Genomic DNA, 68,076 nt, shown 5'->3' with positions numbered 1-68,076 from the left:
TTTAAGAATATGGACAAATGTAGTAATAAAATATTGTCGGAAATGGTATAATTTTGGTTGTCATTATCTAGGTAAGATTTGACGTTGATATTGTGTATATTTTGACACGTGACGAGATAGAAATTTTAGGAGATATAATATTCCTAAAACGCTATAAAAATGTATGCGATACGTTTGAAGCAATTGTGACATTATATAATATGTTGGGATATATATATATTAAATGCAATAGTTTTGGAGGAATAAATGTATAAACACTCCATTATTTTATCTGTGAGATGCTAGTAGAGTATTTGTAGATATTTCCCACGGAAGTGTGGCGTAGTACAATAATATATTGGCACGTGAAAGAATAAAAGTGGTTATGAGATATAATTGAGATATTTCTAAATATTGTGGCTTAGTGCAATAAGGTATTTGACAGACACGTGATATAGTGAAATTATTCTGAGATATACATGTATGACACCTGAATAAATTACGTAACGAAAATCCTAAAGCCTGACTACTACAACTCATGTGATTTGCCCTGTGTGGGCGTATGTGATATGATTGGCCCTTGTGTAGGGTGTATATATAAGATGTTGATTGACCCATGTGTTGGGCAATCGTAGCCGAATGGTGGCTTGATTATTCCGTTCGCATAATTAGAACGAGACGCGCGATATTTTATGCCGAATAGTGGCAGTACTTACATAATGACTTTCGTGTGAGGGTTACCTGGTGTGCGGCATCCCGCTCAGGATAGTTACGCACGGAGTGGTTCATTATGTAAGGGGAGACATGTGGATGTACATGTTCGGCATTGGGAAGTGATTGTGGTAGCCAAGGAAACTAGGTAAGACATAGATACGACGTGATTTTAGGGACATGCAAAGAAAGTCTTAATTAATATAATTATGGTGATATGTTGGTTAATGATATATCTTTAGATAGATGATTATATATGGTTTGACAGAAGGGTGGGTCAAACTAATTACTTGTGCAGAGACGACTCACTCTGTAATTGAGCATGAAATGAGGTAACTATGGAATATACTTGGCTGGTTATAGTTTAGTTAGAACCTAAGGCGCCTCGTGGAGGAACTAAATGCCTTTTTATTATGCGTATGGTTTGTTGTGTGGTTAGTGGGAAGTTATAAGGCGCCTCAGTGGAGGAACTACGTGCCTTAAGTATTGTACTTAAGGATGTTGTATTAGTTGTTAGAAGTTAAGGCGCCTTGGTGGAGGAACTAACTGCCTTATGGATTGTGTATGTATATGTATAAGTATATGTTGTATTTTAAAGCTACTCACACCAGCATTTTTATAATGCTGACCCGATTTGCATGTTTGCTTATCGGGTGTGTTCATTAAATGAACATAGTTGATAAGTCTTGACAGGTTTAGTGTTGAAGAAGGTTGGTGGCTGCTTGTGGTTGGCGTTAGCGTCACTTTTCAAGATAGGTTTTGTTTTCCCTTAAGATGATATAGATTTTCAGTCTAGACAATGTTTTTGTATTTTCATTTGTAATTTTAATTAAAGAGTTATTGAAAGGAGAGTGGTAACCTAATCTTATTTGTGAAGTTTTGTAATGAATAGGACTTTTGTTTAAGTTAAAATTTTATTGGTTTTTAATTATCCGCATATTTAAACTGTTTATGGGTTTTTGGAAGTTGAGAGACTCTCATCATACCTCGGAGATCGAAGAGTCGGGAACAAATATTGTTTTTCTGAATTCTGTCGAAATTCGGGGTGTGACATCATCTCTACAAAATTTCAGCTTATTTGGAAACCTCTAACATTGGCAAAAAACAACTACAAAAATTCAACATTTTTGGACCGTTAGATTTCTTTTTAAAGATGACAACAATTTTTATCTATGTTAGAGGCCGGTTTCCAAATGAGCTGAAATTTTGGGAAGATAATCATTATGGTGAGTGCTCCATAACCACAAAAAATTAGGTTTGAATTCATTTTGTAGGTGAAGTTTTACGTACGTACTTATTTTAAGTTAACTCACTTTTTAGAGAATTACTGTATATATATATATATATATATATATATATATATATACTAGTTTGTAGTCCCGTGCATATGCACCGACTCTTTTGAAAAAAATTAGATTTTTTTTAGAAAATTGGGACTACCGTTTTAGTCGCTAACCCGTTTTAATTTTCTAACAAATTGTTTTAATTGTAGTTTTAATTAAATTTTAAAAACCCGTTTTTTCAATTGGGAGAGAGATCCTATTTTAATAGGAGAATAATTCCCGTTTTAATTAGATATGCTAGATTTTCTCTTTTCAATAGGAGAGGAATTCTCATTATAATAGGAGAATGATTCCCATTTTAATTAGAAGTGTTATAATTATAATAATAATAAAAAATTCTCGTTTTTCAAATATGAGAGAAATTCCCTTTTTAATAGGAGATGACGTGGAATTTTAATAGAGCTTGAAAAATACCCTTTGTGGGAGCTTTAAATATATATATATATATATATATATATATATATATATATATATATATATATATATATATATATCGGATACAAAACGTGTCAATATATCCATCTGATATATCGCAATATATCTATATCAACAGAGATGGATCTATTCATAAATGTTGAATTCCACGCAATAAATCTAACATTCCAAAAATGTTGAATTTTGGTAATTGTTTTTTGCCAATGTTAGAGGTTTCCAAATGAGCTGAAATTTTGTAGAGATGATCTTAATATTGAGTATATCATAACCACAAAAAATTAGGTTTGAATTCATTTTGTAGGTGAAGTTTTACGTACGTACTTTATTTAAGTTAACTTAAATAACTACTTTTTAGAATATATATATATATATATATATATATATATATATATACTAGTTTTCGAACCCGTCCTACGAACGGGTGTCGTTATATTAAATTATTCTAAAAAATATTAGTAACTATACATAGCTATGAGATATGAAAATTATTTTAATCACTCATTCAAATTAAAAGGGAAGCAGCAGACTTGGGATAGCTATAATTGTGGTTTGATGATTGGGGATAGCTCCATTTGTACACAAAACCTTGGCTAAAAAATGATTACATTTATTACTAAAAATATGATTCCATATATGTAAAAATGTCTGATAAGTCATCTCATCTCCAAGATCGAACATATAATTACGTAGAGAGAATCATAACTCTACCATTCCCTCTTTATAATTGCCTTTAGATAATCAATATCTTCTTTCAGACTCTGAATTTCTTCTTCCTGAATTTGTATGCACTAATTTCTAAGCATGTCGTTCTTTTCTTCAATCTCAAGTTTGTTGCAAATTTCTTCTATTTCTTCGTAGTTATAGTCTACTACTTCAAAGCCTATCTCACTGCGCAGAAAATCAATTGTTTTCTTCGATGCTAAATTTTCTGAATCTTCTCGAGTTATTGAATTTCCTTCGAATTGGTGATTGTCTTTGATGTTAAAGATTGGAACGTCAATTAATATTTGACATCTGTATTGATTTTCTCCCAATATTTCGTTGGAAAATTCTAGGTCGTCTATCTTTAATATTTTGGTGCAGTGCATCAGCATATCTTTGAATTTTAGAGGAATAAGTTTTTGAAATTGAATTTGCTGCATCAATTTATAGATCAATTTATTGTTAGTAAAACACTTAAAAATTACAATTAACCAAAAAAATATGAATGTTAAATTTGTTTACCTTTTTATTGAATTTGTTGAGACTCGAGTACCGTTCTTTATTCTCCTTGATCATGAGTTTGGTATTGTCTAAAATAATATTTCTAATATCTGTACTGGATATTCCGCGACGTGCTTCAATTCTTCCAACCTAAACTTTAAAAAGTTAGTAATATATAACATATGAAAAATCATATTAAATAAAAAAAAACTTGCCTCTGTTCGTTGTTTGATATTCATTGATTTCTCGAGGAATTCGATTCTTTCTTGTTGTTCTTTGAAGAACTTTCGCTTGATTTTCAACTCCTTAAAGTTGTAGTCAACAACTTCGAATTCATTAACTTTTTGTGTAAATTCAATTGCCCGTCTTGCTACAGTGTTTTCAGTCTCTTCAATGGATTTTGATGGTACTCCTTTAAAACTTATGATTTCAGACGCACCTTCCACACCAACTACATCATTTCTCACCATGACGCTTGCATTGTACGTTTCGTTATGTAATGAACTTTCGTAAACAGGTTGATCCAGATTTAGTTTTTTCATTATTTCTTCCAGCATAGGTTTGAATGACACTTCAATCCCTCATGAATATTGCTCTGTTCTCATCTCCATAGTGATCCTTTTATGTGTTTTTGTATAAGATAGCCAAGAAAAAATGTTATGTTCACATTGTAGTAAGTAGAAGATTATTTTTTTAATCGAAATAACTAAATAAATGTAGCAATACCTATTCATACAACTATCTGTTCGAATATTTATGCTTAATTCATGGATTAAAATAACACATGTTAACTAATATTATTTAAAAATCTAATAAGATTGAATTTTTTTTTATTGGAATGTGTACCTTTTTTTTTTTGTAGTAGCTCTGAATCCTTGTTTATGATGATAAGTTTTCTTAAAATTATTTTACTTGTGGCATTATTGTGGTGTATTTATAGGTTTAAATTGATTAGGGTTCCCTATTTGATTAGAAGTTTAGTTTGTGTATTATTCTAACTTCATGTATATCTATAATTGTACTATTCGGCTAATGTCGCAAATATGGTTTGGTGTCTTTAACTTGGGCTTAAGCCCATTATATTTTTCGTATAGACTTGAGGATTTTCTTTTCTTTTCATGTTTGAGGTTGGTTATTTCAACATACCACTTGATTTCACGTCTAAATCTCTTAAATTAAATACAAATGTGGATATGGACTGTCTTTCTTTGAAAGCGAAGGTGAAGCTGTTGTATTTGCTTTATAATTATAACACGATATGAAATTATTTTTGCCGTTTCTCATCTAGTTGGAACATACGTGTAGTGCAATTCTTTCAGATTCTTTTACATCTAGTGAAACTGTTGAACTCATCGCTAAACTTTAGCAACTTCTAGTACTATGTACTTGTTTAATCTATTTGTGAGATCTTGTTTTAACAAAGAAGAACAATCTTAAGGTTAGGACGGATGAGTGCATGAGGCATAACTGATATATATATATATATATATATATATATATATATATATATATATATATATATATATATATATATATATCATTTTCAGAATTGTTTTTGGGCATGTCGGGTTGGTGTGATTGGGAATTTGGTCCACTCATCCCCAAACATAAAGAAGGATGTTCTAGTTGCCGGTGCTTTACAAACTGTAATTGGATTACTAAGGTACTTCTTTATTGCTATACAGAGAGACATATTTTCAACAAAGATAGGTAACTTGGAATATGGAAAATCACATGTTTAAAGATTCTCTGTTTATGCAGTTATATGCGGAGTGTGATCACATTTTAGTCGTGCATGTGGGCTTACCTTCCTTACTATTGAAATTTTCAGTTAATTTAGTTTGAGTAGTGATATTGAAAATCTTGAAATAACATTGGAACTGCGCATTCATGATTTCTGTCGTAATATCTTGAACTTTGCTATATGAAGTACAATGTATGTCAGCTAAGTTAGCTAGGTCTCTTGGATCTTGCTGTTAGCAATGAGCCCCCTACAAATGTTAATAAAAATAAATAATAATAATAATAATAATATTGGGGAGTTTCAACATATTGATTCACCTTTATAATGTTCTTTTGTTGTTGATTAGATGAAGGTAATTTTCTTTTGCCAAATACTACTGCATCATGTTCTATTAAACTTCATATTAATCATGATCACTATTCAATTTTTAGTTGGTCTTGTTTCTCAAGAGGAGATTTATGTTCTTTGAAGAAGTTTGCATCGACCTGTAAGTGAAATTTATATTAAAAAAGAATTGATATTGATGATTTGATTATTGTACCTTCTGCATGTTACTCTTTGCTTCTTAATTTACTATTCTTACTGATTTTCATGCCTTGATTTTTATTGGTAGCTTTTATTGGCATGACAACAACAAAGTATACCTGAAAAATGTCAACTTGGAGAAATGTTGTATATGTTGTTAGGAATTAATAACCGTGTCTCATGCCTATGAACACCACAAAACATTTAAACCTTCTTGAATGAAACGTCAAAATTTTAATAACTGTTTAGTTTTTAGTTTGTTTTATTTATTATTATTTTAGTTTGAGTTTTATAAAATAAGGAGTCCATTTTTTTTTATTTCATTTGTAGAGGAAAGGGGTGGCAACCAAAATGGTTTAGGAAGGACAATGTGGATGATTGCTATCGTTATGAAGGTGGATCTTGGGAAGCAAGAGAAACAAAGAAATGGCATGATATTCTGGATATATTTGGGCAGAGTAACAATGCTTCTCCATGTGTAGATGAAAAGTAAGAAACCATTTGGCTAGGCACTCTGAAACTTGCTGTGTTTTAGTTGCTTCCCCTGAATTTTTTATCTACATGGTCTGGAGAGTGGTCACTTAGTTGTACGTGAGCTCCCCACATGTAAGCTATCTTGAAGAGATTCTATCAGTAGTAGTAATTATACTTGATGGTCCATTTCTAGATAGTATCTCCTACCACGTGATATTTTGTTACTTTAATGTATTTATTTATTATTCACACACAGTCACAATAAATATAGTTTTCCTCTCCCTCCTAATCAGTGTTTGATGGATATAGAATTTTGTGTTTCCCTGTCTTTATTTTATGTTATTTTAGTCTTTCGCTAATCGTTGTAGGAGTTGGTTTTTGTTTTGATGCGCATGAATTTATTCTTCATATTGTGCTAAACAGATGCGATTTTCCTTTTCAAAGTTAGATTCGTCTGTAGTCAATTTTTTGTTGGTTCCCTTTCCAGGAACAATTTGCTCAGATTTGAGCACCTTTTAATGTGACACCAGTATTATATGCCTGGTTTTCACCCTGGTGGACCAAGGCTACCCCCTCCACAACTGTATTTTGGCCAAGGTGGTCCTGGCTTTTTGCCTACAACGGCTTATGGCTTCCAGCAACAACTGTTACCTGGGATTGCCCCTAACTATATAGCTCCATACCATCATCAAAGACCAGCACAGCCTGTACAGAGGATGGGTGCGAGGAGAAGTAGAACCTCCCGACAGATGCAGCAGGTGAGTTAACTTTTTTGTTTTTGATTATTTTTTTCTTTTTCGTGCTGTCAGTTGTCACAAACTTGTGTGGGGGTTATAGTGTTGTACTGTGACATTGATAGTATTATATGAATTACATTAAAAATTATGAAATAATAAGTTATAAAAACAACTAAATTAGTAAATTACTTACCCGCCTAAGCTTTTCCAAACCTTTTACGTTTTTGCAAATCCATCATAAGTTCATGCAGCTTGATTTCAAAAACTCTAGCGACAATTTCAGGGAAATCGACGTGTGTATATCCGGGAGCAATCTTGTCAATACATTTTTGAACTTCAGGCCATTTAGGATTGCAAGTAAAAGTTATGAATAGATCAGGAGATCCAGCCCATCGACAAATCGCAATAGTGTCTTGATAGTTTTGCAGCATATAACGTGGACCTCCGGTGAAAGAAGATGGTAGAACTATTCGTCTTCCAACAAAACCTGGTTTTGAATCTCCAGAAAGTACTGCATCAACTAATCCTTGATAAAGCTCAGCACGAATAGTCTGCTGGTTATTTCTAACCCAATCAACTCTAATATGTTCTACAACACAGTAAGAATCAACAATAAGTTGTTGTTTCAAGCATCCACCAAGAACAATTGTTTTTCCTTCTTTTAGTCTCATTTGCAATCTAAAAGCGTAGAACTCCCTCATGCTTATGTTTGTCCTTTTCCTAACTTTGACATTATTCCGATAAGGGATATCAATCACTGCCGTCAAAGATGAGGAAACAAAAGAGGATATTGCATGGCCATGAAACTTGGGTGCAATTCATTTATTCTTTTCAAGCCATATCCTTTTTTGTCCACCACAATATCACGGAAATTGCTAAATTCACTCTCTTCCTCAACAATAAGTGCAGAAACTTCAGATGATGTCGGCATGTTATAAAGTCTCCCATCCTTTTGTCTTGTACTAATAAGCTTTATACTGAAATCACCTACTTCAGACTCTTTAAACCTGTCCCTTGCCATTCTATAAGTCTCAGTAAGTTTGTTTGTATTGTTCAACATATCTATCAGTCCCTTCACAATATCTGGATCTAACTCTTCTTTAGATCCGTTTTTCAAAATTTTCTTACTAAGAGAGTACATTCTGTTCACAACTTCATTATCAGTATCATATATGTAAAGTTGGGAAAACTTAGGGCGTAAACCTTCAGGTGGAAGCAAGGTGCCAATTTTGTGGTGGTTTTGGCCTTTTATCTTGTAGACGTAAGGACCATGACCATTGTTTATTGATTCTTGAACATCACCTCCTGTTGATGTGAAAGCAAACATGTTGTTATATACTCTGATATTTCTCATAAACTTTTTTGGATCACGGAGCGAATTGCAGATCCATAAGCTCATTTAAAAAATCAGGTGTATCTTTCAAAAAAGGTAGCTGAACTTTCCCTCCACCGCAACATATAGAAAACTTTGGATTTTTAGGATTTTTCGTTCGGTCATTCCTTTCTTCATACCAAACAATGGCATCACAGTAAGGACACACCGATGTTGGTTCTCCAAAATCCAACGGTTGGAAACAACGCCCTAAATTAAAATGAATATTAAAAATTATAACTAATAATATAAAAAATAAATAATATTAAAACTATAACTAATAATATTAAAAACTATAACTAATATAATACTAACTTTCATGCAAAACTTCACTTGGTTTCTCATTGGAAACTTCAACTTCCATATGGTCATTGGTATCGTTTTCATCTTCTACTTCTGAATCATTCCCACTTATTTGAGAATCGTAGTCATCGTCACTTTCTCCAACACCGTCTGGTTGATATAGGTGATTTTTTCGGGCATAATGGTTGTCATCACTTGTTTCACCATCACAATTAACATAACCATGAGTTTCAACTGGTTGGATTTCTCTATTACTCAATATACGTCTTCTTTTATATCGGCTATTTTTGGCTTTTTCATTATTTGAATGCGGTTCATCCACTGTATAAAAAATAAAACATGTTAAGTACAAATCAAAGCCAAGTAACAATGAACAATGAAGAATGTCTTACCAATTTCATTAGGAAAAGGCTGTGAAGGAAAAAATCCATCAAGTTGATGTTTAATGGATGTAGCATCTGTTGACAAAATTAAACAACATTATAATTATAATGGAAGAAGAAAGGATTTTTTGGTTACTTGTCCATTAATAAGTAAACAAATATTTTTTAAAAGAAAAGACTTATACTTATGGATATTCAATAGTAGATCGTTCTATGTCTTGAATAGAGGTATTGTCATTATGATTTGAACCGTGTTGATCTTTTCTGAATTTGATTCGACGGTTCTTGAACCAATTCTTTATGTTATCTTCGAAATTTGACCATGTCTTGACAATTTGAGTTGTCAAAAGTTTGATTTCTTCCTTAGTATAATATGAACTCTTTTGATTAAATGCACTTTCAAGTATGTGAAGGTGCATCGTTGTTGGTGACTATCACTTTCTTGCAAACATAGTTACCTAGTAAGAACTTAGAATCATGTTGGTGTGAAAGAAATAATGTCGATTCATTGTTAATGTGAAGTTGCTAAGAGAACTTCGAGATGGTGCTTTCTATATAATGGGGATATATTGAAAGAAGACTTGTATAAATAACACTTAGAATTTCAAGAATTGGTGTGACTTTTTTCTCGATTTGAAGATTAATATATAAAGGAATCTCCGATTTGAGGAGTCTCTCATTTGAAAGAAGACTTGTAGAAAGAACTAATTAGGACTCTTCAAATTGTGTATAGATTAGGAAACTAAATTAGAACTCTTCCCTATAAAAAAAAAAAAAAAATCGACCAGTCTTTGACATTAAAACTTGTCAAAGCAATGGTATTAAAGTGATTCTTTCTATAGGAGGTGTTTTGGGAGCTACTCTCTTGCGCCCCTCGATGATGCTAGGCAAGTTGCCACATACCTATGGAACAACTTCTTGGGTGGGCAATCCTCATCCTGCCCAATTGGAGATGTTGTTTTGGATGGAATGGATTTTAACATTGAAGGATGTTCAAACCTATATTGGGATGACCTTGCTAGGTACCTCTCCGGATATAGCAAGAAAGGTAAGTATGTGTATTTATTTGCTTTGCACCACAATGTCCATTTTCGATGCTTGGGTTGGGGGTGCCTTGACAACAGGCCTTTTAGATTATGTTTGGGTGCAAATTTTCAACAATCCCCCTTGTCAGTATGCCACAGGAAGTATTACCAATCTTGAAGATGCATGGAAGCAATGTACCACATCCATCCCTGGTGCTCAAATATTCTAAGGACTACTGCCGCTACTCGAGTACCGGCGGTGGATTCATTCTGTCAGCGATCTCACTACTGAAGTGCTTCCGGCTATCAAAGGGTCAAGCAAGTATAAAGGCGTCATGTTGTGGTCCAAGTACTATAACGGCAGACCATGGCACAACTTTAATGGCAACAATACTTCCAGATAGGAGTGTAAAAAATAACCGTTGACCCATCATCCGGTAGGGTATCCGGTCTTCACCCGCCACCCAAACCCGCACCGACCGAAAACAAACCCCCCCCCCCGCCACCATTTTTACGCAGTCGGGATATGGGTGTAGGTTCTATGCTCAAACCTGACCCGTCAAGCCGGCCGACCTGCACCGTGTCTAAAGTCGTTGACCCAACCCCATTGACCCGCACAATTTCAAGACTCTAACTCTAATATTTTTGTATTTTGTTTATTTTTTCTTTTAACTTTTGTAGGAATTTGGGAGATATGAACACAAACTTATGAGTTCAACATCAATTTCAAATATTCAAGTTTGAATATTGGGCAAATATCAAAAGTTTAAATTCAACTTTCAAATTTTGGAAAAGATTAATCATTCATCTTTGTATTAATTTCGAATTCTTTTAATTTATATTTTATTGTTTTGTACCATAGATTCTCGCTCCCATTTTCATTTTATCATGCTATGGAAAATAATCAATTTATAAATGATAAATCACGAGAAAAAAGTTTCAAATTTACAGATATGGTTTTGGGTTTTAGTTCAAGTTTTAGTTTATTTTTGTTTATTTTTAATTGATTGATTATTTTTTTTTTCTCTATGTTGTGAATTGGAAATATATTACTTGTAGAATTAAAAAGTTTTTTCTGGGTGAAATTGGGTTAAAATGATAATTTCCACTCGATCTGGATGACCCGCCCAAAACCCACCCCGTAAGCTGACCCAACAGGTCGGGTGATGGTACTAAGACATGATACTTCAACCTGCCCCGCCCCGTTGGTGACCACTGGGTTTGTATCCCTAGACCCTAACCCGACCCATCATTATTTGACCAGCGGTTGACCGGCCGGCCGCCCGTATTACACCCCTACTTCCAGATGATCAGCCATGTCAAATTTTGAGTGGACATAAATATTTTAAATACTCAGAACGCTCAATTTACACGTTAACCATGCATTATGGACTCTGCCATTAACGACTTTATTATGCAAAATAGAGTTTCGAATATCTTTTACAATTTGTTTCAAATGAGACTTAAGTGTGAGTATCTTTGTTTCCAAAATCTGAGTTTCTTTGTCTCTCATGTGGGTGTCTTTTTTCGATCTGAAAAATTTTGGAAAGTTTTGTGTAACTATTGTGAGCCCCAAATCGTAGCAGATGGGGTAGCCATTTTAGAAAGCTGCCTGTTAGCTTAGTAGCTGCGAGATCTGTCAAGTTCCGCTCTTCCCACTTGATCCTGCAAGCAAGCCCTTTAAGAGCTTTTCGGGAACTCTTAAAACTTGATGCAATGTGTGAAGTATGTCATCTTTAGAGTAAAATAAATAAAATGCAAATACCTGTGAGTGGAATAGGAGGATGAAGGCCATTATCTTTTTAATTAATGAAATAGATCGTGGAAAATGTTTGTACTTAATATCTATGATGGTCCAATATCGTTAATTTTCAAAATCGAATTTACATAATAAGTAGAATGACTCGGAATCTTAAGACCTTAAATTTGTCTACATAATAAACAAACTTGATAGGAAACATTACAATATGATCCTCCTTGTATAAGATCCCATAAGATTCCACTCCCTTTAGCAATTCACAACTGTCGTCAGCCAAAATTAGCATAGACTTGGAAATTAACATTTTTCCAAAGTCGCTTTTTTCGCACTAAGCCGATGTCTCTTTCTGCTCTGAACACGCTGAAGCCAAAAGCTTCCCATCCACCAAAATATTGGTAATATTATTTTCCCCATTCCTCCAATGTTTAATATCAACATTTTTGTCCTGTTTCTGACAAAGCTCATAAAGCATTGTGAGTGGTTGTTGTAGATTTTCAAGCGCAACGATAGGCTCCAACAGTGGACTAAAGACCTACCATAAACATTACATAACTTTATAACTAACAAAAAACAAAAACAGCATCTTCAAAAACTCAGAGTAACTTTTTACCTCCCACATAAACTTCAAATCAAATTTGGTATCCACGTATACAGCCGCAGCAACGGATTCGACGATATCCGCTAGAACTTTTGGTGCTTTTAACTTTCCTCCATACGCTGAGATCTCGCAAGCTTGTTATTCTTTTTTAATTGCTAAAGAAAATTCATTAACCTACCAAAACAATATACAAACCTGAATATCAGAGCATGATCAAACCAAATATTTAAAGTTTAAAACCAACAGAATATTCTTAGCTTGTGTACCTTTGCATCAAGAGAAGGGCCATTGTGCCTAACAAAATGAAAAAGGACATGTCGGACTGCAACGCGAGCAAACTTTTCCGTGTTAATATTGGAAGCACAAAGCAGCATCACCAACAAATTCTAAACATTGGTAAGAATGTAAGATGGCGATGAGTCAGTAAAAGAAGAGCGAGTTAATGCTTTTGCCAATAGTGACTTGTCAGAGAACCTATAATTCAGAATCTGCTCAATTGCTTCAATTTCCTGATTTATCATATAGAATGGTGTAGTTTGAATTACTTACATTCCTAAAGAAGCAACCTCCAGTACCATCATAGTTGTATACTTGTTGAGTACTTCCCAGCCCAATTGGTCACCAAGTTTCCCTTTACCACTATAGAACCTTGTCCATTTCGCACATTCTTGAGTGCCGGGGAGACATTCGTGATTGAAGTGTAACGCCATTTCCTTGGTCCACATTCTCATTGTACAAATAAAAGGGGAGGTTTTGGAATAATCTGGCCTTGTAGATATGAGATGAGAGTTTGGAATCAATGTTGTAGTTAGAGTTAATTGTTTGACTCACAATTTGCAAACTTCCATTTTCCCCCATCTGCATAAAGTTTGTGAAACTGAATTCTTGGAAGGAATGTGTAACTACCTTTCCATGATACGACTCCACCCATCCACTTGAATAGATAGACCTACTTGCCTTAGTCAGGAAAGTCCCATCTAGACCACTAAGTTTGAAACCAAAGACACCAGTAGAGGAGTTGGACTCTTGTATTCGATCAAATTTCCCTTAGTTTCCACCCTCTTACTTGTCAACCATATATGCAAATTCACGTCAATGTACCACACATCCAAAGCATTTGTAACACCAAATCCAAACTTATGTTCCATTCCATCCAAAATTCTCCCCAGAAAAGGAGTAACTTCAATGTCGTAAGAAGGAAGATCAAATTAAGGATTAACCCTCCCGGTATAGATCACAGTAAAAGGATAAACAACACCAACTTGCCTTACCATCAAGGTGATCAAAACTTCTCTAAATGGTTCATTCCCAGCCAAACCCGTAAGATTATTGGCAACTATATAATCATTTAAGATAATAGATTATAGATGGATTACTACGCAAATGAAAGAAGAAAAATCGTCTTGAGGAGAGATGACCTGTTTGGAAGAATGAGAGATGTGGATTTTGGATGGTTTAAGGGTTTAACTTTTTGAGGTCTGCGATAAAATTTGATTTTTCTCTCCTGATTTCTCGTAATCTCCCTGTCGACGTGGACACCTTTAGAATGCCCGAAAAGGGACTGCTATTTTTGAAACAACCATCTCAAGTCCAATGAATCCATTGAAACCAATCACAATTCTTATAAACCTTCTTGTCATTCTGAAATTCCTCTATATTCTTTACCAAAAAAAAAAAGTTCCGTTCCATCATCTTCTCTCCTGAAACATCCTCTCGTCTATAAATTTAGCAAATAGTTCCTTCCTCAAGCAGTAAGGGTCGTATCGATGGTGTATGTTCTTCAAAAATGGAGTGTTTTTCGTAATAACTTCATTATAGCAATTTAACCAAGTTTCCCCAGTGTAGAAGTTTCTCTATATTTTGATGTAAGTTTTGAACACCCGATTAATCTGATTACACGCCTTGAGTTAAAGTGTTCAAACTTCAATATGTGCAATTAAGTAAGGTCACAATTATGTAGTGATGCAAGTTAACCAAAATCCCAATGTAGGAAAAGAAAAGAGTAAACAAACTTGTTTTTACCTCGTGATTCATGGACACATGACCACCATTATAAAGTTAATTCTCAGTAGATTAATCTTCATGGGATGGGAGAGGAAGAAAGATGAAGGGTTTTGGGAAGGAAGAGGTACGGTGGGTTATTTGTATATGATGTTTAATCAAGAATGTTTCTTACTTCCTATTTAGTTTTTTTCACGCAGTTTGTTTCACCATCACTTGCTTCACGCAATTGTCGTCAGTATGAGGAAAATGAGCACAATAACAATCTTAAGTGCCATTTTCTCAGTGAGCATTAAAAACTGAAGCAAAAGTCTAGTGAACAGACAACCAACATAAAATAAATGAAAAAAACATTGACAGATTCATAGATATAAGTACCTTTGTGGCTCATTGCTAAGGCTGAGTAGGTAACGAAGATATCTGATTTTGTCACTTCAAATGATCATATGGTTCAGTACCACCCATAGAAATTAATTAAGGTGGAAGAAAGAAAACATAAGTATATAAGATGAACACACAGAGCTATCAGTTTCATAAGTTCCTTAGCTTGCATAGTATGCATTCTTGCATGACTGACCATGCAAGATATCTTTTTCACGTGAATAATATATGGTAGTTACTTGTAAGACGCCACTTTCTAGCTTTGGGATGGAAACGCGTCTCACCTTGTGCACAACATGCACCCTGCTTCTTGCAGATTTGAAGTTCAAATTAAATTTGAAAACCCCACTCTTTCTTCCAACATAGCCCCATGCACATTATCTATGATGTGTTATCTGAAGGTCAAATGAGTTAAAAACATTATAAGCTTTATAAGAATTGTGGGATGGCTAGAATAGATGTAGTGGCTTGATAATGGTAAAGAAGTATTACAAACTCGTGTCAAGAAAGGATTCTACTATACACTTATCCAAACATACAAACTCAGTTTGACAATTTCGAGTACCTCATTTAGCAATATAATGTTTAAAAAGGAGAAAGGAGAAAGAAGGTACCTGGTGCTTTGATGAGAAAGATAATAGAGAAAGTGATGAATGAAGTTATAAGTTGCTTAATTATAAAGTTAGATTGTGTAACACATTGATGTTTACCTTTACCTTTGAAGAAGGCGTGAAGAAGATGCAAGATGAGGAGATGGGTGGATTTATATTACACTATAAGAAGAATTACAAATAGTTTAGTTACAAAAATGAATAAAAGAATTTGGGTGTCTTAGAGCTAACAAATCATATATTTGTGGTAGCACATTCTGGGGGTAAGCCTTGAGGGAATCCAACTGCTGTGAGAACCATCCGCTGTTCTTAGACGCTGAGGCAAAGTTTCTATAGGAAGCTGCGAGTTAAATTGATGCTAGGGGTTCGCAGAGAAAGAGAAGAGAGACGTATTTTTGGGGTTCGCGGAGAAAGAGAAGAGAGACGTATTTTTGGGGTTCGCGGAGAAAGAGAAGAGAGACGTATTTTTAAGAATAGGCAAACATTAGGTTTCGTTTCGGGGAAGACGAACCGTAGGGAAGAGATGGAGTAAACCCAAAAAATAGTTACGTAGGGTTTAGTGTTTTGTTCGCCTTTATTTCCGGTTTAGTCTCCTGATTTCTCTTAATCCCCCTGTCTATGTGGATGAATTTTTTGGCTCTCCCTATTTTACCATAATTAGTTTTGCCCACGTGGACACTCTCAAAACTCTCTCTCAATTGATAAGGGAGATATATATATATATATATATATATATATATATATATATATATATATATATATATATATATATATATATATATATATATATATATATATATATATATATATATATATATATATATATATATATATAAAATAGTAGTGTTGCTAATTTACTATCCTACCTTAGGCCCACTGTCTAGCTACAACCCAAATCCAAAAAAAAATAAAATAAATGGATTTGTGGCATTTGGTATACCATGTTGTCATCCAGATGATACCATACCACCACCTGCTTTGATGGAGAATGGGGAACCCAAATGTGTCATTGTGGGCATACCACAACCACCCCCTAAGCCCAACACTACAGATCTTACCCCAATAACAGAGAGGGGTGACGATAATACCCCTAATCCGTTTGTTGTTGCGTCCTCTCTTGATGAGACGTTACTTGATATTGCATTCCGTATACCTTTCCGTACTGTGAAAAGTATACCACGTGCTTGTCATTTGGCTTTTTCTGGTGTACTGAAATCTGCTCTCTAGGATATCACAGCTGATCCTGGTTCAGTTATGCCCTGGGTTCGTCTCCTTCTTCTACCGCGCTGTACTCTGCAAGTTTTTCAACCACAGAATCGTCAGGAACGTCGTTCTGGTACTAGAAAAAACCTTCAGCAAAAACAGATTCTCCATGCTTTGATGACATGGAATGAGCCTGGTGGGATATTTCGCCTCTTAAAGTCTGTAATAGAGCCTCCTTCAATCCAGTCAACCAAGAAATACGTTCCCACTCAGAATGTGCGTTGATGCTTACAGAAAGTTGCCGATGGACATTTTGCTGCAGCGGTACAAGTGTTATCATCATCAAGGGTTGCCTCCAATACTGCAGAGACTATACATGCATTAAAGGAGAAACACCCGATACGACAACCACCTGTGAAACCAACGGTTCTTTTTGCTGAGCCCCCTTTATTAGTAGAGAGAGACACCTTATTGTCATGTATTAAGTCGTTTCCGAAAGGTACTTCTTGTGGTCGTGATGGTCTCCGTGCTCAGCACTTGTTAGATGCCATGAGTGGTGCTGCAGCAGCTATATCGTCTAACTTGTTAGATGTCTTGGCTTTGGTGGTGAATTTGTGGTTACAGGGACAATGTCCGCAGCCGTTAGCAGAATTCATAGCGAGTGCTCCGCTCACTCCACTTCTTAAGCCGGATAATAGCATTCGTCCGATAGATGTGGGTATGGTTTGGCGACGTCTTGTTTCCAAAATTGCAATGAAAGGGGTTTCCAAAGAGGTGGTAGGGTACTTGCAGGATTTTCAGTATGGGGTTGGTGTCCCTGGTGGAGCATAGGCGATTTTGCATGCTGTTAATCGCATGGTATGTGCTAACGGTGACAGTACATCTCTTTCTATGTTACTAGTAGATTTTCAGAATGCCTTTAACATGGTTGATCGGACTACTATGTTGAGAGAGGTTCGCATTCGCTGCCCCGCTATTTCCCCTTGGTTCGAGTATTTGTATTGTCAGCCTGCAAGATTATACTTGGGGGATGATTACATATGGTCTGCTTCTGGGGTTCAGCAAGGTGATCCTTTGGGTCCCCTTCTCTTTGCACTGGTGTTGCACCCTCTGATTCTACAGATCCAGTCAAGTTGTCAATTATTGCTCCAGGCTTGGTACTTAGATGATGGGACTCTAGTTGGGGATACAGAACAAGTGGCGGCAGCTCTGCGTATCATTAAGGAAGAAGGGCCTTCTTATGGGTTGGTTCTTAATGTGGCCAAGACTGAGATATTTTGGCCATCACTAGATCCGCGTCGTTCCACTCCTGGTCTCTTTCCTTTAGATTTATCTTGTCCTCAGCATGGGGTCAGGTTACTTGGAGGGGCAGTTAGCACTGATTCTTTTTTTGTCATGAGTCTTGCTCGTAAGCGTGTTGAAACGGCTATGACTTCAATGGACCGTTTAGCTGCATTAGAGGATCCACAGTGTGAGTTAGCACTTTTACGAGCTTATGCTGGGCTCTCCAAGTTGGTTTTTGCAGTTCATACTTGTCTACCACCTTTTTTTAGGGAGGCAGCTAAGACTTTTGATCAGCACATTCGCATGGTTCTGCAGGGCATTATAGTTTCTAATGGTCCTGGCTTCGGTGATTTGCAGTGGCGTTTAGCGAAGCTTATTGCGGCCAGTGGGTTAGGTATCTATTGTGCCTCTGATGTCTCTGCTTTTGCTTTTGTGGCCTCCCATTTTCAGACTTCAGAGCTTCAGAACCACATTCTTAGGAGTTGTGGTCCAATGCCTATGGGTGAGATCCTTAGTAATGCTACCAGTGCATTGCGTCTCTGTCTTCCCGATTTTGACTTTGATTCTCTGGCTGTGAATGCTACCGTCCCCTCAAAACCACAAAAAGTTTTGGCGGAAGCTTTTTACGGTAAGATTGTTGCTAGTCTTGAGAGGGAGTTTGAGTTCTCTACTCGTCAGAAAGCAGTCATTGGATGCTTGCAGTTGGAACATGCAAAAGATTTTCTACTTGCTATTCCGATGGAGGGACTGGGACAGCGTATGTCATAGGTGGAGTATCGTGCCATTCTCAGGTACCGTCTTATGATTCCTCTATACTCTGACGGGGATCTTTATCCTGTATGCAAAAAAAGTAGATTAGATGCCTTTGGGGACCATGCAGCACATTGTAGACATTTTCCTGGTTTTAAATACAGACATAATCATGTTAGAGACATTTTGTGTGATGCATTTTGAAGGGCTGGGGTACAAGTGAAGAAAGAGGCTCCTGTTAACTTTCTCACTGATCCGAATGAGAGCAGATCGACACTTTGGCCTGCGGATGTATTGATATATAGTTGGTCTGAGGGGAGACATGCATGTGTTGATGTAACTGGCGTCTCTCCGTTGGTAGGGCTTGGGAATGGAGTCTTTGAGGTGGGAGAAGCAGCTAAGAGAGCAGTGACATGGAAGATGGAGAAGCATGAGGAAGCTTGCACGGCTAACCAGCATTGTTTCATTACATTTAGTTTCGACACTTTCGGTTTCTTGGAACAACAGGCTGTTGAGCTTCTCAAGAGACTTCAGAGAGTTATGGACAGTAACGTTATGACAGTTGGTTCTAACGAGTTTGTTTTTAGAAGAATAGGATTTGCTATTCAGAAATGACTTGCGGCGCAGCTTGTTGCACGTTTGTCCTAATTATTTGTAAAATTCATCATCAGTATCAATAAAATTTCTACTTTAAAAGGAAAAAAAAAAAAGAAAAAACACTAATTGAAGTGTGAAAAAAACCTAAGTGCAAATGACATATGCCTTGTTGAAGGATCAAAGAGATTGTTCCTGCTCCAATCCTGATTATTTCCTAAGGTAATTTCTTCTGTTTTTTTAAACTTTACAGTATGTTAAAATAATGATTCAGTTGTTGTTTTTCTGAAATTGGATTGTTAATTTATCTGTGGATTGTGTTGTTTTTGTTGTGTGGGCCGGTGCAAGAAGCCATATTCATACTGTTAAAATAATGTTAATTGGGTTGTAGATATAACATTGCATTGTAATTGTTTGACAAATTGTTTGAAAGGGGAATTATATCATTGTCAATTAAGAAAAAGTCGTGGAATTGGTTTGGATGAAGTTGATTAAAATATTGGATTGTAGTAAGTAGTTACGAGGCTATGTTGTTTAAGGCTCTATTTTTAGTATCGACAACAAGCAATAGTTCTGTAAGAAAAATTCAAGGATTTATGGTGTAGACATTTTAATATTTAGGGAAAGTTGTCAAATAGGACAGAGGGGTTCATGGGAGGGATTAAAGGACCGTGTGTTTATGGCTTTATGCTATGTTCTCAGACTTTGTGTTTCAGGTTTTTCACTTGTTTGGTTAGCCTTGAAGGAATAATTATTTTTTCACATCACAAACACAAAGTCTAAGAACATAGCATAAACACACATTCTTTTAATCCCTCCCCTAACCCCCTCTGTCCTATTTGACAATTTTCCCTAAATATTAAAATGTCCACACCATAAATTCTTGGATTTTTCTTACATAACTATTATTTGTCGTCGATACTAAAAATTGAGCCTTAGACAACATAGCCACATAACTATCTACTACAATCCAATATTTCTTCATCCAAACCAATTTCACAACCTTTTCTTAATTGACAATGATATAATTCCCCTTTCAAATAATTTGTCAAACAATAACTATGCAATGTTGTACAACCCAATTAACATCATTCTAACCGTATGAATATGGTTTCTCGCACCCCCGATAACCAAAAGTCCAAAACAACACAATCCACAAATAAACTAACAACCCAATTTCAGAAAAACAATAACTGAATCATTACTTTAACATACTGTAAAGTATAAAAGAACGTAAGAAATTACATTAGGAAATAATCAGGAGCAAAAACAATCTCTTTGATCCTTTAACAACGCATAGGTACTTACGCTTTTTCATACTTCAACTATTATTATTATTATTTTTTTTTTATTATTATTTTTTTTCTCTCTCGTGGGTATGCTCAAAATTAAATCTACACTGAAAAAGCAGTGTTCATGATTCTGAACGAAATGCAGAAATTTTGCCAGATATTTTCGGTTTAAAAAAATATAAAAAACAACCTAGGGTCGAAATATTGATGATTTCAAAATTAGTCGAAATCAAAATATGACATTGGTCGAAATATTGTGAATTTTAGTTTTCCAGATTTCCAGAATTCCGATAATTCTGAAATCCCCAACTATGTGAAAAAGCTGCATATATTGCTCAGGTCCACGACTGGATGAATGGAACAAACTCCAAATTAAATTTAGGACATGCCTTTGGGAGAGAATTGAATCAACCATGCATAAAACACAAATTTATTTTTGTTTGCTGATGAGTTAGAGTTTTTTTTTTGGCCGAGTGAGCTGAGAATTGTATTGAGTATAGGAAAAGGGGTAGGAGATTACAAGAGTTAGACAAAATATGTTTCTTAGCAGCTGAAATTGGGAATCTGATCTGGTCGAGACGACTCATTTTCACCAAACAGAATTTAACTTGATCACATCTGGTGAATAATTAAAGATTTACAAACTTAGATAATAAGATCATATCACGTCAAAGAAACGCATTCGCGCACACTGAATCGCTTTGCTACCTATCACACAATGGAGCTGTTTATACATATATATATGGGGGACGAACCCCTCAAAACCAATGTATTAGATAAGTTAATTATTCATAACATACGTCTCGTGTATGCTAACTTGAATGAAAGTACTATCTTTCATATTGAGATTATAACAAGTAACCAGAATAAAGAACTCAATGAACAAAATCCCTCACTGGGATAATTGGATAAACTCTACTTTTTCAGATACCACAAAAGAACTCAAAAGAACGAACTGTTGGGACATGCTTCCTTCAGCAAATTAACTGCAAATGGAAAGAACATAATTAGAATAATTATGGGCGTGAAATTAAATATCATTGCAAAGCAATTAAATCTAAATCTTATCAATGAGACATATACATTAATTGTTTGTTTCTTGTGATGCAAATTCTAGAAAGTCGTTGTACGTGTCCTCATTGTATCCTTACCGAAGTTGGAGGGCAGTTAGCTCTGAAATATACTGCTGCTGTTTGGACTCAGGTAAATTTACTTGGAGGAAGTTGCGAGCGTCATATGGTGCTGAAGTCATAGCTTCATATTCGTTCCCAGGCAATGAGTTCATGTGTTGCTGGGCTCTTTCATTCTCCGCTATCTACACGTGCAAAATTGTCACTAAAAACACACAAGTATATATACTGAGGAAGGAACGAGACATTGGGCGTGGCAAACTGGAATATCTTGAGACATGCAATTAAATTAGATACTAGAGCATTCAGAGTTTATGTTCTCTTAAAACTTCTTTAGATGGTCACAACTCCACAACATCCAAATTACAAACTCGTACCTAGTAACTTAAGAAACATTTTTAATTACAACCATGCATGTAAATATGTAATGGTAGAACCTGTTTAGAGAATAAAAGGTTTGTTTATGAGAGAAAAACCTTGGATCTGAGATATATATTGTCATTGTGCAAGTCAATCTCCTGCAACCAAAGCACATTTAATATGGTAATTATATTAGAGTACAATCTCTATGCTTGCTGATATCAAAATGTGAAAAGCAAATGTATAAAGTATGCATTTACCCTCTTCTGCATATACTCAATCTCAGCCAACAGCATCTCATTCTGTTCAATAAATTAAATTCGAAAACTGTTAGTATATTTTCTTTCACTAAGAATCAACAATTGGAAAAACGAACAAGTACCTTTTTCGAACGGATTCTACTGATGCCTTTCTCTAATCTACTTTCAAGTTGTTTGAGCTCCTTAATGCTCAAGCAGCTAAGAGCTTCACCCTTCAAATGCCTGCAGACTGAAACTTATTAATAAAATTGTACAAGGCAAACCTTTTATACAAATGAGCTCAACCAGTCTCGATCCCACCTGTTTGAGTTTTGAAGAATCTCAACTTGTTGTTTGAGTTTCGAGGTCTCTTGCTGGTAAAACTGAGATGATTGCGTAATTCAAAAGTGATCGAGTTAATCAAATGCTACAATTATTAACATACACAAATGATTCGCAATAGGATTTCAATCCCTATTAACATACACAAATGAACCTTACCAGAGTGTTGGCTTCCGATACAGTTAACGAACTTGATGCATCGGTACATGTCTTCTTATACCTGTCAATCGTCCTTCTCACACTGCAAGGCATTGCAAATTTTAGCACATTTTGTGTAAATTTTTTTAATGAGTATATACTTTGAACACTTGGGGGAGTTGGTGAACATTTCATTCCTCGTTGTAGTGGCTAAACAGAATGAAAATCATACATAGTCAGTTTTGCCTTAAAATGTTGTCTTTGATTCGTTGATATGTTAAATGTTTGCATAGGCGAATTTTACACAGTTCCCAAGGTATACTATGCCATGCCTTGAAGAGTTAAATAATGATTTAGATAAAAAAAAAGTTAAACCTTCCACTTATCCACGTAAGTTTGTGATGTCCCAAAAATTAGAGTTTTTTGTGCATTGAAATAGGACTCTATCATATGTGGTCTAATCCCTAATGTAAATTCACCTCTCATCATTGCAATTGCATTTCCGTTGTTCAATCATAGGTGAGAAAATACACATATCCACAGCAAAGCAGGCTCTCTTTTCTAGAGAGGTTTTTAACCTTAACTTCGTCGATAACCATGAAACAAGATCCTATAAAATGATTGAATTTCCCATCTCAACCATCTGATGGAGATCACAAAGACACGTGTATTTTCTAAGCATTTTTCCATAATCTTGACATTGGTAAACTAGAGAATATCCATAGTGCCACTGTGAAAAACCAGTCAACCTAACTTTTTAACCAGGCAGTCTCCAATTTTCGATGTATCACGTTACAAAACTCTCTCTCTCAGCCTCTCTCCAATCTCCATTGGTTCAGCTTCTTCTAAAAAAGCTCATTAAAAGGCTAATGTGGAAAAAGTTTCATATTTGCACATAAAATGCAAAGAGTGTGCAGCATTGGAAGACCATTTTCTTGTCAGATTTTAAGAGCTGAAAATACCACAAAACGTGACCAAAGATTCCACGTATCTAACCAAGACAGCCACATAATATCACCTTCCCTTTTAAGTTAAAACATACATATCTGTCTTAAAAGGGTAACAGACACCAAAATATGCAACAACTTAATACCTGCATATGAAGCTTCAACACACTAATCTGATTTCAGTCAGTGAGATGGAGTGTTTTGAATGAGCCCCAAGAGATATTTTAGAATACTTTAATTGCTTATATACTATTTTGATGTAAATCTTGCTTTTCTTGTCCTACTTCATTGATCTTTTATCAGTTGTTTGTCAGATGGAAAAAAAAAATGGAATGATGGAATGGATACCTGGACAGTGTATTATTGATGAAAAATAGAAATAGTAAGAGATCTAAAACAATATATTTTGTATAGCTTTACTGGAAAAGAAAAAAGGATTTGTTAGGTGGGATTATGAAAATTTGTTGTAAAATCTGGTAGAAAAATCATTTTAAGGACTCATCTTGGATGACAACCCTAATTAGAACCCTAATTTACTTTTTGATTGCAAAATTGCTTTAAAACTTGTTGTTTCACTGATCTGGTGCCTTACACATATAACCAGCCCAGTCCTTTTTTTGGAAACTGGATGATAGCTAGACTCTAGCTGAAGATTGAGAACTTGAGAGAGAGAGAGAGAGAAAAAAATGTCACAAAAAAATTGGGACAGTACAGAAAAACAGTGTTAAAAGATGCAAACAGTGCTATATATATCCATCAGAACTGATCTAATATAACCTACAAAAACCATGATCTAAAAATGAAGCAAAAAATATAAGCACATATATAAGAAAGAGAAGAAAAAATTGTATAGTTCTTGTAGGAAATCTAACAAGGTGAAAAATTAGATTATAGGAAAAAGGAAACCCTAATATAATATGTTTGAAACAAGAACAAGTACCATTTTAGGACTCTAGTTAGACCATGAGCTAAATAAGCTCTTGAAATACAGAAGGAGTAAGAGCAGAAGAGTTGTATGAGATACCTATTGTTGGCATACTCATAAAGGCGACCACGGTTAGAGAAGACGATAAGAGCAACCTCGGCTTCACAAAGGACAGACAATTCATAGGCCTTCTTGAGTAAACCATTGCGACGCTTACAGAAGGTGACTTGTCTGTTCGTAGTATTTTCAATTCGCTTGATTTCAATCTTTCCTCTTCCCATTTTTTGTGTGGGAGAGTCGTCTTGAATTGGGAACTCCGTTGTTGCGCTGAAAATAAAGAAAAAAGGAAATGAAGAATGGTAAATTGGACTAAAGAGACTAAAGAATCATGCTTTACTTCAATTGTTTCTTCACAAACCTCTTGAAGAAAACCCAAGGAAATGTTCAGAAATAGCAAGAGAACTTTTGTAACTGAAATAGGAAGAAGCTATAACAAGCACAAAGCAAATTAAGAACAAAGACTTCTTACTCACTCATCAAACAAAGTTAGAAAGAGATCAGGAAGAGAGAGAAAAGAGAGAGAGAGAGAATACATAAAGGTCTATTTCATGGTGATGGAGAGCACTATAGGTTGAAAGGGACTTTGGACAGAATTTATTAAATGAGGCTGAATGTGAATGTGACATTCAGCCAAATAATGCTGAGTTGCATTCAGAAGTGATAGAATAAAAAAGAAGAAAATCTAACAAGGATTTCTCTCATCATCTCATGTTTATGGCTTTATAATTTCTGAGGACTTGTAATATTTCTCTTCTTTGGTATTTGGTAATATAGTCAAAAAAAGTTATTAGCTAGGACTGTGACATTCTCCATCCCTAAGTGAAGGGCTGAAGGTGACTCCCATCTGATGCATACCCCTCCATTTCCCAATTTCTTGTATGTAAGAATGGAGTTTAATATCACTAGGGACTAGAAGCTGGGACAACGTTTTTGGAAGATGAACTGGTCCTTAGTCCAGATATAGAAAATGAGGTCCTACAATCTTCAAAACACACCTGGAGTTTTGGACAACTATTTCCTAATGCATTCTATGGAAAGATAAGCCGTCTTATCATTAACCTACTAACAAAATTCATCAGGGTGGGTCAGCCTGGTTAATGTTGATTAATTATCTTGCTTTAATTTTTCTGTGTTAATTACTGGCGGCTGTGGCTAAACCAAATCAGAAAACTTAACATATTTCACTACTCATTTCGACATTAGCCCCTTAAACACCAGACAACACTACTCATTTCACTACTCTTGCTCTTGCTCTCTAGGTAGCCATCTCGAAATCTCTTAATGTTTCTTCATCCAACTAGACGAAGTGAGACAGTTTCTTTTAACTTAATTAATTACGTTTGTATATTAACTTAGTATGGATAATAGTGGTTAGAATTAGCTAGAGAATATATTGAGCTTGTATAGTCATACATTTCATATAATCGGATGGAAATTGGATGAGACGTGTTAAAATGGGGTCAAGCGAGTAATCATAGGAGCACCTACAGAGTTAGAACTTAGCAATACAAACATTTTGAAAGCCAATGGTTATTGTTCCCAATTCTACTAAATAACTAAAAAGCTAGCCTTGATCAAATTAATTAGAGTACTTGTATTATTCATGTCGAATTCAAGTTTAAGACGAAAGTGACTAATATTCCCTGTACTTCTTAGACTCAAGATGCGGGTATTCTTAAACAAGAATCCAAACCTTCTTAACTACGTATTAGAATAGGGGAGTCTACTCAAACAAAATAACACCGCGTCCATCTTCTTCAATCAGGGACCCATTACAGTCGATTAGTTGGAGTCCATATTGATTTGGGATGTAATTTTTTTATAACCTGTGAATTCCACTCCTCTAATGGAAAATCTATCCCAATTAATCAATTCTTGCCGATGGTCCCTAAATGATGTGTAAGCGTCAGCAAAGTAGAATGATCGTAGACATAGACAAGTTGTGTGGTAACTGGTAATATAGCTCAACTTAGGTAATGTACACATAAAAACCTTACAAAATAGGCCTTGCAAGAAACTAGTTGTACATCTGCAGGAATGCTGCCTCACTTGACAGCCTTGTGTCACAAACATCACATGTGCCAGTTTTGGTATCTAGTACTACTATATGTACGTGCATACGTAAGGTGATAATTGAACCCTAATATGTACTATAGAAGAAGATAATCTGTACCGGCATAAAATCAAAATTACAACAAAGAGCTGAGAACCAGCATTGCGAATGAATAGCTAAGAAATGGATAAAAGGACTCAAGCAAACCATGCTCGTCAAGTATAAGCTATTGTGTTCTATAACTTTGTTGTTGGAAGTTGGAACACAAATCTAGAAATGAACTTCACTATAATAGTATTGCTAATTTTTTCAGAGTTCCCCATTCCGAATGCCTTGATTAAATTTAGTAATTCCAGTTAGACGTTATAACATCCCTACTGCTGAATTAGATTATCTTAGCAAACTCATGTGTCCACAACTCTCTAATATGCAAAAACAAAAAAACATGGAATTGAAGAGGTTGAATTCAAGGGAGCAATGAAACCATAACGAGAATTACCTATGAGAAATTATCCTTAATTAGTGGTCTTAGTGTCTATATGCAACTCTACAAGCAATGCGTTTACTACCCTAAACAGGAAAACTTGAAAAAAAAGGATTTTTTTTATTTACACAAAAGTGAGGAGTTTTAGTCTTTCAGAACTTCATTTTGTGGACAAGATTGCAAATAATAACACCTGAATAAGAATCTCACTTTATTAGTGGGGAAAACAAGTATTAGACTAAATGGACTCAAGACGATTTCTTCTACATTAGATGGGATGGTTAACCTGAAAGAAAGAAGAAAATACAGTTCATATTGAAGTGCACATGTGCTATTCATAAGAGTCGACGTCAATACCGAATCATTTCTGTTTTCTGTTTTTTTTTAACTTTGTACTGATTGAATCTGGACCACAGGCAACATAATACATCTTTAGACGTCCAAAAATTCTTGATGATTCATGATTGTCTTTGATGGCGTAAACCTACTACAATAAATTGCATATTTAGTTTAGCTATTGCTTAAATAACAAATGAAATGTCCCTGGACAAGAACGAATATGATTGATCATGAAAAGCTGTACAAAGGAAAAAAGAAAAGTAAAGAACATGAGTAACAGAAATAACATACTGTTCATAAATTCAACATGTAATAGTTTTCATAATTGTGTTGTATAATTTGTATCTATGAATTCTAAAGCAACATACAGTGGTTTATGTCTCTAACATTGACAAGTTCTTACAGTTTCGAGCTTTTGGTGCATTATCCATACAATTTGTTGAATTTATCACGGCTGACGCATTTTATCTCTTTATCATGGGTCTCCACTATCAAAAAAAAATCCATACATTTTGCTGATTTTGCAGAGAAAAAGAAAACTGGGCATTTGGTTGGAGTGGAGCTTTTAAAAGAGGATTTGACTAAAAACATAAGCCGAAGCGCCCCACTTACCTCATAGCCTAAACACAGTTTGCTTTTGCTATGGGCTCAACCAAACGTTATCCCAGTTTAGTCCGTAGTTTGATAACGGTTTGCAAATGGAAGCCGCATCTTTACTTATCATTCTTTTACTCTCTGTTACTGGTGGGCAATTTATGGCAAGGAAATCATGATTACCATAGTAAATGCAGTTGGAAAATACAATTCAAATTCTACTCCAGTGTAAGTTTCGAAGTGCAAAATACAAAAATTCAGTATGTAGATTACAATTTCACTTTGCATAAGGAGAATGCAAATGCACAGGAGTTGCTCTCATTCTTATGAAGTTGTGCAAAAGTAACTGAATAAATATTTGATCATGGACTAAATGTGAAACTGCCTATCTAGATCAACGTTGATCAACCAAAACATATGTATTACATTATCGGAACCAAAACATATGTATTACATTATCGGAACCTAATCTCGTCCACCATGTGGAAATATATCACAATGTGCCATATATGAAACACAGCGCCACCATGGCTCACCTAACCGAATATCCCAACAAAACATGAGCACGCTAATATGAGGCAAATCCAAAATGTTAGATGCGAACACCATTATGAAAACCTTAGTTTTTGTCATGTAGAGTCGTAGAGACCATTATCTACACAATAGTAAATAAATCTAAGACGAAGACACAGAGATAGGTCAGCATATCAAGATTCTCATTGAAGCAAAAATTAGATAAATTAGTTAACAGGAAATATATGCAGAAGATGAGCATATGCCTAAGTTACGCTGAAAGGAAATATGCAGAGTCAATGTAGATCAATTCCAGTAATCCGATCCACCCTATCCATCTGACCTGCAGAACAAAAGACAATGATTCATGCACTTCATTCTCTTCAATTCAATGTTAAGTTATTAAAAAAGAAGGGACATGGAATGTCAAACACATACTTTTTACATGCTAAGTTGACGAGATGCTTAGGGCCATTCGGATTGCTTCAGACCCTAAAACACAGAATGAATGAAAGTAAATTAGAACTTTTGATTTTATAACAAGAAAATTAAACGACGTCTAATGAAGTAACCAACCTTCAGTTTCATCCCGCAACCAGTCGTGTGTGCATACAAGAGCCTGTAGAATGTCTGTCTCTAATGAACTCCTATATGGATCAAGTACTCGTTCTCCAATGTTGAATGCTGAATCAAATTCAACCGTTGACATAGGAATCCCCAAAATGTCACGAGCCATCAAGAATAAGATAGGATATTTCGGCGCATTGACTCTCCACCAGTTCAAAATGTCAAAATCCACATTCCTAGGAAAGACAGGTTCCTCCAAATATTTATCCAGCTCTGACTTCAAGTGTTGGTTATCTGAAGTATCATTTAGGAACTTGTCAAACCCACTTAGCCTATCCCTGGTATCATTATTCATGCTATGCAGGGCACCTTTTAGCCCATTACTACTGGGAACATCAGAAGTCAAACCATGATCAAATGAAGTCATTGTTGACGAAATAGCATACTCATGGTAAAGATCCTTGATACCATTAAAAACTTCGTTGATGTGATCCAGCGAACTACTGGGACCATAGATCTGAGGATAGTAATATTCCACCAACTTCATCTTGAATCGAGGATCCAAGATGGCTGCAATTGCTAAAACCAAGCTGCTAATATTCCAATATGTATCAAACCTGCTTTTCATCTTTAGTGCCATGGAATGAATGAAAGGATCTGAGCTCTTGCATCGTTCAATTAATTGCAGATGAATATCACATAGCTCAGGGAAATAAAGGTTGGCAGTTGTCGCACCCGTGAATACATTAGCAACTTCAATAAAAAGCTTTAAATATCTACAAACAGTACTTGCCCTTTCCCACTCTACATCAGATGGTGCTAAAGTGTAATCAGAGTCACATTCTTGCAAATGAGAAAATGCAATTTTGTACTCAATTGCAGCTTCAATCATAGCATAAGTTGTATTCCACTGAGAAGGACAATCAAGACACAAACTCCTCTGAGTATCACCTATCAGTTGCTGAGCCATCTCACTGAAGCTTTGCTGTATTGTATCTGAGCTTTTAACATACCTTACACTTTCTCTAATTTTTTGTGTGTTACCTCATGTAATGCTTCCAACACATTCTGAACAATCATATTCAGAATATTAGTTTGCACAACGACATGGAAATAACTGACCACTGTTCAGAAGCAACCTGCTTTGAGAAAGTCGTTCTCTAATTCTGAAGACAACTTCATTGGAAAATAATTTGTCAAATGTCATCGAGAAAAGCTTACGATCAATGTCCCACTCCATTAGGCATGTATTAATCACTTCTGCAAGTGATTGTTCCGAGTGCGGATCAACCATTACAAAATTAAGGACCTTTTTCTGTAACAGCAAGGACTCGTCGAAATAATGAGCTGTCAAACACATGTACCCATTATCTTGGTATGAAGTACACAAATCAGCTGTGAGGCTAATCCTACCAGGAACTTTATCCAGCATCTCATACACCTTTTGCTTCTCTTTGCCATAAATTTGCACACAATCAGATTTGACAGCCTCACACGACATGGGTTGAAACAATGGCTGAAGATTCGTAACAAATCGTCTAAACCCAGCATGTTCGACCATGGATAGTGGATATTCATGCACAATAATCATGCGTGCTAGATCACATCTACTTCTATCCTGATCAAATTTAAGACGTAGTAGATTCTGCTCCTGATCAAACTTAAAATCTAGTGGGCCATAATCTTGCTCAAACTTAATAGCTCCATCTCTTTGTTTTCCTCTGACTAGAAGTAATTTCTGAGTTAATTCACGATTTGCTCTTTTCCTACATCTAGTTAAGTGATTCTTCAAATGTGAGGTTCCACTAGTTGCAGATGCACTAAGTTTCTTATTACAATGCTTACATATAGCCACCATAACATCACCTTTTTTAACCCTTTCAAAGTCATTCCACACAAGTGATTTCAATCTACTAGATTTCACAACAACAGTGGTCTCCTTTGATACTTCCATCACATGGACAAAATATTACTACACTCTGCAAGTATAACAAGAACAACTAATTTCAAAAACTAGCATCAAAATTTCGTTAAAATTCAAAATACCAACCTCACATATACCAAATTCATGTAAAGATTGCATCTTTAGACTTGAAAATTCAAAATATCAAACTCAAATATACCAAATTCATGTAAAGATTGCATCTTTAGACAGTAATTAACCTTTTACCTGAAGAAAGAAAGAGCCCAAGCTGTTTAAATAGCGGTTTTCTGAGAAGGGAGGGAAAGGAACGGGTGTTGGGTTGGGTTTGGGTTGGGAATTGGGATGGGTCGGAGAAAGACCGGAAAGAAGTAGGGTTTGGATATGGTTTTTTAATTTTTGTTGTTGGGTGTTGGATTACCCAATGGATCGATTTGTTATGATCTGATAGGTAGGAGCTAGGATAAATTTTGTTGCAACGTACTCTACGTTGCAACAGAATCTCAGATAAATTCCTGATTCGGCCATGATAATATCAATATATTTCTAATTCAGCCACAAATAGCAGCAGAGCACAAACTTTTTGCATTGAGTTGCTGACAATGGCCGGATTAGGAACAAAATGACATTATCATCATGGCCTATTGGAGAATTTACCCAAGAATATTTCAGTCCTACAAACAAAGGTTATGCTTACTTTAACATCTCTACTAGATATGCTTAACTTTCTCCTCCTGTCCATCCTTCCATACGTTTTATAAAAGGGTCAAGTATCTAATTCATGTACACATAAAAAAATTTAAGCAAAAACTGTTTATTACCATGGGTTTTCTTGGAGCAATCGCTAGGCATTTCGATACATTGATTGGGTATGTATTTGTTCTTAATATACACTACTAGTACAAAAATTAATCTAGTGTTTGACACCAATATGTTTGTTTGTGAAACAGACCAGGAGTCATGCTACTATACCCCTTGTAAGTTAATAGCCTTGCAGTTGCTTACCATAATTTAAAAATGTATAGGGAAATAAGTTGTGAAATGCATGAACAGATATGCGTCGATACGAGCTATCGAAAGTCCTAGCACACTCGACGATCAACAATGGCTAACATATTGGGTTTTGTATTCACTGATAGCACTTTTTGAGCTTTCTTGTTTTAAAGTTCTCCAGTGGTAAGTAACAGATATGTGAGTTTTTTAAGGGAAAGTAACACTCTTATATGCCTACGTTCTGAACCAATTTTATAAACTGTGGCAGGCTTCCATTATGGCCATACCTGAAGCTGGTGTTCTGCTTCTGGTTAGTACTACCAATGTTCAATGGAGCAGCTTACATATACGAGAATTTGGTAAGAAAGTACGTTAAGATTGGGCTTGACGTGAACTCAAACTATCCTGAAAGCCAAAGGCGTGTTCTAGAAATGATGAGTTTCGATGGTAGAAAATCGGTTGAGCGCTACATTCAGAAACACGGACCAGAAGCCTTTGAACGAGTTCTCAAGGCGGTAAGTTTGTTATGAACTTTCAGGCAATGCGCTTCTTAAGTTTATCACAATGGATCTTGATGAAACTCCCAATGCTAGGCAAACTTATGAGTTTAAAGATCTGGTCTAGAACAAAATTAAGAGGATCATCAAACAAAACTTGCCTAGGCAATATGCGTACTTTTGCCCACGAGCATTGTTCATTTGTTCTAGTCTCAGACTTGCTTCTCAAGGCAAAATCTGTTTTCTGGATTTTCATTATTTTACACTTGAATATTTGCAGGCTGAAAGAGAAGCAAAGAAACGCTGAGGTCTTCAAGAATGTTTGAAGTTTCTTTATAAAGATTGTCACTATCCTCGAGCATAAAACACTCTTCCCAGGATTGCAGTGGAGCTTCTTCAACAAGAGGATAAAAATGAATGCTCTTGTAAATAGTACAGTAAAGTTAATTTCGGTATTCTGGCCTTTCAGCATAGCAAATGTTAGACAGCAAAAGGTTCCAGAAAAACCGCATTAAAATATGCACAGACATTATCAATAACCGATAGTTCACTCCTGAAATCTCCTGTATCTTATATTTGAATTGTACTGAATGAGTAGCGTTTTTACAATACTAGACCCTGAAAGCTTTAACGACTTCATGACCAGCAGATTCCTTCAACTAAAAATACCAATGTGGTCATGGCCGTCATTGTTCGAAAAGTAATTGTTGTCAACCAATAGCAGGTGATATTAACTATTTTCACCATAAAAAGGGCCATAGCTAAACTTTGGCCAAACTTAGCTTCAGTTAGCTGAAAGAATAGTGGGAAAAAAAGGACAACGGAATGCATACTTGTAAACCAAATTAAACGGATATGTCCCATTATTTATTGTCTAGTTGAAGAACCAGAAGAACGGGTGCTTGGTCAGCATGGTCTTTCTTCCATATTGCCTCAAGATTTTGGAAGCATTTTAATGTTTTCGCCTGTTCATTTGCAAAATCACCATTGTAAGGAGAAGAAATAAAAATAAAAACAGAAAACTGTAATATGACAAAAAGAAGAAACGTACAAAAAGTTTCTTATCGAATATATTCCAGAAAAATATATATTGCTTAAAGAGGATAATATACAACATAGGATATACCTTCCAATGCTTCTTCTGAGTGAAATGTTTATTAATGTTATCCAGCCTCTGAATAATTACTTTGAAAGTCGGTCTTCTAGCAGGCATTTCACTCCAGCATTCCTCAATCAACCTATAAGCAAAACACAAGGACAAGTAAATCACAACACTTATTCTAACTTACAAACAAAGCAAAAGGGAAATCCTAAATCAAAGTACTTGAAGCTTTCATCACCAAACTTAGTAAAAGACTAATAAGGAACATGTGTATAAGTAATGAGGAATTCCTGTCAAACACCATGTAACATTCCTACTGGAAAGCAAATAATCCACTATCCTTTGTGGAAAAGAAACAATTTGGATGCTATCCATATAACAAAGGAGAGCCGGATGTCAAAACCAAATGCAGCAAAGCCAAAATCTAAAATGCTAATACTCCAAATATAGCATTTTGTTAAACAATATAAAATACAAAATAAAAGCAAGAGGGAAGAACTTACTCTCTTAAACCGTGTGAGTAAAGCTTCGCTGGAGCTCTAAAAGGGGGACGTTCTTTCTCTGAATATGCTTTAGGAACCTCATGCTCTTCTTTTGTGGAAAAAGGTGCACAGCCTTCAATCATCTAAAATACAAGATGATCTGAAATAAATGTGTAATCTGGTTTGTTGAAGTACTAAACAATAATTATTCATCTACAACATACATATTAGGAGACCTACTATTTTCACATTAGACACATCTTTCAAGACACATTTTAGCTGTTGCAACCTTCTTTTCAAATTGGTAACTAAGAGTTTAAAACCTATTATGACAAAGAACAGTATCAATAGAGACTGGTGAGAAGTAACTTGTACAGTACTAGCCTATTCTTAACAGTTTAGTGACAGCAGACACCCTTGAGTGAAGTAAGCAGGTAGGCTCAAGATAAACAAAACTGTGAACCCAATCTATCAGAAAACAGAAAATTCGGGGAGCTCTAATTCCTCTCACACCATCCTAATGCATGTTATTTACAGGCAGGGAAACTAAAGCATATGAATATGCAGGGAAAGCCATCAAGTTGTGAATATCAATTGAGTGCAGTGAACAAAAAAGACAACTCAATGAAATCTCAACAATTGCAGTAATCACAGCTATTTCTTTTAAGACGGTGCAAAATCGTACTAGATTCAAAAGACTTTTACCTCTTGAAGAATTAAAGCAAATGAAAATACGTCCACCTTCAAATCATATTCTTCATTTCTAAAAACCTCAGGAGCCACGTATCTACCTGTTCATGACAAATAAGATTCCATAACACTCCAAATCAACCAACTGAACAAAGATGATTACACAGTATGAACAAAACAGACTACTTGTGAAAAACATATCTTTGTGCTTGGAATCCATAACTCTGTACTTAATTAGGCAAAACATGCACACACAAAAGAAGTCTGTTTTTAACTTCTCCAAAACCTTTCATCCATAAATAGATTTCTCAAAACAATCTCACTTTGTGATTACAAAATTTTAATAATCAGACGTATACTCATTCTATAAAATGTTTCTAGTCAGACACTATCTAGGAAGAACCATTGGATTGGGTTGATCTCAAACCTTTTACAAAACAATAACAAAAGTTGAAAACAATGACTCTTTATGAAAAAAGGTTGAACTCATCTTCAACTCTTTGAAGAATTCAATTTTTCTGTTTTCCAGGTTAACCAAACAGCAAGAGGATTGTATTTCAGGAAAATGTTTTAGTGAACGTAGCCAAAATTTTCTAGTCAGAACTAACACTTACACAATCAAAACCAAAAAATGATTGACTTTTCATAGAAAAAAATTGCACTCACAAGATGCGCCGGTGCACGATACAGGTCTATCTTCTTTAACCGTTTTTGCAACTTTTAGAATCTTGCTAATTCCAAAATCTGCAACTTTTAGGTGCCCAGAATCATCCCGCAGTATATTTCTGTTATCTTACTCGTAGGCAAAGTAAAAGAAATTACTGATAGTTTTAGATTATTCAGGTTGACAACAACATTAATGCAAACTCACTAAGTAACGAGTTCAACTAAACAAGTTTCACAAGAAAACTTACGAGGGCTCCAGATCACGGTGAATTATTGCTTCTGTTTTATTCTCATGCAAGTAGTTCATTCCCCTGCCAAATCATCAAGCAAACATGAGGACAAACTATTCCTTTTGCCAATAACATAAAGGATTTGGGATTTGCACAACACCATGGATCCTACAATCTAGAGTACTTAAAATGTGTTCAACAAGCTAGCAGGACTTGGTTCATGCATGAAAACCATCAAGACTATCTACAACTTTTCACAAAAAGATTTAATTTCTTTATCAAACTCAGTGGTTTCACACAATAGCTGTGACCATAAAATAATTATTTATTTATTTCAAGAACTTATGGCATGTGATCCACCGTTATTTTCCCAAAACAAGAACAGGAGGGATATCACAAATCTCGTTTATGTGTTTACTTGCCTAGTTGAGGATGAGGTTCCTCCCGTTTTTTACACTGCCTCATATAAGTTTATATATCCTCCCTTTGGCCAAAGCACGAGTAAATGAGATAATTAATCAAATAGTTAGAGGTCTTTATTAGATATTAATTATCTCTAAGTTCAAATATAATCTTTATTATCTTCAGAGACATCCCTCAATATGTTAACTCAATTGAAAATTGATTACTATTTTCACACACCTATTTTCATTCTGATTAAAGACAACTTCACTAACAAGCATTAAATTCAGCCAGGGTACCTTGCAATATCGAGTGCAAATTTCACTGCAGTTGTTGGCTTCAAAGCTCCTTTTCTTTTAAGATATGCTCGAAGATCACCCTGCACCATAACCAAGACAATAAAACTCAACTGAAACTAAAAAAAACGAATACCATACGGATGTGGAGATACAGTGCAATACCATGAGAAACACAACTATAATCTGTTTACTAGAAAGTTATTTAATGTGAAAATTTAAATAATAACAAATGTTTAAATCTCCCAAAAATTGGTGTCAGAATATTGTGTTACCTCCAAATGACCTAAATTTTGTAAAAATATTGATAAGATAATGGAAATTTTGTATGGAACTTTAGGCTATGACAAAACAATTATGTTTCAGCCAATAGACCCGGAATTGTTTGACCAGAAAGATTGAGCTAAGAAAATAATTCCAATCATTTATGTGCATTGAATACACCTTTATGCACTAGAAAGATAGAGTTACAACCTCAACTGCTAGGACTAACCTGGGGCAAAAATTCAGTCACGATTATCATTGGACTACTTTGAGTAACAGCGCCCAAAAACTGGACTACATTAGGATGTCTTATCTTCTGAAGCAATGCAAGCTCATCCCTGAATGCCGTTCTGTATAATAAACCAGAGACACTGTGTTCATAACATTTCTCTGAATCTATAGTACCAGGCAACCATCATTTAGGAATAAAAAGGAGACAAAAACATGTCACCAAATGATGATCAAAACTTTCAGAATTCACAAGTGATATAAGATCAACCCACACTTTATCCTCGTCACTTATCACATCCTCCCCAATCATTTTAACAGCCACTTGAATTCCACGCCACAATGCAGTACGAAATGTTCCCTGCAATATTTTTCAGCATAAACACCTTCCTTTGTCAGGTGAAACAAATTGAGCAAAATAACATAGCATGTGGAGCAGCAAAACAACAGAGAGACCATTCTAGACAAAATACAAAGAAACTTGGAAGGCACACCAAAGTGTCACCCATATAGGCAGGCCTAACTCACAGAACATATAACCACATGGACATCTCTACATTCCAAAAGATACACGGAGGTTTGTATAAGACCCGCCATTAGACTTATTTTTCTTTCTATGTTACAATTTTTTTCTTCTGACATATTTAAATAGACGATTGTGGACAAGCTGAAATGATTGAGATAAATGTCCAATGAAGATGATGTTGATACTTTGTAATGAAAAAGCACTCATAAATAGTAAGTCCGCGATTTACTATAAATAGCAATACTGAGATTTGCTATTTACATCACTTTGAATATGAGTTACATCATAGTCACAACAAGGTTCTATCACTGTCAAACATGAAACTATGAAACTAATTATATTATGCTTCAGATGAATACCAATTTATATTTATCCATTCATCAGAATCCTGAAACTCAGGCAATATTTCAAGTTAGACGTCTAAGGATATCCTGTATAGCATTAACTCATTAAATTGTTTCCATGATTTCAGTCACTTGTCAAGCTTCAATGAAAAATAGAATTATCAAAATTAACCGTTTTAAGAAATTATTAGCCCAATAACCCCTGATATAAAACAAAAAACAAGAACCTTCAAAATTCTGGCCAAATTTTTAGTAGCTCAACTAGCTTGTAAAATAAATCTATTTATCTAGAAGTAATAAGGCAATGAAGAATTTATTGCCGCTTCACACTAAAGTATTAGTGGGGAATCAATACAATGAGAGGCCTAGAAAGAACAAGTAGTACAATGGAAGTTAAATTAGAAATGTTATGCATATAGCCTGATACTCTTAATAAATGATTGACTTAACGCATAATAATTCAGAGTATTATTATCAACAGAGTCTTTGTACAAAATCAAGAGTTTTAAAATAACTCTATCAAAGTCCTTAATCATCAATAGAGCAAAAAGAATTGACATAAAGCAATCAATCAATCAAAGGAGCCAGGTTACCTTAGTTAATTCAACGCTATAACGTAAATCCAATTCACTAGGATCAATCTCATATTCGGGTATCTCACGGATGTTTTTGACATGCATCGGAGCCATCTGAAAAGTGGTATGCACCAAAAAGAAAAGAATGATCACATGTGATAAAATTGAATAATTAAACTGTAAACTGAAAAGTTAGGCGGACTGTCAGAAGCAGACCGTTGTGAAAGATAACCAGGAAATATAACACATTGTCACTCCCAAGATGCAACCCCAGATTAACTTTACTACACTAAGTAACAAAGACATGCTCTTCTAGGACAATATGTTGTGTCTGACATGTCATACTCCGACGTGTCATGCCTAAGATGTGAGAAGACACACGATGGAACTAACACCATAATATAGGATACTAACATGTCTAACACCATAAAATTGTCCATAATAACACCTATTAATGTGTCTAACTTGCAAGACTACTCCCCTAATCACAATGCCCAAAGCTTAGATCCCTAAAATCCTCAAACACTTTCATCCAGCAGAAGAGGAGGCCATCTACTGACAAGATTATATTCTAAGAATCCACAACTATGTCCTCAAAATGGTATCTGTTACACTCAAGTCAGTTAGGCCAAGACTGCGTGTAAGGAGCCATTCTTTTCTCATAACCAGTGTTCTTAGGAGAGATGGGCCTGACCAGGGTGTGTCAGACCCTTGTTGTAGCCATTAACGGTCGAGCCAGGTGAGACAGATGAATTATACTGCTTAGGTTGAATTTTGATAAAAATAGAGAAATGAAGATCAGAACAATAACAACTAACACATCCAATCAATGAAAGATTGAAAGTATATGCACATACCAAAGGCTTTGCACCATGCTTTTCCAAAAGCTTGATCACATCATGGTTTTTGTAATAAATTGCATCAGCAAGAGGCTGTTGAAAAAAATGATAAAAAAGAATTTATTTCAGGTCCATTTTAACTAACAGATGTTAAATGACAGTAACACAAATGAAACAAATTATCGAAGTACTTGAAGATTAACTTTTTCATGGAGGGGCTCAACAAATAAGCAGATTACCAAAAATTGGTAGAAGACAGTTTCATGCAAAACCACTATGTCATTTCCCCAGAAAAGTTAACCAATACTTACATTCAATGTGATCAACTGCAAAAGACGAGCTAGAAGAATATCCCAAAAATATGTTCTGACTCTAGAAATTACTAGGTAGGTCACAAATAAGGTTCCTTAGTTACTTAAACCGTGACTAGTTACTACACATTATAACCAACTCCATATTTGATTAAACTATTGCAACGAAAGTAAATACACATTTTCTGTCAATGTTCAATTAGTTGGGACTTGGAACATCGTTACGATAATAAACCTGCAAACCATCCATGTTTAACTTGTAGACAAAAATTTGCAATACCATTTAACATCAAATGCACATAAAAGCGTATACTAAACACAAAGCAATCAAATTCGCAACTTGGGCATGTCACAAATGATCATAAATCTAAGTTTGACTTGTAGCTAAAAAAATGTACAACACCATTTAACATCAAAACAACAAGACAGTGTAAAAAACAATATAATTATACCGTACTGCCCCAGCAATCTTTAGGATCAATACTAGCACCCCTTTTAACCAAGAGGTCAACAACATCAGTACGACCTTGACAAGCAGCAATATGTAAAGCTGTTCTACCATCAATATCTTTAAAATTCACATCAGTTCCAATATCTAATAACTCATTTATCCCATCAAGATCACCTTCGTTTACTAAATACATAAGTTTCACCGTTGGCTCTATTGATGCTTCTGTTACTTCTAACTCATTTTCTTCTCTGCCTCTTTCTGGTGCTAGTGATGATTGTTTCACTAGTGTTACAACTCTTGTTGTTGGGTTTTTTGCTTCCATTGTTAACAAAGATTGTTTCTTTTTTGTTGAAATGTGAAGAAAGAATGTGAAAAAGAGATGGCAGCTCTTTTTTTCCTCAACAAGAAGGAATTTTTTTTTTGGTTTTTCAAAAGGAAGACTTGTAAAGAAGATGTTGTTTTTTAGAATGAGTCCTTCATATTAGTTGTTATTATTACCATGTCCCTGTTGACTTGAATTTGTAGATGATTCCTAGACGGTTTGATATATGTCGGTCTATATTTATGAGTCAAGGCAAAAAAAAAAGATGGTCGACTAGAGATTCAAAATTTGGAGCATGAGATGTATATTTGACCACACCTAACAATTAGAAAAAAGAATTAATAGGTAAAACAAACATGTAACTCCTTGGAAAGGGGGGATGTCTCTTATCGAAAAAGGAATTAACTTGTAAGTAGGTTCATCATAAAAAAAAACTTGTAAGTTGGCAACAAGTTGGGCATCACGGTTTTTACATTAGTTTTGTGGTGATAGGCATGTGAAAGTGCGAATTGTCTATGGTTGTTGTAAGGAACTTGTGGAAGAAAATTAAAATAAAATGCATACTAAAAATCCAATCACGTTTTGAGTTTTGACTTTGTATTAGTCTAACGTTAAAAATAAATATGTAACTCATGACTATGTGAAAGGAATAAAATAATTTTGCCGAACCACCTTAGAAATTCCAATGTCATCCGCGAATATAATAAAGCCCATTAAGTTGGGCCAAGACAGTGGACAGCCCACATTATTTTCTTTATTCGGACCAGCCCAATAGTCAGCTCATATAGTTGCGTAGGGGCAAGGCCCAAAATATCGAATTCGGTGAATATATCGGATATATCTTTTTTTTTTTGTGGCTCGTCCAAACTATCTAAAATATCAAAAATATCGAGAATATCAGATATATTGAAGGACATAATAGCAACATTTATTTATCAAGAAAACCATAAAAAAAATATTGACAAATAATTAACCATAATGTCATAATCTAATGTATTCAATGTCTCAAATTACAAAATAAGATAAATAAGTTACATCAATACATAAACGAGTGACGTGGCTGGTCAACTTCCATACCCGATTCTTGAATCCTAACTACTTCACAATACCCTACCCAAGTGTATACAGAGTTATACCCACCGTCGAGAAATTGTCGAACATGTCACTCATATTTTTGTATTGGAAATTCTAACATGATTCCAATTCGAGGAGTGTCGGTGTAAGTATACATTTGGGCTTAATGCAACAAATCCAGGTGCAGTTCTAACAAATTCATAATTAACTTGGATAGAGTTGTTCATATGTTGGTTCAGGTTGTGGTGCGCCATAAGGTTGTTGATCAACCCCCATCCAATATCCATATAAAGAACTATATGACACACTACTCGCAGGGTGACTGATCATACCACTAGAAGAATCGTTATCTCTTGATTGGTTGTATCCCCAACCACTACCATATACTCTCTCATTGTCATGATCGTGTGTCCCTGAACTCATACTCATTATTTCAAAATTAGAAGAAACTGAATCAATATCAACATCATTTTATATAATGTGTCATCGTTGTCTTTTTTTACCAACACTTCCACGCCCTGGCTCATACATTCTCTGGGAATTGTCATTAAGAACTCCTCTACCACTATTGTTTATGGGTGCAACCTCATATACTTGTGGGTCCAATGGAGTTTCCTCATCAGTTGAGTCATGCAATTAAACATTAAAATTACCTCCAACACCACCACCACAATTGTTGTCACCATCACCACCACCACTATCATCGGATATTTCGCCGACATATATCGGATATATAAAAAATATTTATATTTAAAAATGGTCAAAAAGTCCAACAATATATATCGTAAATATCGGATATATCAATTATATCGGCGATATAAAGTTTTATATCGGAAATTCCGATATATATCGGGTAAAAAGGACTCAATATTCGGTGGATATATATCGATGTCGGTGTACCAAAAAAATGATATATATCGGTGATATTTTGAGCCTTGAGTAGGGGTGCCAATGGGTACCTGATTACCCGGAACCAAACCGAAACCAAAACCGAATGTTTCGATTATGGGTCTTAAAAAGTTAGACCCATTTAAAATGGGTCATTAAAAACCAAACCGATAAAAAACGAAACCGTTGAACCGAATAGTAAAAAATCTATGGGTACCTGAACCGAAACCAGAACCGATTATTATGATTTCGATATTTAAAATTTAGTATTATATTACATTTAAGATAATCAAACTAATACATTATAATATAAAATATATTTTTTACGTGTAAAAGTCTATTAAATATATATAGTATAATAGTGAATGTGTGTTGTTAAATGTATATTTTATAACTATACGTTAAACAAGTGTATCATAGATGTTAATAATAATGTCAACGTGTATATACATTTTATATTTATTAATTTATGCACGCGTGTATATTTAAATAGGATATACATGTTTGATATATTGTGGTACACACACTTATTATAAACCAATATACAGTGTTCATGTTAAAAATTAGTGATGAGATGTAATTGTAAGACGATGTACTCGCATGTTCGATTTAAAATACGAAGTTAATACACGTGTACAAATATATGTGTATGCACGTAAAATATATCAAGATAACAAATATATGTGATTGCACGTGTACACGATCGAGTTAATACAAGGAAACAAATATATGTGTATGCACATAAAAAAAATTAAAATTATAAGGTTAGATATTTGATTATTTTAATTTATATATCAAAGGTTTAAATTATCACATGAATAATAACTGTTTTAACGTGTATGATTGATACGTATTCATAAATTGATGTAAATATGATTGTTGATACATCACTAATTATATATAAAATATTATCATGTAGGAAAATTAAAAAAAAAAAAAAAAGTTTTAGTGTTTAAATTATTGAAATTGTTTAATAATCATAATAAATAATAAAGACCCGAATTAGAACCGAAACCGATAAAAACCTGTGGGTTTTTATAGTTTTGGGTTGGGTTCTATAATTCTCATACTAAAACTGTTGAGAACCAAACCGATAAAACCGTAAATAGCAAAACCCAAACCTAAAAACCGCTAAGACCGGACCCAAAACCAACCCGTTGGGACCCATATAGTTGCGTAATATGCAAGCACCGTCTCAAAATAGAAATAGAAATAGAAGCTCACTTGATATATAAATACTATTTTTTCAGATTAATACAAAATTAATACCAAAGTTTATAGCTTTGAGGTTGAAGGGGGTGATAGGTGGCATTATCTCCAATTTTCAAAATGTTTTTGAAAGAAAAAGGCAAACTTTTGATTGTTTCTTAATAGCAAAATGAGCTAGTTGGATGCTAAAAAGGAAATGGTTAAAGTGGACTTCATGAAAGCATGTCTTAAAATTAACTTGATTTCATGATGAAAAAAAAGATATATTATAATAAATATTGGGTCCTTAATATATTATAATAAATATATATTCTAATGAATATGGTTAAGTATTGGGTCCTTAATATATTATAATAAATGAATTGTTTTATCTTGGATATGCCTAAAAAAAAAAATGATTTAACTAGGAACATAAATGTGTCTAAAATAATTTTATTTATTTATTTTAAAGTTGGGGTATGGGAGTGTTTTTATGGGTGTGTCCAAGATCACCCTTTTTTGTTTTGTTTTATTTTGTTTTTGTTTTTGTTTTTGTTTTTGTTGTTGTTGTTTTTTTTTTGCCCTTATTGGAAATACCCCAGAGATATTATTGGATTGAGGCGGTTATTAGGGTATGAAAAAAACTTTAGTTAGTTATGGGGTAAATGAGTGTTTTTATGGGTGTGTCCAAGATCACCCTATATGAATCTTTGTGTAGATCCATGTCTAGATTCTTTCATGTAATATGTTTAGTTCCAAGGTTTTATATATGTCCTGTTTGTAATGATATAACAAAGGTTTCCCGACTTTTTTTAAGCGATCTTGATTTCAAGAAGCTTTGCAAACAATATAATAGTTTCTTGAAGTTTGTATGTGCTACTGAAAAAAATCGTCGGTTAAAAGAAGTGAAATATGTTAAATGTTGAAATTTTAGTAATATGAACCGACACAAGCAATCACTCTCAATTCTTAAACAAATGTCAGACCTCAACCCAAACAAAAAAAAAAAAAAAAAAAAAAAAAAACAAATTCAGAAAGAAAACGTGTAGAAATATAATTGAGAGTCCCCCTCTATATTTTTGGATTTTCTTTTATGTATGACTTATATTCCTATCACTCAATCAATTACAAAAAACGCATATGTTATGTTCTAATCTATCCCCCTATTGAAAACTAATTTAGTGATTTTTTTTTATACAACTTAGATAATTACAAGTATAATACATAAATATAATGTAAAATAATAAGAAAACTTTGAGGGCCAAGTGAGGGGCTTAATGAGGGTTGGGCTAATTTTTATATAAGTTTTGGGCTCAAATATGAGAACAACTTTTGAGGGGATTGGGATATAAATTTTATCGGGCAGGCGGGTTAAGGCCCGAGGGCCAAATTATCACCCCTAAATTTCCAACAATTTGCTTTCAAAACAAAAAAAAAAAAAAAAAAAAATCGATTAAAAGGAGTAGAAAACAAATAATAACGCTTGAAGCGATTTTTGTTTTGACATGTGAATGGATACATATTGGGACATTTTAATATATCGGGGCCCACACAGGGATGCGGGTTGCATAAATGTCTTCTTCGTAACTTTTATTAAAAAAAGGTATCAAACTTTACACCTTATAATAATATGGGGACCAAACTTTTTTATGACGGTTTGGGGACCAAAGTGTAGTTTGGGGGAGCTTGTTTTTTTTGTTAGGAACTTTTGTTAAATTTCTCTAACACCGTTTCTAATTTGTATTAATTTGTATTTTTTTTTTTCAACATTGCAAATTATAAAATTTATATTAATTTTTTTTCAATATTACAAATTAATTTATATTAATTTTTTTCAACATTACAAATTAATTTTTTATTTTTATTAATTTATAAAATAAAAATTAATACAAATTATAAACGGTGTTGGAGAAATTTGACGGAAGTCCCTACATTGCAAAAATCAAACATTTTGGTCCCAAACTGTCATGGTCCCGTATTGTCAAAACTTGTAAAGATTGATACCCTTTTTAGTCGTTTTTTCTAACTTTTATGTCTGAACTCAAATCACTCTACAATTTGTACTGTCCTACCAGTGTATTTTGTTTTTAAGGATGCATGGCCCGGAATGAACTTGGCCCGGAATCAAACTCACCACTCTTTGGAACTTTCATGAAATATTGTAATCGAGTGTTCTGGTTCTGTATACCAGCAATTTAGAAAGTGGTTTCTCAAGGGCTTTGCTCATGGGCTGATGGGCATGTTTGAAGTTTTCTGTTATGGATTCCACACATTAAAGCGCTTTCAAGGACAAACTCATGAAAACCAACTGAGCTAAGCCAAGAAATGTAGAATGGATCTGATTATAATCTCCATATTCGTGCAAACAATAGGCTAATTGAATGACAGATACAATATATAAATGATAGATCGATTAGCATTTATGAACATCTCAATATCATTTTGATCAACTACATCCAAAAACGAAGCTTAGAGCAGTGTACCACGTCACCTTCCATCACAAGTATGGATGAAACTTAATTGGTGCATGAAGAAGCTAAAGGAAGCCATGACTACAATGGAAGCTAACCGCCAATCTTTTTGGGAAGATCGAAAGGATTAACGCAAGACTTCGGACTGGAAGGACTTGAATACCAATCCCACTTACCCACCATATGCAGGGGTATAGTACCAACTCAATTTTAGGGTCTAAAATAATTTTATTTATTTATTTTAAAGTTGGGGTATGGGAGTGTTTTTATGGGTGTGTCCAAAATCACCCTTTTTGTTTTGTTTTATTTTGTTTTTGTTTTGTTTTGTTTTTTTTTGTTGTTGTTGTTTTTTTTTTTTTTGCCCTTATTGGAAATACCCCAGAGATATTATTGGATTGAGGCGGTTATTAGGGTATGACAAAACTTTAGTTAGTTATGGGGTAAATGAGTGTTTTTATGGGTGTGTCCAAGATCACCCTATATGAATCTTTGTGTAGATCCATGTCTAGATTCTTTCATGTAATATGTTTAGTTCCAAGGTTTGATATATGTCCTATTTGTAATGATATAACAAAGGTTTCCGACTTTTTTTTAAGCGATCTTGATTTCAAGAAGCTTTGCAAACAATATAATAGTTTCTTGAAGTTTGTATGTGCTACTGAAAAAAATCATCGGTTAAAAGAAGTGAAATATGTTAAATGTTGAAATTTTAGTAATATGAACCGACACAAGCAATCACTCTCAATTCTTAAACAAATGTCAGACCTCAACCCAAACAAAAAACAAAAAACAAAAAAAATAAAAAAAACAAATTCAGAAAGAACTTGCAACACAACTTGTTACACACTTGTTCTAATTGTTTGTAAAACTCATTATCATTATCAATAAAAATTTCACTTAAAACAAAACAAAATAATACAAGTTAATTTTTTTTATAGTTTTCTTCACATAATAGTAGGACAATATAAACTTATAGCATTATAAGAAGCACGTACGCTAACAATTTGTTAAATTGTTGTAGACTTGTGGACTGGATTATGTAGATATATATAGACATATTAATATCAATTAATGGCTTAAGTGTTTAAGTAATTAACTTCATCAGTCCATATTAAATTTTTAGTAGTCAACTCACTCTAGTTTTGCGAATTAAAATAAATGCATAATTTTGTTGATCTTTATTGTTTAGACCTTCTGACAAAATTAAAAAAAAAAATTGCATACCTTTTACAAAAAAAATAAAAAAGTTGCATATTTTTTGTTTTGGGGGTGGTAGGGTGTGCAGATAATCTCACACCCCCTGGCTTAGAATCCTAACTCTATCCCTGGTGTTAACGTTTATATAGATGATTCTTGAAGGGAAGGGGTGATATATGATAGTCAAGATGGGCTCATGAGGAGCGACTTGTCTTCTTTCCTGATTGGACAATGTCAAAGAACCAAAAGATGGTATCAACCCAACATCTAAGAATCACTCAGGATTGGAATGATTACGGAAGAATGGAGCATTTGAGGAGAATGACTTTTCCTGTGATATCTCAAAATATATTTCCAGCTATTAATTAGCTGGCCGGTCTAACTTCCAGGAATACAAATTGTGACTTCATGAAAAAGTATACAAAGTCTGGGACATTCCAACTAGGGGTGATAAAAAGGTCGAGTCGGGCTATCCCGGCCCTCAAACCATAAAAGCTCTTATGATTGAGGGTCGGATTCGAATAAGTCAAGCATGAAAACTCAAGCCCTTAACCCATCTCTCGACCCTCATTTTTAAGGGCCAAATGAGGGTCGGGTCGAGTCCGGTCTAATTATACTTTACTAGTTTACTTTTGTTTTGGTGATTTTTTATTTATTTTTATCATACTTTGCTTATGTATATCAATTTTAACTAAGAGATAATATTTTTCAAACCTCTATATTTTTGGATTTTCTTTTATGTATGACTTATATTCCTATCACTCAATCAATTACAAAAAACGCATATGTTATGTTCTAATCTATCCCCCTATTGAAAACTAATTTAGTGATTTTTTTTTATACAACTTAGATAATTATAGTATAATACATAAATATAATGTAAAATAATAAGAAAACGTATGAGGGCCAAGTGAGGGCTTAATGAGGGTTGGGCTCATGCTTCAGAACCTAGTCCCTAGCCCGCCCCTTATAAGCATGAAGGTCGGGCTCAAATCTGTGAGAACAACTTTTGAGGGATTGAACATGCAATTTTGAAGGCCGGGTCAGGGCGGGGCAGGTTAAGGGCCTGAGGGCCAAATTATCACCCCTAAGTTTCCAACAATGTCCCAGTAATAGCTTTCAAAAACAAAAAAAAAAAAAAATCGATTAAAAGGAGGAGAAAACAAATAATAACGCGAACGATTTTTGTTTTTGACATGTGAATGGATACATATTGGGCCACATTTTAATCGTTGGCTTCGGGCCACCAGAAACTCAGGGCCCACACAGGATGCGGGTTGCATAAATGTCTTCTTCGTAACTTTTATAAAAAAACGACTAAAAAAGGTATCAAACTTTACACCTTATAATAATATGAGGACCAAACTTTTTTTTCTGACAGTTTGGGGACCAAACTGTTTGATTTTTGCAATGTAGGAACTTCTGTTAAATTTCTCTAACACTTTTTCTAATTTGTATTAATTTGTATTTTTTTTTTCAATATTGCAAATTATAAAATTTATATTAATTTTTTTCAATATTACAAATTAATTTATATTAATTTTTTTTCAACATTACAAATTAATTTTTATTTTTATTAATTTATAAAATAAAAATTAATACAAATTATAAACGGTGTTGGAGAAATTTGACGGAAGTCCTACATTGCAAAAATCAAACATTTTGGTCCCAAACTGTCATGGTCCCGTATTGTCAAAACTTGTAAAAGTTTGATACCCTTTTAGTCGTTTTTCTAACTTTTATGTCTGAACTCAAATCACTCTACAAATTGTACTGTCCTACCAGTGTATTTTGTTTTTAAGGATGCATGGCCCGGAATGAACTTGGCCCGGAATCAAACTCACCACTCTTTGGAACTTTCATGAAATATTGTAATCGAGTGTTCTGGTTCTGTATACCAGCAATTTAGAAAGTGGTTTCTCAAGGGCTTTGCTCATGGGCTGATGGGCATGTTTGAAGTTTTCTGTTATGGATTCCACACATTAAACTGCTTTCAAGGACAAACTCATGAAAACCAACTGAGCTAAGCCAAGAAATGTAGAATGGATGCTGATTATAATCTCCATATTCGTGCAAACAATAGACGAATTGAATGACAGATACAATATATAAATGATAGATCGATTAGCATTTATGAACATCTCAGTATCATTTTGATCAACTACATCCAAAAACGAGAAACTTAGAGCAGTGTACCACGTCACCTTCCATCACAAGTATGGATGAAACTTAATTGGTGCATGAAGAAGCTAAAGGAAGCCATGACTACAATGGAAGCTAACCGGCCAATCTTTTTCGGAAGATCGAGCAGATTGCTGCAAGACTTCCGGACTGGAAGGACTTGAATACCAATCCCACTTACCCACCATATGCAGGGGTATAGTACCAACTCAATTTTAATTCCTTAAAATCAGTTAATTGCGCTTTAAATTTTCTTTCTTTCATATTTCATACATTTTTGAATTGCAGATGGTAGAGGGAGGAATTAAAGAACTGAAAAAAGAAAACTATTTTCCTACTGCAGTAGTTAAAAGTTATTTGGAATTGGCGTAGATTTTGTCAAAACTTAAGCTATATTATCAATTGATGTCTAATCCTACAGATGGATACTATTTTTCTTTCCAAGATGGGATGTTGTGGTAAGAAGTAAGAACTTGTGTGATAGTGAGAAGAATTTATTTAATGAATTAATGAGAATTTCAGAAGGACCATACAGAAAACGCAAGGCACGATTTGTGTTACCAGTGGTCAGTTTCGCTAGTGGCTACTGACTAAACTCATTTAGAAGAAGGTATGTGGCAACTGACTTGCGAAGTCCTAATTACAAAGTTTCCCTACTGTCCAAGAGTGCCTGCTTGCTGAAGTTGGGCACAACCAAACAATGACGAACATGACTGTGAAATCCACGTGATCATGGAGGATAGCTGCTCTTGAAATGTGTCAGGGTTTATGTTATGGCATGAGTTAAAATGTGGTTGCAGTTCTTTGTACGGCAGAGCATATAGAATGCATGAGACTGTAGCGAAAGAAAGCATTATTTACAAAATGGAAGAATTCCTCATTGCAGTATCTCCTGCAGTTGGAGGGACTCAGTTATAGTTCTTTAGACTACCAAATCTCTGGAACAGTGGTGTGGGGAGCTGAAGAATGAAGATGGTCAGTTTGACCCCATAGCTTCCAAAGCCTACATGGACACACCAATACTGGAGTGCTCCTACACTTACAAATATAAAAAGCTTTAATTCGAGAATAGTAGTGATTCACACTGTAATGGTGTCACACAAGCATAAAGCATCAGATGGTATCAAAGGACTGGTCGGTTGAGGACTTGTGTGCAAGCTCGAAATTGCCAAGGGAAGAGTACTGACCAACGTAATTGGAGACGCTTTGAAAGCACATCCACTAAGGAGAGTTTCCAGGTTTTAGCAAGGGTGTTATCCAGGGTTGAAGTTCCATACAACATCTTCAATTCTATCATGTCTAGAAGAATTGTAAAGCATTGAAGTTCAATTTCTTACTTGTTGCCATGATGGAGGGCCAGAACAAGAGAATAGAGGAAGAGCTTCAATGCTTGTCGACGGGTATCTTGTTGGGCAAGAGGGGCTCAAACTTTCCATTTTAAAGTTTAATGATCTTGCTGAGACCGGTTCGCAAGGCCAGCCCATGGCAAACTTTGTCGTACTATTGATAAGTTTCTCGAGCAACTGTGAGGGAAAAGAAATGTGCAATCTAGCAACCTACACTGCCTATCTCCAATTTGCTACTCTAAAGTTCACCATGATGCGTGAAAACTAAAGCATTTACATAAAAAGAATGCATATTCCCTTACTCCTTTTCAGGTCTAGCAAAACAAGAACTCATTACTGCTGCGGCTAATCTGCTACTAATACTTTTGCTAACAATAACGCATATGCCCTCGCTCCTTTTCAGGTTTAGCATTTTTAACTTGTAAGACAGAACCCAAAAATGGACTAGGATGGAGCCATTGGTTCATCGCGTATAGAGAGAAACATACTATGTTACCAGAAAAAGGAATAAACAAACAACAGCAGGAATCCCAATAAAACCAAAACAAAGCTTAGATAGGAGGTCGTACAGTCATTACATAAGCATGCATAACAGTCAAAACATAAAAGATATACTAGTTTCTTGGGAAAGTTAGAACACCAAGACATCTGATCAACATAGTGCCTATTGCAACTAAATAGTGTACAATGTCGAGGCTCATCATGAAAACTAAACAATTTATGCACAGCATCAGTCTTCACAAGACAAGCACAATCAGAACCCAACCGCTTTTCTCTTCAACCCTTGGCAAGATGCAGCTTCAAGTCCATCACTCCATTGCGAACAGCTAAGCAAACACTTTCCCAAACATTTCTTCCCTATTACACACAGCTTGCCAAAATCCCAGCTGATACTAACTGAGTGCAACAAGGCTCTCCACGTAGAATGCTGCTTTACTAGAAAAAGGAAGACTGAATCTTTTTCAAGCTTTGGTCTTTTAAGAAATACATATATAGATCACTGTCATAAGGTAGAAAATGGTCATCTTTCTCAATAAAACATAACACACGAAAACAATAATTCTGCAAAATAGGCTCTTCAATGCTAAACAGTTTCGTCCAAGACACTCTCAAACCATACTCCTTCATCACCCATACATCTTTACAACCAGAATCCGCAAGTTTAATCAAGCAAAGGTTTCCATCTAAAATGCAAACACTAATATAATCAACCAAATCCGAACCATAATACTCAGGGTACGAAACCTCATGAAAAATCTCACCTTCAATATCAAATGCAATGACTTTATAAGTATTTTCTTCTTTATACTCGTAAACTTGGATCCATTCATCTTCTGCATAAACCTTGTCACTCCATTTTTCAGTTGATAGGAAAAAAGGGATGGGTAAGAACAAAGGATATTTTTACAGCTAGGTTGGGAACTTGTGATCCTTTTCACTCATCATAGCAGCCGCTGATGGGCAGGAATAGACATTCCAGCTTCATTAAAAAATTCTCTATTTTATCTGTTGGCTATTTCACTTATTTGCATCTCTGAAAAATAAGGTCTGTGATTCTCTTACCCGTAGTCAAATACCGCTACATTTTCTCTGGCGACTGACTAAATACTTATAACTACGACCCTACTGTCAAGAATTCCCACTTGCAGAAGTTGGGCGCAACCACAATGAAGTATATGACTGTAAAACCACGTGATCATGGAGGACAAGCTGCTCTTGCAATATGTCAGGATTTATGTTATGGAATGGTTTAGAAAGTGGTCGCAACTCTTTGTGCGGCAGAGCATCTAGAGATGTATGAGACTGTAGAGACGCTGAAGAATGAAGATGGTCAGTTTCAATCGATAGCTTCCAAAGCCTCCATCGACACACTAATACTGGAGTGCTCCTACGCTAACTAGAAAGCTCCCTTTGGAGAATAATAGTGATCCACACTGGAACGGTGTCACAGAAGCATAAACCATCAAATGGTGCCAAAGGACTGGTAGGTAGAGGACCGCAAGCTTGAAATTGATTTCTACAAGCATGTTATAATGACCATCAAAACCAAGGGAAAATTATTGGTCAATGTAATTCGAAAAGCTCTGAAAGCAGATCCACCAACGAGGATGTCCTGGTTTTAGCTATTGATGTACATAAGAATCCTAGTCAGAGTCCAATGCATCTAGTCCTTCAAACTCTCATTCCAGTTCATCACATTCACCTACTATTTATTCCTAATCGCCATCACTGTTCAATGACTTCTAACCCAATATCCTCTCAAACGCAACTTCCAAACAACAGTTCAAACACATTATCATCTCTTCCATCGCATCGTACTACTCATACTCATCTCATTCAACCAGTTGAACCTATGCATACTAGGTCCAAATCTGGCATTGTCAAAAAGAAAGTATACTCTGCAACAAGGAATCCGATGCCATCTGTTTCTGTTTCAAAAATAGAGTCCAAACCTACTGTACCAACATGCCATTTGCAAGCCATTAAGGATGAAAAGTGGAGAAATGCAATGCAGACAGAGTATAATACTATAATGCACTACTGCAGACAGGAACTTGGACTCGTGTCCCTTATCATCCCAGTATGCACTTCATTGACAACAAAAGGGTGTTCAGAATCAAAGAAAAGTCAGATGGGACTAATGACAAATATTAAGCACGCTTAGTTGCTAAAGGTTATCATCAGAAGCCCGGAATAGACTTCAATGAGACATTTAAGTCCAGTTGCAGACGCCACAACTATCAGGTTTTTTTTAAATATTTAGAGGGTTAAGGCAGACCCACACCGGTTAAATCGAAGGACCCTAGCCCGAAGGCTTACAATGCCCGAAGGCTCATCAACCCCGGAGGGATACTAGCCCGAAGGCTCATCAACCCCGAAGGGAACCTAGCCCGAAGGCTCTCGCCAATGCGCCATTTTGAGTAGACCCAACCGCCTCCACCTTGTCCATGAAGAATAGTCAAACTAAGTTTGTTAGTCAGGTATAAAGCTTGTTATTCTGTTGAGAAACTGTTGTAACCGTTTATATATTTTGTCTATAAATACTACCTGTAACAGATAACAAAGTAAACAATAAATTCATTATTTCCTTATCCTCATTTCTTGCTTTCTGGTTTTCAATATTAGCAAGGGTGTTATCTAGGGTTTTCATGCTGCTAGTGCGTAGTTTTCTATTGGTAATGTTAAAATCTGCACGTTTGTTCTGTGCTGGAGAGATGAGAAGAAGGGAGCTGGTTAAGACAAAAGCAGCCAGAAGTAGAGACAATGATATACAATTTCGATGTAGTGCATGCAAAGTTAATGATATTTATTAAGAAACCAACTACAGAAACCAGAGAAATCGAACAAGAAGAAAAGGATAAACAACCAGAGGACTTTTCATTATGAGATCACTTGGTTTGTCAGACACTTGACGTCTATATACAGATTTCTATGTAAGAAAAAGTTACAGTTGTTCTGTAGTTACAACTTACAACTACTATAACGGACATCCTAACAAACTTGACAAACCTTAACATATTCAGTATTTACTGAAGCAACTGAACTGAATTCTTATATAGTACAGAGAACAGAGGAAGATGTAATGCAGGAGCAAAGTCATCCAAAGATTGACCCTCCGCCAACTCAGGGTACATGTTAAATACTTCCAAGCCTACGGTTTCGAAAGACTGAACTAGTTGATGGCTATCTTTCTGAACTGCCCAAATCTTCCTCCGCAATGGTGTCATTAATAGGTTTCTCATGGACTGCAAGAACCTAACTGCCCATAAGGCTAGAATGCCTATATCCAATTTGTTGCTCAAAAATCTTAACCACAAAAGCATGATGCCTAAAAAAGATTATCATTTATGTAAAAAGAATACATATGCCCTTAGTAAAATTGCTACTAATAAAACACGGTCTTACTTCTCCTGCTGCTTCAGCTACTACTGCTGCTAATAACAATGTTGCTAGTACCAACAACAACAGTTTGACATGAAGGAAAACACCAAGAATTGCAAGAATGGAAACTCCCTACTACATCTAAATGCTAGTACCAAGAGGCTATCCAAAAATTAAAAGGATAAACAAACAGAGCACAGGAACTCCAATAAAACCCAAACAGAGCAATGATGAAAGATTAGTAATAGGAGGTTACAGTCATTACAGGAGAAATACTAGTCTCTACGGAAAGTAAACAAGCCAAGACTTCTGACCAGCATAGTGCCTATTGGCTATTGCAACAAAAGTAGTGTGCACAATATTACAATGTCAAGGCTCAATATTATAAACTACAAAATTCAAACTTACCAGATGGTCCTCTTCATGATCCAAGTATTTTCACAAGAGAAGCTCCAGTTGCCAAACAATCTCGATTTCTCATCATCCCTTGACAAAAGGCAGCTTTAAGTTCATGCAGAACAGCTAAACTAGACATTTAATTTTCCTTCCCTTTCTATCCTACCCACAGCTTCCCAGATAACTCTAAGTTATATCAACAAGGCTCTCCACGTACATTGTTGCTGATGAATAATAACAAGGTACACGAGAATGAAACTCTTTCAAGATTTGTTCTTTGATGGAATACTGATATAGACCAATATCAGAGTACAGAACATGTCCACCTTTCTTGAAATAATTGGGTATATGAAACCAACAACCCTGCAGAATAGGCTCTTCGATGCTAAACAGTTTTGTCCAAGACTCTCTCACGCCATACTCCGTCATCACCCACACATCTTTAATCCGACCAATATCCGCAAACTTAATTAAGCAAAGGTATCCATTTAAAGTACAAACAATAATAGTACCAAGCAAATCCGAACCATAATACTCAGGGTGAGGCACCTCATGAAAAGTCTCATCATCAAGGTTAAATGCAATTATTTTACTAGTAGCTTTTTCTTTTAACTCGTAAACCTTGTTACGCCAGTCAATACAAAAGTCCTCTCCTTTCCAATGAACAGAACCATTAACAAGTTCCCCTTTTACCAATTGGAAGTCCAATTCTTGTAGTATAAACGGAACATGTTTATCACCACTGTCATCAATTTTTCTCCAAGCTTTACTACGCAGTGAGTATACTAAGACTTCTTTCGGAATGACGTGATTATACTCAGTAACATGAAACGAACTAATCCTAACAACTTTATAATCCTTATCAGTTTCACTATAACCAAAACCATAATGCACATAATCACAAGGCTTAAAATCTATATTTTCCCAAGGTGGCTCAGGTATATCTAAGCATTCTTCAGTACTAGGATTATATAACCACAAATCCCCGCCTATACGAGGCTGGCAATTGGAACTTCTGGAACCGCCATGATATAACAATAATATACCATTACAAGAACCATAAACAGTAGCCTCAGTAGAGTTAATATATAAGGACAACCCTCTTGCCACTCCATCAAGTGGTACCAAACGTGGGTTGTAACCACCTTCGTCAGTGATGATATTAAGTTGGTTTTTGTTATGCTTTGAATGAGTAAGGTGCATGTCTATAAAACGAGGGTCTGTATATAACATGTTCCATGTTTTGGATACACACCTGAATCTAGTTAGTGACTTGACTGGTAGTCTTGTGAGTATGTTGTCCTCAATGATCGCTTGTGGGAGTGTGGCGTTAGAAATAATCTCTTCCTTCTTCTTTCTCATGCTGTTCTTCTTGTCCATATTTTTAGAGCTAGGTTATTTCGACCAAAATTGGAAAATTTATATTTTTCGACACTATATTGTTATTTCGATACCGTTCCGTTTTTTGCAAAAACCGAAATATTCGACGGAATTCCTATATTCCGTTCGAAATCACTATACCCAAACTTCGGAATAAAAGGACGTGCAAGCTCATGGACTGCAAGGAGCAAACTGCTCATAAGGCTAGAATGCCCATCCCCAATTTCTTCCTCAAAAAACTTAACCATCATACGGTTTGATTCATGCCATAAGAGTATTCCAAATGCAAGTCATTATGGTGGGTTTGTGACTTTATTCACCTCCAAATGGTTCAAAATATTTGCCCAATGCAAAGGTGAATACTAAGGTGACTATTTTCCCAAGTCAAAACGAAGGTGAAATCTTCAACCGAGATAGTGGTTGAGTTGTGAACTTCGGACGGAATGTTGGATTTCGTCTCGTGTGTTTTTTTTAAAAAAATGAGGTTTTTTTTTGACGGAATGTTTCATTCCATCTCGCATGATTTTTTGATTTTTTTTCGTTTTTTTTTTTAATTTCAGACAGGATGTTTCATTCTTTCCGAAACATTTTTTTTTATTTTTACATCCAGACAGAATCTAACATGACACATTTACATTTGACAGCTTCACCTTGCTTTTCACCAAAACAGTGGAAAAGAGAGAAAATACTGTCTACCTAGAGGGGAAAAGAGGGGAAAAATAATAATTTGCATTGGGAAATGCTCTAAGAATGCATATGCCCTTAGTAATATTACTACTACCACACTACCACGTACAATTGTAGACCGGGACCTTGAAGCAGAACGCTTTCACCTTCATTTGCAAAGCTTAACATACGAAAAAGACAATACCGCAAAATAGCACATCAAATGTCAAATGCAATAATTTTACTATGCATATTATCTTTCAACTCGGGACCATTCATCTTCTCTATAAACCTTGTCACGCCAATCAATACAAAAATCATCTGCTGCCCAATGAACGAAACCATTAACATGTGTCCCTCTTTCCCCTTGTCTTTCAATTCCTGTAGTATAAACGGACATGCATGTACATCACCACTGCCTTCAAGATTTCTCCAAGAATTGCTCCTAAGAGTATAAACCACAACTTCTATAGGAATACTATATCCTTGATTCTAACAACTTTATAGTCCTTATCATTCTCACAGTACCCAAAACCACAATGAATATTATCCTTATACTGCAAATCTGTATCTTCACAAGGAGGCTCTGGTACTAGGATTTAGTAACCACAATGTTTTAGGATTGTGCTTATAGGTATACAAGAAATAGCTCACTCCAATCACCAAAAACATCTCCATGACAAGATTTGATATTAATGGACAATCCCATTACATCTAGCGAACAAGATATCGTTTTATTGTTATAGGTAAACTTGGTTTTTGTTATTCTTCTCCATTTGGTTTCTTGAAACTTGACAGGCAAGAAAGAATAGACAGTTGGAAAAATGAAAACACAGTACCAAATGAGAAAAAAAAAAAACGGGTTGGGCTGACTCCAATATTTCGAAACCAGGTCCAATAAAAAAACCGACGTATAAGCCCAAGGTGGTTAATGAAATTGGTTGCTGTGACTCTGGACTCTGTAGTTAGAGAAGAAAGAGATGTGGAGAAAAAGACTGCTATTGCTTTTGAAGCCATTCAATGTGTACCCAACCAGCCGTACAAACGGTATCTCTCACATCTCAAACTCGAAGGTCTGCTCTCATTTCTATGCTTTTATTTTGAAACATTTTTAAAAATAAGTTGTTGTGTTGGTGTAAAAGTTAGAACTGAACACTCTTATGCATAAATGTTTATAGAGGAATCATGTTCTTGTTGTGGAGATATAGGTATAGTTCAAGTTCAAAGGGTTTAATGAAGTTAACTCGTAGGCTTAGATAAAAATGTTCATGGGCAGATAAGACCGGGCTTTTTGTTGGCATGTTCATGTACTTTTTCTAGTAGTTACTAATTTAGGTAGTTGGCATCTCTTTCTTATTCCCAGTACTTTTTTATAACCAACCCTGGAGTTAATTAACCTTCCTGGGTAATGCAGGTTTTAAGTTTCTTGGACAACAGGCGAAAGGTTCATAAAGATGCAATTAGATTTTGTGAAAATATTCTGCGACGCAAATCGCTTGATTGGGAGCCCCTTTTACGTAACAATCTAGTGCAACCGATCCGTGATGTGGAGATGGTCATCACTATTGGAGGTGATGGCACTCTTCTGCAGGCCAGTCACTTCATGGATGACTCGATTCCAGTTCTAGGAGTGAACTCAGATCCTACAGTAGCTGAAGAGGTCACTTCAGTTGCTAATACTTTTGATATCTTGCATTGTGTTTCAAAATTTAGATACTGTTTCTTCCTTTTGCTTCATCTGGCTCAGAATTAGTAAGATATGTTTTCTCTTGAACATCCTAATATTTTCTTTATCTAGGTGGAAGAACTGAGTAATGAATTTGATGCTACAAGGAGCACTGGCTACCTATGTGCTGCTACAGTTGGAAATTTTGAACAAGTAAGCACACCTTACTAAGAAAGTAGAGAAACTCTCATTTTAAGTTAGAGAAAGAATCATGTAAATTCCAATCACTCTCTCTAGTAAATAACATAGAATGTGTTCCTTGTGATTGATAAAAGCTCCATTTATACATTCTAAGTTCTTTATATTGGAGTTTAGCGGGAGTAGTTTATCCTATTTGATGATTGGTCGACTTTTAATTGTTCACAAGTCGCAACCAAGGCAATTTGCTTCTTGAGGCCAATCCACAGGGCCTGCTTGAGGAACGCAAAGCCTTAAGCTGGTACAATATATAAAGCATCTTAAAGAGGAATCCTAAACAAGTCTGCGCGCATAGACACGATCACTTGGAAGATTTAGTAATATCAAATTCAGATTTTTGAAGCTTGAACTAAGATCACCTTAAGTGATATGATTCATGATTGGTTACCAAACAAATCTTAAACATTTAACTACTTGTAATTGTAAAGATTCTTAAAAGGGGGAATACTAACAGGAGTAACTGCAATTAATCATTTCTTTTAGGTGTTAGACGACATCCTTGAAGGACGAAAAGCTTTCTCTGAGCTGTCAAGGATATCAATATCTGTAAACAGACAACTGCTGCCACAATATGCTCTCAACGATCTTCTGATTGCCCATCCTTGTCCAGCAACAGTTTCTCGGTTCTCATTTAAGTAAGCCAGTAAGGGATATTATTGTTAGAAACAATTCTGAAGTACCAGATGTTTAATCCTTCTCTATGATATTGCAGAACTAAAGGGAACGGATCACCTAAGGTGAATTGTCGATCAAGCGGTCTCAGGGTATCTACTGCTGCTGGATCCACAGCAGCCATGCTATCAGCAGGAGGATTTCCGATGCACATTGCGAGCCATGACCTACAGTATCTAGTAAGAGAGCCCATTTTACATGGAGCAACCAATTCTAGCTTAATGCATGGATTGATTAAATCTGGTGAATCCATGCATGCCACTTGGTATAGTCAAGAAGGTGTAATTTATATTGATGGCTCTCATGTGTTCCATTCAATTCAAAATGGAGATTCCATTGAAGTGTCCTCCAATGGCCCAGTTTTGAAAGTCTTTTTACCGCACCACTTGTCAACCAGTGAATGAATGTATGTAAAACTTACATTTGAAATGTGTATTGTATAAAAGCCAACACCCATGGCTCCTTGGCAATCCAGGCAATGAAGGTGCTAGTGTTCTCTTTAGGAAAAGACAATCAGATACTAGGTGTTCTTGTACAAGGGCTTGGAGTAGTAACAAACTTTGAAGCAGAATATTGGGCAATCGTCTTGGCAGCCGAACATGCTGTGCATAGAGGATGGTCTGAGTTACCGATAGAATGTGATTCATCGGCAGTGGGACAGAGTCTTATGGAGAGAACACGCCGTAGAGGATCAGAGCAAGATGGAAAATAGCAACTTCAAAACTTAGCTCTTGGAGAATAATTAGTAACTTTTGTGAAGCTAACTTTCGAGCAGATGCAGCAAGGTATGGCCCAACTCTTGATAATGGACAAGCTGTTTGGAGTGACATTCGACCAGGTTTTGTTCCGAGAGTGGAGAGCCCCTTTTGATCCTACTTAGATTTTGTTAAGTCAGATGCAATGTAATCTTATTCTCTATCTGTAACACATTCTTTTATTCGTAATGCAACTCCTTACTTGCATGCAAAAAAATATATAAGTGCATTTTTGCTGTCATATTTTATTGTTTTTGCACCTCACTCAAACATTCGTTTTGAAATTCTTTGCAAGTAACTGGGCACACTGAAAATCTGAAACTGTACAAAAAGCTTCTTAGGACATAAGACATGCTACCTGAAGATAATTTTCTCAAGGTCTTCATTCCCTTATGTATGCTCTGTCGCTAGCAGAGAAAAGCTTTCGACTTCATTTTGTTTTGCAGAATTTTGTGGGAACACTGTTCTTGCTTTTTGTATGGCTTTACCATGTTCCAAAAACGTTTTCCAGCAAGTAAAATCCGTGAACATGATCGTCCTCCGGAACAAATATCCACTCCTTTTCCTTCAAGAGTTGTCTGGTAAATCCCAATTCCTCTAAAAGTGAAGTTCTTCTTTTGGTGTGTCATGCATAGGCGCACCTTAACGGCGGATGCTCTACTTCGTAGAGGCATGGTGGTTTCTCCCATTTGTACTATGTGTAATATGCTCATGGAGAGCATTAGTCATGTGTTCCTGCATTACGGCTTCGCTTTGGAGGTATGGACTCTCATGCTCCAACCAATGGTTATGGCGTTTCCTTTGCTAGTGCAAGCCGTTTCAGTCGAAGAATTTCTTGCAAATTGGCCAAGAAGGAGGGAAGAGTTTTGGATCGATCATTTGGAGTCTATTACCATATGCTGTTATTTGGGTAATATGGAAGAACCGAAATCATCATATTTTCAGGAACAAAGAATGCTCGGTCTCACAAACAGTCGGGGAGATCAAAAGTGTGTTGTAACTGTTGTGGTATTGGATGTCTAATTATGAGGAAAGGCTACAATACCAATTCAGGAACTTAGTACTGGATTGACCTCGTGTGATAATGGCGGGCTCCGGGGATGTAATATTCTAGGGATGCTATTTTCTTTTACTTTCATGTATGTTTTCCTTTCAGTTGCAGAACTTGTGATGTTCTCACTCACTATCTGTAACAGTGATTTGCACGTCCATCCTAATAAAATCTACTTAATATATATAAAAAAAAAACGTTTTCCAGCAAGGAAAGAAAAGAATTGATGAAAATAGGCTAATGAGAATCTTTTACATATTATATATGCTTCTAATCTCATGAAACTCTTTCCCCGAAATATTCGTACTTCTTCACATGTAAATGTTCCTGTACTAACACACGTCCTTAAGCAGTTGCACTAGACTTGCCAAAATTAGTCATGGGTATTAAAATGTATATTGTAGATCCGTATTTGTACCATGACAATCCTAAGGGTTGACAATTTACAGAACATAAAGCTTACGGTAAAACATATGATGGAAGAGAAACTATCTCAGTAATGCTGACACGCAAAACAGAATTTATCATGTCCAAGAAGCTTTATATGTGATTTTTCACGTAGCACTCCAAGTCTTGCTGTAAATTTACATTTGGAGAGTCGATGCAGAGTTGCTGACAATTTTACTGATAACAAAGTTGACTACATTGTATTATAAAGGTTAACTAACTATTACAACTGATATTAGCATATATACTGAACCCTACACTAGGAATATACATAAGTACCCGTTTACATAATCAGCCTATATCTAACATTTACAACTTGTTACCACTAATCTATCTATATAGTGGAGCACCTAGTATACACTGGTATACAAGATTTATTGGAAAGGTAAACCAGGATCTGCGTGGACTTTCCAAATTCTAAGGTAATAGTCCATCTTAACCAGCTTCTTCTCGTTAGACATCAAACTTCGACAACAAGCTTATCTGAGAAGCTTTAGTATATATGTTTCTTAAGGGAGTGTCCTGGGTTCAGTGGTGAGCAAGAGTGAGGGTAACAAGCTGTGCAAGCTCATGGGCTGCAAGGAGCAAACTGCTCATAAGGCTAGCTAGAATGCCCATCTGCAATTTCTTGCTCAAAAAACTTAATAACCATTATGCCACGAAAAATCAACATTCATGTCCAAAGAATGCATATGCGGATATGCCCTTAGCAATATTGCTACTACCAAAACAGGATCTTATTACAGGTGCAGTTAGTTCACTTGATTGCTGCTGCTAATCTGCTACAATAATATTGTCAGCGCCAACAAAAACAATAATAGTTTGGCTTGGAGAAAGAAACCAAAATTTCCAAATTTGGAACAACCACTGCAACTAATGAAATGCTAGTTCCAATAGGTGATCATAAAAGGAAGAACGAAGCAGAAAGCAGGAATTCCTAAAAACCAAACAAAAGGGATGATTAAAGGTTAGACAGCGAGGTCGTCACAGTCGATATAATACAGAAGAGAAGTACCACAGTCTTTTCGAAATTAAAAGGCCAAGACTTCAATTCTGACCCAACATAAGCGCCTATTGCAACTAAATAGTGTGACACTATACTGCCAAGGCTCAATCATATTACAAACTACAAAATTCAAAGTTACTGTGGTCTGATCCTTCCAAAATACAAATGTGCATGTTCAAGAGAGAAGCACAAATTATTCAACCAACCGCAAATTTCTTCAGCCCTTGACAAAATGCAGCTTTTAAGTCCATGAATGAAGAACAGCCACACAAGAGTGCAAGACATTTTCCTCCCCTAGCTTTCTTTCTTATTCCACAGCTTCCCAGCTAACGCTGAGTTAGTCCCACAAGGCTCTCCACATACAATGTTGCTTGAGACGTAGGATGTCCAATAAGATCATAAACCTTTTCCAAACGTCGTTCTGAGGTGAAGTACAGATGTCGAAATTGAAGCAGAAGACTTAATTTTTCATCTGCATTTGTAAAGTGTAATATACGAAAAGGATGCAAAATAGGCCCACTGACGAAACACAATTTGGTCCAAGACTCTCTCAAACCATACTCCCTCATCACCCATATATGAGTCCAGGAATTGCCATAAACATGTAAGCAAAGGTTCCCATCCAAAGTGCAGATACCAATATGATCAAATAAATTCACACCATAATACTCCGGATATGGTACCTCTTGAAACGTATCACTTCCAAAGTCAAATGCAATAATTTTACTACTAGTATGATCTTTCAACTCGTACATTTCAGACCATTCTTCTTGATCACGCCAATCAATACAAAAATCACTTGCTGCCCAATGAACAAAACCGTTAACATGTGCCCCTCTTTCCCCTCTGGCCTTCAATTCCTGTAGTATAAACGGAACATGTACATCACCACTGTTTTTAATCTTTCTCCAAGAATTACTCCTAAGAGTATAAACCATAACTTCTATAGGAATAGCATGTCCTTCCTTAACGCAAATCGATCTGATTCTAACAACTTTATAGTCCTTATCATTCTCGCTGTACCCAAAACCATAATGAATATTATCCTTGTTATACTGCAAATCTATATCTTCACAAGGTGGCTCTGGAAACATTACGCATTCTCCAGTACAAGGGTTTAGTAACCAATATGTATCAGGTAAGTGATTGTCATAAATCTTGTATACAAGAAATACTCCATTGCAATCACCAAGAACTACACATTCAGGACAAGACTTGATATCAATGGATAATTCCATTAAATCTAGCAAACCAGGATTCGGTTCTTCATTGTAATCAGTAAGGAGGTAAAGTTGGTTTCTATTCTTGGAATGAGTGTTGTGCATCTGAATAAAACGAGAGTCTCTACTTAAATCATTCCATTTTTTCGATACACACCTGAATCTTGCTAGAGATTTGAGAGGTAGTCGGATGAGTATGTCCTCTATGATCGCTTCTGGGAGGGTGGCGTTGGGAATATCTTCCTTCTTCTCCATTTCGTTTCTTGAAACTTGAAAGGTAATAAGAAATTAAGATGATGAATATAGACAGTAGTAAAAAGGAAACAATTTCTTCACTTCTTCTAGACTTCTAGTATACTATATTGTGATGAACTGGTCAAGAAATGAGATGAGAGCTTTGTTACATTAATTACATGCATGCATGGTACCGGCCTATTTATAAAGAACCTCTCTCACTCTCTAACACAAGACCGTTGAGTTAGTTATTTCTTACAACTGAAACGTACACTCTGACAGTTATATAACAGAATTTGCTGAGCTGGATTTGTCATGCTGCAAATATCGACAAGCCCAATCCAATATTTCAAACCTGGCCTAAATATTTTTTTTTTAAAAAAAACACGTTTAAGCCCAATGTGGTTAGTGAAATTGGTTTCTGTGACGCTCTGACAATACTGGATTCTATACTCCACTTCCAATTCCAGATGGACCTTGGATCGACATCTCCATGGATTTTGTACTTGGCCTTCCACGAACTCAACGGGGTATGGATTCTATTTATGCGTTGGTTGATAGATTTTCTAAAATGGCTCATTTCATCCCCTGCAAAAAGACTTTAGATGCTTCCTATGTTGCACATTTGTTCTTCAAAGAGATTGTACGTTTACATGGTGTTCCAAAGTCTATTATTTCTGACCAAGATACCAAGTTTTTGAGCCATTTTTGGCAGTCGTTATGGAAGAGGTTTGACACCAGTCTAAGTATAGTACTACCTGCCATCCCCAAACAGACGGTCAAACCGAAGTAGTGAATAGGACCTTGGGGAATTTATTACGGTCGATATCAGGAGGGAAACCCAAGCAGTGGGACTTAGCACTTGCTCAGGCTGAATTCACTTACAACAATGTTGTTAACCGCTCTACAGGCAAGTCCCCGTTCCAAATTGTGTATACCTCAATACCACAGCATGTTGTTGATTTGGTTCCTTTACCTAAAGTTCCTGGCCAAAGTGTTCCTGCTGATCATATGGTTGAGAAGATTGTACAACTTCATGAAGAATCTTTCTAAAGATGGGGAGACTGATGTAGGTTAAGACTGAATTCAGACAAAATTTAGTTATCTGCAGACTGATTTCTAATAGAATTCAGTTACTGGCAGTTATTATTAGTAGTAAGAATTATCTGCTTTTAGAATGTAGTCTATAATAGACTGCCAAGTGTCCCTAGTAAGTTATTTCTGTGAATTAGTGTTTGTTATATATAAAGACACTCTCATTGTAATGGATTTTTTTTATGCAATTATCAATAAAATTCCAGAAACTTAAATTATTTGTTTTTGATATTTCAAGAGTGTTCCTTGTGGATTCAAGGATAACAATCGAATTGTAAGACGTGATCTACAATTCAACACTTCTGGCTATGCCAATTTTGTTTTGCAGAATTTTGTGGGAACACTGTTCTTGCTATTTGTATGGCTTTACCATGTTCCAAAAACGTTTTCCAGCAAATAAAATCCGTGAACATGATCGTCCTCCAGAACAAATATCCACTCCTTTTCCTTCAAGAGTTGTCTGGAAAATCCCAATTCCTCTAAAAGTGAAGTTCTTCTTTTGGTGTGTCATGCTTGGGCCTACCTTAACGGCGGATGCTCTACTTCGTAGAGGTATGGTGGTTTCTCCCATCTGTACTATGTGTAATATGCTCATGGAGAGCATTAGTCATGTGTTCCTGCATTACCGCTTCGCTTTGGAGGTATGGACTCTCATGCTCCAACCAATGGTTATGGCATTTCCTTTGCTAGCACAAGCCACTTCAGTCAAAGAATTTCTTGCAAATTGGCGAAGAATGATAGGAAGAGTTTTGGATTGATCATTTGGAGTCTATTACCATATGTTGTTATTTGGGTAATATGGAAAAACATAAATCATCATATTTCAAGAACAAAGAATGCTCGGTCTCACAAACGGTCGGGGAGATCAAAAGTGTGTTGTGGTATTGGATGTCTAATTATGAGGAAAGGCTACAATACCAATTCAGGAACTTGGTACTGGAATGGCCTCGTGTGATAATGGCCGACTCGGAGATGTAATATTCTAGGGATGCTATTTTCTTTTACTTCCATGTATGTTTTCCTTTCAGTTGCAGAACTTATGATGTTCTCACTCACTTGTAACAGTGCTTTGCACGTCCATTCTAATAAAATCTACTTATAAAAAAAAACGTTTTCTAGCAACAAGAAAATAAAAGAATTGATGAAAATAGGGTAATGAGAATCTTTTACATATTATGGTTAACTAGTATTACCTCCCACTAGATGAGCCAATTAGGATTTTCCCCTTACTAGATGGGGAAATTAGGGTCTCCCCCTAAGTGTTGGGGATTACACCAATACCAATCGGTTCCTCCACTACACAGATAACTTGTATATGGAAACAATTCAACTCCGGACAAAATCTAAATATCAACTACAGCCTATACTAACATGCCCAATTCAACTCGCTAAACAACTATCAACAACAAATAATAATGTAAAGCAGTAAAGGCAAACCACAACACAAAGATTTACCGTGGTTCGGCCAATGATGCCTACTTCCACAAGAGTCAGTTCTTTATAAAGTGGGAAGGAAGATTACAATCTCTCCTTTCAATCTCTCACCTTACTAGATCACTTTTATCTCTTTACAGGGTTGTATCTCTGTAAAGGTTATCTCTCAATCTTGATAGCTTTCAAGATTGGGTTTCTCTCTCTTTGTTTTTGTCTGGTTCTTAGTCTTAGGTTTTCCAAAACCTTGATTTTGTTTTTATATCAAAAAACAAATTTCGCGGTTACTGTAAGCGAGGCCCACGAAAATCGAACATTTGGTAGCGCGCGCTTTCGGGCTTGAGTGCACCCAAAACACTTGTAATGCTTCCACGGCAAGAGCGCTCCTCCTCGGCGGGTGCCCAAAACACTTGGAATGATTCCACAACACGTAGCGGTGTGCCTCCTCGGCCAGCGCTCGACATATTCACGCGAGAATCGGTTCGTTTCTCTCCTCGTGTGAGGGATAACTCAACAATCTCCCCTCCCGAATAGTGAGGGGGATACCTCCATGCAATTTCCAAATCAGCAGAGGATGCGCTACCATTCGGTGGTAGCACAACAAATATCAAACTTACCTTTCGGTAAGACTTTGGTCATCATATCCGACCCGTTCTTGTCGGTATGGATCTTCTCTATACATAACCGCTTGTCTTCGAAAGTACTTTCTAATCCGATTATACGCACGCGTGTATGTGCTTGGATCTAGAATGAAAACTTCAGATTCTTGCTTAAGTGGATGGCGCCTCGGATCACATAGAACTACAAACTGTTTTACTGCTTTAGCCCTAGTTCGTCGAAGAACCTCTTCATCCATAGCATCTCTTTGCAACACTTTCGGTGGCTGCAATATATATTCTCGTACGTAGTAGAGGGCAACACACTTTTGCAACTTAGATTGCCAAGAAACTGCTCCCCCCGCAAAAGTAACCGGATAACCGGAGGTGGACTTCATCGAGTCAACATCACCGCCATATGCGCATCGATGTAGCCTTC

At 35.6% G+C, this 68,076-nt stretch overlaps 9 protein-coding genes and 2 pseudogenes across 16 annotated transcripts; 4 read left to right on the top strand and 7 right to left on the bottom strand.

The window, feature by feature from the left end:
* Positions 1–7,914: 7,914 nt before the first annotated feature.
* LOC147478413 (uncharacterized) lies at positions 7,915–8,478 on the bottom strand. The gene has a single exon (XM_086586244.1). The coding sequence runs from the start codon at positions 8,476–8,478 to the stop codon at positions 7,915–7,917; it is 564 nt and encodes a 187-aa protein (XP_086442370.1).
* Positions 8,479–9,600: 1,122 nt separating this feature from the next.
* LOC147478412 (hevamine-A-like) lies at positions 9,601–10,638 on the top strand (annotated as a pseudogene).
* A 1,683-nt stretch (positions 10,639–12,321) lies between these two features.
* LOC147478411 (ribonuclease 3-like protein 2) lies at positions 12,322–13,301 on the bottom strand (annotated as a pseudogene).
* A 4,165-nt stretch (positions 13,302–17,466) lies between these two features.
* Positions 17,467–19,453, top strand: LOC147478410 (uncharacterized). The gene is made up of 2 exons (XM_086586243.1): positions 17,467–18,644; positions 19,041–19,453. The coding sequence occupies exons 1-2, from the start codon at positions 17,643–17,645 to the stop codon at positions 19,434–19,436; spliced, it is 1,398 nt and encodes a 465-aa protein (XP_086442369.1). The 5' UTR covers positions 17,467–17,642; the 3' UTR covers positions 19,437–19,453.
* A 1,965-nt stretch (positions 19,454–21,418) lies between these two features.
* Positions 21,419–25,347, bottom strand: LOC147478409 (agamous-like MADS-box protein MADS1). The gene is made up of 9 exons (XM_086584920.1): positions 25,207–25,347; positions 24,888–25,115; positions 22,938–23,019; positions 22,758–22,819; positions 22,580–22,679; positions 22,458–22,499; positions 22,314–22,355; positions 21,859–22,022; positions 21,419–21,693 (listed from the first exon to the last, which is right to left on the bottom strand). The coding sequence occupies exons 2-9, from the start codon at positions 25,067–25,069 to the stop codon at positions 21,690–21,692; spliced, it is 678 nt and encodes a 225-aa protein (XP_086441046.1). The 5' UTR covers positions 25,070–25,115; positions 25,207–25,347; the 3' UTR covers positions 21,419–21,689.
* Positions 25,348–28,718: 3,371 nt separating this feature from the next.
* On the bottom strand, positions 28,719–31,708 carry LOC147478408 (zinc finger BED domain-containing protein RICESLEEPER 2-like). The gene is given in 6 exon segments (XM_086584918.1): positions 28,719–29,174; positions 29,270–29,323; positions 29,408–30,431; positions 30,434–30,493; positions 30,495–31,377; positions 31,569–31,708. Coding segments are annotated over 4 exon segments (1,986 nt in total). The 5' UTR covers positions 31,353–31,377; positions 31,569–31,708; the 3' UTR covers positions 28,719–29,174; positions 29,270–29,279.
* Positions 31,709–32,033: 325 nt separating this feature from the next.
* Positions 32,034–33,443, top strand: LOC147478407 (HVA22-like protein f). The gene is made up of 5 exons (XM_086584921.1): positions 32,034–32,188; positions 32,270–32,296; positions 32,373–32,495; positions 32,581–32,827; positions 33,090–33,443. The coding sequence occupies exons 1-5, from the start codon at positions 32,142–32,144 to the stop codon at positions 33,114–33,116; spliced, it is 471 nt and encodes a 156-aa protein (XP_086441047.1). The 5' UTR covers positions 32,034–32,141; the 3' UTR covers positions 33,117–33,443.
* Positions 33,444–33,513: 70 nt separating this feature from the next.
* LOC147478406 (serine/threonine-protein kinase 12-like) lies at positions 33,514–40,646 on the bottom strand. Its single transcript, XM_086584919.1, is given in 13 exon segments — positions 33,514–33,717; positions 33,720–33,774; positions 33,936–34,047; positions 34,415–34,536; positions 35,099–35,184; positions 35,750–35,868; positions 35,998–36,060; positions 36,681–36,760; positions 37,171–37,291; positions 37,445–37,530; positions 38,633–38,728; positions 39,472–39,546; positions 40,217–40,646. Coding segments are annotated over 13 exon segments (1,377 nt in total). The 5' UTR covers positions 40,538–40,646; the 3' UTR covers positions 33,514–33,676.
* A 10,772-nt stretch (positions 40,647–51,418) lies between these two features.
* On the bottom strand, positions 51,419–56,549 carry LOC147478405 (F-box protein CPR1-like). 6 transcript variants are annotated; one of them, XM_086583909.1, is made up of 2 exons: positions 55,173–56,549; positions 51,419–51,882 (listed from the first exon to the last, which is right to left on the bottom strand). In XM_086583909.1, the coding sequence occupies exon 1, from the start codon at positions 56,538–56,540 to the stop codon at positions 55,347–55,349; it is 1,194 nt and encodes a 397-aa protein (XP_086440035.1). In that variant the 5' UTR covers positions 56,541–56,549; the 3' UTR covers positions 51,419–51,882; positions 55,173–55,346. The 6 variants fall into 6 exon arrangements, with proteins under 6 accessions (XP_086440035.1, XP_086440031.1, XP_086440032.1 ...); XM_086583905.1 differs by having other exon boundaries at positions 51,419–51,818; XM_086583906.1 differs by lacking the exon at positions 51,419–51,882 and adding an exon at positions 54,238–54,711.
* Positions 56,550–58,149: 1,600 nt separating this feature from the next.
* Positions 58,150–60,798, top strand: LOC147478404 (putative NADH kinase). 3 transcript variants are annotated; one of them, XM_086584752.1, is made up of 5 exons: positions 58,150–58,279; positions 58,621–58,866; positions 59,005–59,085; positions 59,614–59,765; positions 59,843–60,798. In XM_086584752.1, exons 1-5 carry the CDS (start codon positions 58,187–58,189, stop codon positions 60,204–60,206), a joined length of 936 nt encoding a protein of 311 aa, XP_086440878.1. In that variant the 5' UTR covers positions 58,150–58,186; the 3' UTR covers positions 60,207–60,798. The 3 variants fall into 3 exon arrangements, with proteins under 3 accessions (XP_086440878.1, XP_086440879.1, XP_086440880.1); XM_086584753.1 differs by having other exon boundaries at positions 58,158–58,253; XM_086584754.1 differs by lacking the exon at positions 58,150–58,279 and adding an exon at positions 58,311–58,414.
* Positions 60,799–63,387: 2,589 nt separating this feature from the next.
* Positions 63,388–64,536, bottom strand: LOC147478403 (F-box/kelch-repeat protein At3g23880-like). Its single transcript, XM_086586242.1, has one exon. The coding sequence runs from the start codon at positions 64,534–64,536 to the stop codon at positions 63,388–63,390; it is 1,149 nt and encodes a 382-aa protein (XP_086442368.1).
* Positions 64,537–68,076: the final 3,540 nt, after the last annotated feature.

Source organism: Coptis chinensis, chromosome 9 (genome assembly GCF_015680905.1).
Source record: "Coptis chinensis isolate HL-2020 chromosome 9, ASM1568090v1, whole genome shotgun sequence".
Classification (NCBI taxonomy): domain Eukaryota; kingdom Viridiplantae; phylum Streptophyta; class Magnoliopsida; order Ranunculales; family Ranunculaceae; genus Coptis; species Coptis chinensis.
The sequence above is the reverse complement of the archived record's forward strand: the minus strand, read 5'-3'. Positions and strand labels throughout refer to the sequence as shown.

What these genes read in the sequence shown, in the direction of transcription:
- LOC147478413 (XM_086586244.1), bottom strand. Translation starts at nt 8,478, where the DNA reads ATGTTTGCTTTCACATCAACAGGAGGTGATGTTCAAGAATCAATAAAC.
- LOC147478409 (XM_086584920.1), bottom strand. Translation starts at nt 25,069, where the DNA reads ATGGGAAGAGGAAAGATTGAAATCAAGCGAATTGAAAATACTACGAAC. An exon ending in ATTCTTCAAAACTCAAACAG is followed by an intron (nt 22,680 to 22,757) that starts GTGGGATCGAGA and finishes TTCAGTCTGCAG; the next exon opens with GCATTTGAAGGGTGAAGCTC. An exon ending in GTAGAATCCGTTCGAAAAAG is followed by an intron (nt 22,500 to 22,579) that starts GTACTTGTTCGT and finishes TTTATTGAACAG; the next exon opens with AATGAGATGCTGTTGGCTGA.
- LOC147478403 (XM_086586242.1), bottom strand. Translation starts at nt 64,536, where the DNA reads ATGGAGAAGAAGGAAGATATTCCCAACGCCACCCTCCCAGAAGCGATC.
- LOC147478407 (XM_086584921.1), top strand. Translation starts at nt 32,142, where the DNA reads ATGGGTTTTCTTGGAGCAATCGCTAGGCATTTCGATACATTGATTGG. An exon ending in CATTTCGATACATTGATTGG is followed by an intron (nt 32,189 to 32,269) that starts GTATGTATTTGT and finishes TTTGTGAAACAG; the next exon opens with ACCAGGAGTCATGCTACTAT. An exon ending in TTGAACGAGTTCTCAAGGCG is followed by an intron (nt 32,828 to 33,089) that starts GTAAGTTTGTTA and finishes GAATATTTGCAG; the next exon opens with GCTGAAAGAGAAGCAAAGAA.
- LOC147478405 (XM_086583909.1), bottom strand. Translation starts at nt 56,540, where the DNA reads ATGGACAAGAAGAACAGCATGAGAAAGAAGAAGGAAGAGATTATTTCT.
- LOC147478404 (XM_086584752.1), top strand. Translation starts at nt 58,187, where the DNA reads ATGTGGAGAAAAAGACTGCTATTGCTTTTGAAGCCATTCAATGTGTAC. An exon ending in CAGTTGGAAATTTTGAACAA is followed by an intron (nt 59,086 to 59,613) that starts GTAAGCACACCT and finishes CATTTCTTTTAG; the next exon opens with GTGTTAGACGACATCCTTGA. An exon ending in GTTTCTCGGTTCTCATTTAA is followed by an intron (nt 59,766 to 59,842) that starts GTAAGCCAGTAA and finishes ATGATATTGCAG; the next exon opens with AACTAAAGGGAACGGATCAC.
- LOC147478410 (XM_086586243.1), top strand. Translation starts at nt 17,643, where the DNA reads ATGGTATGTGCTAACGGTGACAGTACATCTCTTTCTATGTTACTAGTA. An exon ending in TTGACTTTGATTCTCTGGCT is followed by an intron (nt 18,645 to 19,040) that starts GTGAATGCTACC and finishes GCTGGGGTACAA; the next exon opens with GTGAAGAAAGAGGCTCCTGT.